Source organism: Drosophila ananassae, chromosome XR (assembly GCF_017639315.1).
Source record: "Drosophila ananassae strain 14024-0371.13 chromosome XR, ASM1763931v2, whole genome shotgun sequence".
Classification (NCBI taxonomy): Eukaryota; Metazoa; Arthropoda; class Insecta; order Diptera; family Drosophilidae; genus Drosophila; species Drosophila ananassae.
Window position 1 is genome coordinate 11,243,641 of NC_057932.1, and position 72,089 is coordinate 11,315,729.

General features: G+C 39.4%; 2 protein-coding genes and 1 long non-coding RNA gene across 4 annotated transcripts; 2 read left to right on the forward strand and 1 right to left on the reverse strand.

Moving 5' to 3' along the window:
* The first annotated feature begins 3,887 nt into the window (after positions 1 to 3,887).
* LOC6502060 (netrin-A) lies at positions 3,888 to 49,524 on the forward strand. Of its 2 annotated transcripts, XM_001967404.3 has the most exons (7): positions 3,888 to 5,351; positions 31,397 to 31,585; positions 41,165 to 41,314; positions 41,662 to 41,802; positions 47,317 to 47,382; positions 47,657 to 48,014; positions 48,913 to 49,524. In XM_001967404.3, exons 1-7 carry the CDS (start codon positions 4,232 to 4,234, stop codon positions 49,052 to 49,054), a joined length of 2,166 nt encoding a protein of 721 aa, XP_001967440.1. In that variant the 5' UTR covers positions 3,888 to 4,231; the 3' UTR covers positions 49,055 to 49,524. The 2 variants fall into 2 exon arrangements, with proteins under 2 accessions (XP_001967440.1, XP_014759162.1); XM_014903676.3 differs by lacking the exon at positions 48,913 to 49,524 and having other exon boundaries at positions 41,662 to 41,806.
* LOC6502056 lies at positions 41,925 to 42,659 on the reverse strand. The gene has a single exon (XM_001967405.4). The coding sequence runs from the start codon at positions 42,513 to 42,515 to the stop codon at positions 42,027 to 42,029; it is 489 nt and encodes a 162-aa protein (XP_001967441.1). The 5' UTR covers positions 42,516 to 42,659; the 3' UTR covers positions 41,925 to 42,026.
* A 14,558-nt stretch (positions 49,525 to 64,082) lies between the features above and the next one.
* On the forward strand, positions 64,083 to 65,073 carry LOC116655307. The gene is made up of 2 exons (XR_004310435.2): positions 64,083 to 64,672; positions 64,811 to 65,073. It is a non-coding gene; the product is annotated as an uncharacterized LOC116655307 (long non-coding RNA).
* Positions 65,074 to 72,089: the final 7,016 nt, after the last annotated feature.

Here is a 72,089-nt window from a genome sequence, read left to right on the forward strand (position 1 = left end):
TCACGTCCAAACCAAATATAAGATTTTCTACAAAAGCAATAGCTTTAAACATAGCTCAAACTTTAAAAGTGGCAACAGTTAAAAAACCATGTATGAAACAAATAAATATTTCACTAATTAACAGTGAAATATTTAGTGTATAGGACAGGAAAAAATAAGAGTCACGGTTCCCCGTGTTCCTCAACTAAAGCACAATACTTCGAGTTAAGGTTGTCTGTTATTGGATGCAAATAAAAGAAAAATTTAATTTTTGTTTCAAAAAAATATCTTGAAATAACATTTTTAAAATGGAAACCATAAATTCTTTGCAGGGGAATATCTCCTCAGTACTTTGCACACTTTTTAGAAAATCAATCAAACCTTTTCAAGGGTAATCAAGGGTAAGCCTTGAAAATTGTTTTCGAAAATTTCCCCTTCGACAATTATAGGAAAATGAAACTAACCTTTTCAAGGGTGAATAATTGTAATCGTTTTCCGCAATTTCCATATGCATGTGACAGCTACATTGAGCTACAAAGCCAATTTCCGGCGCCAAACATACACAATTCGCAATCGCGGTGGGAGCGGAGGGAACACAATTAAAGCCAATTATAATTATATGCGTCTCACAATCAAAGCAAAAAAACGAAAATCGAAGCGCATGGGCGGCAATTATGGGATTGGAAGCCGGAGAAAGGAGGCTGAAAGTGAAACGCTCTTATCAGTTCGGTGCAGGCAGAATGCAGACGGAGGGGATGGGCGTAGGCGCGGGCCGCGGTCCGGCGGGGGCGGTCGGTTCGGGCCATCTCGGCGCTTTAATGAAGCCATCGCCATGCCATGGTCATCGCATCGGCATTGCCATCGACTCGTCGTAATTACGCGCCCCTCCTCGAAATTGATGATTTTCATTAACGACAACTTAATAACTTGCCCAACGCCAGAACCAAAAAAAAGTTCGAAGACTCCTCCGACCGGGCCAAGATGTTCGATTTAAGCCGTCTTCATTATCGATAGCCATCGAGAGGCAAAAACTCGCCGTAAAATGTTAGAGGAAGAAGAGATTCCAAGAGTGCTACGGAAGATTTCGAAGACGTAGCGAAGCGCCAGTTCCAAGCAAAGAGGTCGTTGGAAGATCCCGAATTGAATGGCCTTTGACTTAAAAATACTCTATTTTTTATTGCGATTTCAAGATAAATAATAAATATATAATAAATAATTAATTAATTAATAAGGTTGAGACTTTCGTTGACTAAAAATATAATATAAGCCTAATTATTGCTGGACGCGAACCTTCTATACTCTTCCAAATTTCTACTTTATAGTTTACGGAATATTTCGATATAACCTAGGTTTCTGTATAACTTTCTTTCTAGTTTTAAAACTGAAAATATTGGTAAAAGGAAACAGGATTACAAAAAAAAAAAAGAAATTCATAGAATAAAAAAAGTAGTTTAAAAAAAAATATATAAAATGAAAAACCTTATCATAAAAAGTAACAAGATATAAAAAGTAAAGTATTGATTATTTTTTCTGAAAACCACTTTAAGTTTTATATTCAAAAAGTTTAAAAACTGAAAAATATAACAAAAACAAATATTTAAGAAACTACCCAAAAGCCTGATTTTTATAATTCACTTATAAAATAAAAAAGAAAGAGAAGACTTCGCAGATGGTTTTTTTAAATTTACTAAGAGAACCAAAATTAAGTGCAATATATCTTATATAAAAACGTTGATACAATTCCCGTCAAACTGCTGTATTTTTGGTAATAGTTGTTTTTAGTTATATACTAGGTAATCAAATTTAAAGAAAATTATATGACTTGATAAAAAAGACTTAAGAAGTATATTTTTACGCATTATTTGTGCGTAATGTTATGTTATTTACATCACAAAAATTTTATTAAAATAAAAAGGAACTAAAAAGAAAATTATTACTTTAGGAAGTATGTGATTTAAATAAATATATAAATTGGAAATTAAATTTCCAAGTCCAATCAAAAATTTTATGACGAGTCTTCAAATTTTATATCTCAATCACAATTGTATTTATATTTTATCCTTTCATAATTTAGACACCAGCATCGAGGGTGTTAGCCCTTTCTCCCACATTCCTTAAGATTCCCCAGATTCCTCATCCCAACTTGCACCACTCTCTGGGAGGGGAGGCGAGAGGCTTCCGAGATTCTCGGTTTGTTTTGATTTTCTGTGTGGCCAGAGTCAACAAATAGGGTAAAAACAGCACTTTATGTGCAAAAAGCTGAGTTTTGTTTGCTCAAATACATTGTGTGTATTGTTTAAATTTGAAAAAGGGTTTCAGTCTTCAATATAGGGGGTCTAAAACATGTTACATTTAGATATAAAGTACATATGTATACACTATAATAACACAGGCCAACAGCAAAAAATCTCCACGCATAATTTCACCTGCTCCATAACCTTTAAGCTCCCCTGAACCAAAGTCCAGAACAAACATAGGTTCTATCACCCACAGTTTCCGCGGTACACCTAAGAGAAGAAATTGATCAAATTTTACCATATATTGAATTATGTAGGCCGTGTAATGGCGATGACCACCATTATTTCCAGTACATATCATTTTTGAAATGTATGTGTACCAAGTAAAATTAAAAAATGGTATCTAGCAGTTACCACATCTTTGGAATACTCATCCAAAGTTGAAATCTCAGATTTTCTACATTAATTTGTGGTCGTCCATGATTTTTCCCCAAGCATTTTTCTATGGAAGATTTTTATTTTCTTATTGAAATCAGTAGATTATACCATGTTTTAATTTTGGATTTAAGGAAAAACTCGAAATAATTTTATTGAATTTAATATAGGTGGCTAAACAATATTTTCTTCAATTAAATTGGAGTTTTTAATCTCATATTTTTAAAAAGTCATGGCTATCTACAACTTCTGTAAAGCTTTACTAAACAAGCTAAACCTGCAATAGATACGTTTTGAACAAAAAAAGAAACAGTTTTAGATTCAGATTCAATTCAGATTCCCATGCTGGTTTGTTGTTTTTTTAAATGCGTGGATATCAGAGACTATAAGAGAATAACCGATTTAGCGATCCTGATCCTCCTAGTGTCTGTCAGTTTGCTTTCATGCGAACTAGTCTCTGGGTTCTAAAGCTATCGAATTTTAACTTTGCCCACGGTCTTCTTTCAGCGATCGGCCGATTACACTACTTTTCAAAATTTCAAAAACTTTCTGTCTTTTACATCCCACCATAATTGTTTGATACATGTAGGTCTAGTAAACACGAAAATGACTTTCATAAATTTGTTTATGGTAAAATTTTTTTTTAATTCACTTTTGAAAATTTTTTTTTGGATTTTTGGAGATGTGCAGACTTGTTGAGGTATATCTTGCGTTCTAATGAAACGATTTTATGGAATGAGCACTTATTTTAATCGCCTGTTGTATCTATAATTTTTATTAGAAATATTTATATTTTTTTATTTTAATTCATTTTCCTTTAACATTTATTAAATGATTAAATATTAAAATGTTCTAACATTAAACAAAAATTTGTTTGATTGGAATGTGCCAAATTCTCATTTTAACTTATAAAAAAATACATTTACATAAAATGGAAAGCTGAACCCTTACCAATGTTTAATTTGGTTTATTTATGTTTTTAAGAAAACTAGACCTTGCGACATGCATGTTTACGTACAGTGCGCTACTATGTTGCCAAGCATCCGCAGGGCTCGCAGCAATGTTTCCAACAGAGTGCGCAACAGAAAGTGCGCGGACGAGAGAGCGGCTCTCTCTTTTGTAACAGAGGTGCTGGGTGGATGTTGCCAGCAACAAATAACTGCAGCAACACAGCATCCGCCGCTCTCAGCAGCATGTTGGGCCACATGTTGCGCCGCAGCGATCGAAAGTACATACACACAGCCTCAGATACAGATACAGATACAGTGGCACGCACGTGCGGATACCTTGCGACTTCGGCGCACAACAAAAACGAGAACGCAAGCGACCGAGCGCCTCACAGTCGCCTGTGGACAAGCAGCACGACTTGACGTAACGAAGCCGCGCGAGTCGAACGCGATTAAAACCGCTGGCAAGCCGAACCGAACCGATACAAACCCGAAACCGCACGGAAAACGCCTGCGCGCACGGCTGGTGAAGCCGCCACAGACCCCATCCGTATTTTTTGTTGTGTGAATTAGTGTGAAAGACCCTCTCCTGATATTGCAACTTGAAGTTACGACCAAAAGCTAACGATAAGCATGCGTGATCTGGGTACGTTGATTGGCGGACTCCTACTCCTCTTCGGAGGCGTGTGGAGTATCCCCAACGACATGTATCTGAAGCAGTCCGTCCCGGAGGATCCCTGCTACGACAAGGACCGGCAGCCACGCGCCTGCATCCCGGACTTTGTGAACGTCGCCTTTGACGCTCCGGTGCTAAGCAGCGGCACCTGCGGTGCCTACCACACGCAACGGTACTGCGAGTACGTTCCGGGTACAGGGCGCGACACGGAACGGGAAATGGTGTGCAAGTCCTGCAACTTGCAGGACCCGGCCGGCAGCTTCCCCACCAGATTGCTCACCGACCTGCACAACTCGAACAACGTGACCTGCTGGCGGTCCGAACCGATACCAGCCAACGGCAGCAACAACGTCACCCTCACCCTCTCCCTGGGCAAGAAGTACGAGCTGACGTACATCAATCTACAGCTCTGCCCGCACGCCCCCCGACCCGAGTCGATGGTGATCTACAAAAGCACCGACTACGGGAACACCTGGCAGCCCTTCCAGTACTACAGCTCCCAGTGCCGCCGGATGTTTGGGCGCCCGGCCCGCCTCCAGATGGGAAAGCACAACGAGCACGAGGCGCGCTGCAGCGACCCTATGCATCCCGGCCCCGGAGGACAGCCCTCGCGGATCGCATTCAGCACCCTGGATGGGCGACCCTCCGCCCGGGACCTCGACTCTTCACCCGTGTTGCAGGACTGGGTGACCGCCACCGATATCCGGGTGGTGTTCCTCCGCGTCCAGCGTCCAAACCCGCAGGCCCTCCTCTCCCTGAAGGCGGCCTACGCCGACCTCACCAGCGACAGTTCCTTCCTTAGGACTGGCCCCAGCGACAACAATATTGAAGTGCCGGTGGAAACAGGACTGTCGGACGGAAGCCTGAGCGGACTGCACTACGCCTTCTCGGACTTCACGGTGGGCGGACGGTGCAAGTGCAACGGACACGGATCCAAGTGCTCCCCAGACGTCAACGGGCAGCTGAACTGCGAGTGCCGGCACAACACCGCCGGGCGGGACTGCGAGCGGTGCAAGCCCTTCTACTTCGACCGCCCCTGGGGCAGGGCTACCGCCAAGGATGCCAACGAGTGCAAAGGTGAGTGATCCTGAAGGGATTTATTATTTTATTTATTTTCTACTTGTGGGAGATATAGTTATGTATATACAAATATATTGAGATATATTTCTGAAGATTATGTATAGATCTACAGATATATTATATAGATCTATTAAATAGATTCTTCCTGTTTCAATCAAAAGCAAGAATCAAGAAATGTTGTATTATTATATCAGATAGATGTTATCAGAATCTTCAAGAAGGTTTCTTATAATTATCAGTTATCAGAATTCTTCGAGTCAATGTGCTTAAACTTAAGAAAGTTATAACTTTTAAAAGTAGTCGATTTTCTTTGACTTATTCAGAACAATGAAATTTTATTTGAAAAATAATGTGGATTGAGACAAAAGAACAATTTTTTAATACCTCCTAACTGTATAACATTTGACAGGAATAAATAGAAACCCTGCCGAATAATAGGCCCTGTTTTGTAACAATTAACTCCCAGATATTCGACAGGACATGCCATATGCATATTAGGGATTTCATTTAAGCCTCTCCGAGAAGTCCTTACCTGAGTACTGGCCACCTGGAAATTCTGGGGTTTGGCAGATTTTCCGGGCCAAGGGTACCTAGGCGACAGTCGGCCACCTCGCCGGAAAGGCGCGGCCAATAAAAGGGCGGGCGCAATGTTACCTTCATGGCGAGTAACCCCCAAGGACTCTTCCGGGGCAATCTGTTGAGCAAACATATCGGGCACAGAGTTAAAATAAAGAAATCGAGAGCCGGTGGGGGTGGGAAGTGCCGGGTATACGTATATATTTCGAGCCCAAAACCGGTGACTTGGAGTCGGGGAACTCCATCTGAATTCAATTTTCGAGCGAGTCGCGTGTGTTTAGTTTTCATCTTAACTGGAAACTCGAGGCACTCGGACCTCGCGGGGGTTGCTCTTTTCCCAGGGATTCCACAGGATTCTACTGGATTCCCCAGGAATCCCCGGGAAGGCAATGCTGCAGCCGAAGGCAGAGCTGTTTGTTCTAAGGATTTGGCTCAGCCATAATTGAACAACTTGACGGACACGTGTGGCATGCCACTCAGGCGGGGGCGGCAGCGAGGGCGGAAGCGGAGAAAGAGACGTTTCACAATCGATTGGAAACTTCTGGGCCAACCCTCGCTGTGGGCTGTGAAATCGAGACTCTACCTTTGGCCAGGTTAAACAAGCAAACAAAAACATAACGAACATCCAATCATAGCCCGACCCAGGCCCTGCGACTCCGGGCCAAACATTAACCCTCGCAATTAACCCTCTAAAAACTCGACGACGGACCGAACAATAAGCGCGAATTTAAGCGAAATTAATTTGATAAGCATTTTCTACAAGAGCGCACTCACAATCGCAGCAAAAAATTTCAGATTCAGAATCGAATTTTAAACGAGAGCATGGAAGGTATGCGTTTGGGTTCTTTTTCATTATTTTTTGGTTTTGGGGGTGATACCCTAGCAGCGGGTACTTCGATTTTGGGGTAGAAGAATACCCTGCTAGCTCCTGAACTTTGGTCTTTTATATTTATATTTATATTATATTTATAATTTGTTCGTTTGTGTGTTGTTTTTCAGAAATATATAGATTTTTGATCCTTTATACATTTGAAATCCACCGTTTATAGCTAATCCCCATATTTTTGATCAGCTTAGTCCGTTTATATGTTATTATTTTATGTTTTTTATTGTGTGTTTTTTACGAGAATACATGTACAATACAATATGGTATAGTATACAGTATTCGATCTTAAAAAGTGAACATTATTATTTTTTATCAGACTTTTATCAGCTATTCAGCATTCGATTTTTTTAGAAATAATATTTTTTCACTACAAGGCTTTGTTTATGAGGGATTTTAACTAGGAATTTTTATAAAAAACCAAAAAAAATTAAATAATTACTCTCTGAACGAAAAAACAATTTAATATTCAATCAACATTTTCAAAAGGATTTGTTATTTCAGTTCAGTTTTTAATGGTAGTGAGGATCGATAGAAAAATGTTAATTTAAATCGGTTAATTAATCGGATGTTAATTTTTACCGGTTTACCTAGTCTATGGAGATATGCAATCAACTATCTAAAATATTTAATAAATAGACCGCATTCTTGAATTGATTGATTTTGATGAGAAAAAAACAATGATTATGCTTGATTTTTATTTTTTCGCTCAAAGAATAATGATTATTTTCTGAGCGAAAAAAATAAAAATCAGTACATTATCATTGTTTTGCAAGTTTTAAAATAAAAATTATAGCAAAAACATTATTTACGGTCTCTGATTTTAAGCATTCTTTTATACAAAATATTTGTGCTAGACTAAAGCGGCTTAGAAATCTTGTAAAATTTTGTGTTTAGAAATGATCCTCAAATTACTGTCAACTTTGGCGAAAAAAAGGATAAAGTGTCAATAATTTGAATCTAATTTGAATACGGGAATGAATCTCGCTTTGAGCCGCGGCTCGAAGCTCACTCAATGTTGCAACGGGCGTGTTGCACTTGATGAAAGTGTCCTTCGCGGCCATGACGTGCCGCAACACAGCCGTTTTTTGGCCATCAGGCCAGGGTGACGGTGTAGGGTGGTAGGAGCGGGAGCGGGAGAGGAGATACAGGATGCAGGATGGCAGGACCTTTGGGTTTGTTTAGTGCATAAATCACAGCACACACACACGCACACATGGCACGGGTGTGCCAACACAGAAACACAAAAGCCAAAAGGAAAAGCGGGAATGGGAAAGGGAAGGGGCGGGAAAGGACTCTCTTATCAGCGGCTGGCACGTGTGGCAGGCACTCCGCCCCCTCCCTCCCGGCGCTCAACGCCGGTTTATTAGGGTTGCAAGCTGCAGCCTCCGCCCGCCCTCCAGCCCACCAGCCCACCAGCCCGGCGCATATGTTGCATGTTTATGGGCAAACGAAATTAACGTTGCCAGCGCCGCTTTTGACGTCCGATGTGACCTCTACAACAACAAAGGCACTGGACAACAAAACAAAAAAACAAAAAAACAACAACAGCAACAAGAACAAGAATGACAACAGGCAGCAATTACAACCCAGAAAGACCTAAAACAACAACAACGAAGAAAAGGGAAAGGGAAATCGGGAAAACGGGAAACGTCCAGGCCGCAAAATATTTCCGATGAGCGGCGCGCAAAGAAAAACCGCAGAAAATTCGGAAAAACGAACATATGCGGGCAGATTGCAATGCAATTAACACAAATAAAGCAAAATAGTAAAGTAATGGAAATGGAAATGCGAAATGACAATGAAATGGAAATGGGAAATGGCCGTGGAAGTGATAATGTTAATGGAAATCGAAAGCGAATCGTCGAGGAACGTGAATGGCAGTCGATTATATCTCCATACTAATGTTGAAACCACGGAGTGGGCAGCTCGTAGGCAAGCTGACAGGATCACTGATACAGGATACACTGCGATAGGTAGTATCCATAAAAGAAATGGTGAAAAACACGAGTGAAAAAGTTAATATTTATTGTATTTTTGTATATACATATGTTAGGTTATGCTATCATAGGCTAAGTTGAAACATATTTAAGATATTAGAGATTGACTTTTCCTGATAGATGTAGTCAAAAAACAATACCTACATAGGGAATGCACAAAAAAAGGACATATATATAAGAAAGAATAAGAAAATCCATCGATCTTTTCTGGAAAAAAATATACTTCTAGCTAAAAATTTAAAGAATTAAATACAAAAATAAAATTAAAATTAAATTATTTCATATTGAATTTAACTTATTTAATTTTTTTTTTAAATTGCTTAATATATTGACGCAAACCTGTGTTGGGTTGGACTGAATTTGTTTAATATTACGTAACGGTTTAGGTATTAAATTTTTAAGGGAAAAGTTAACCTAATTACAAAAAAATGTGTATATATAATGAAAATACACAAGGTAAAAGTACGTAACATATAAGGGAATTTTCTCTGAGTATCTTTCTAACTATGTATATGAGAGTATAATACATTGATTAAAAATTATTTAAAATGGAGAATAAACCAATATTCTCCAATCAATATCATTTATAATATATCCTAATATCCAATGCAATATGGAACAGACATCCCAAACTAATTGTATGAATATCCGAAATATATAAAACCCAATTCGTTCATGGCATTAAATTCATTTTTGAAAGAAGGAGTTACAGCTGCCATTACTTCCTCCAGCACCGGAAATCATCCATTAAATGCATTCTGTTGCCATAAATTGCCAAACTCCCAAGACGGACCATAAATATCTTCAGATTTATTGGGGCGGCAAACAAAGGGCTCCCATATATTTCTAATGAGTTGCCGGGGGGGGCCAGCTCTCCGAATGGGCCGCATAGGGCACTTCATCACATTTCATGAGCACCTTTCGGATCGAATCAAGGATTTCAAGTCAGAAATCAAAAATCAAGAACAGTAAATTGCAATATGTGCTTCAGGGAATCGAGATTCGGATTCTAATTGGACAAAAATAAACAAACAATGTCGAGGTATGGGTAAAATTAGCGCAGAGCAGAGTGTTGAGATGGCACGCAATAAATAAATTTAAAATTAACGCATTCGCGTTAAAACGTTTGGCGAATCAAGACATTACTCATACGCCGTGTTGCTGGCGCACCGAAAATAGTTTCCCCCCATCGCTCCGAGTGCGCGGCGGGAGGGACGGACGGAATAGACTGATGGGTCTAAAATTCTCAGTCACCGTGATAAATGTGCCGGGGCTTTGGGCAACGCCACGCAAATTAGCCAAACAATTTGTCCAACCGAACTCGAATGGAAGGCGGCATGGAGCGGAATGGGTCGGCGGATTAGTCAAAGATGATTGTACGTCATCTAAAATGGTCTTAGTTTTATTTCTGGCTCTATGGGGCTCACTAATCTAGCACATGATTTAAGATGGATAAACATCCAAAAGCGCTAAAATGATTTCAACAAATCACCTTATTTTGTCTGCTATTGCTTCCCAATCATCGAGTTTGAATTATTTTGCGTCGGCTACATAGCTACATATATGTATATCATGTATAAAGAGGAATTGATTTATGATATCATAAACAAAGAATATTTGGCTGGGCGCTATAAATCTCTCTAACAAGATTAGGAAAACAAGTGATTTTCAAAAGGGAAGTGGGGCGGTATAAGTACCGGGTATCGCATAATTGCAGAACTATAGTCGTCCTTTCTTTTATTCCAGACACTTCCTGTCAAATAGTTGTTTAAACTTATTCCGAGTTCTTCCCTTTTTTGCCAAGGATTTTCAGAAAACCTAATTTGAGTCGAAGCCTTGATAGACTTCCTCTGAAATGTACTTTCTTTAACATTATTATGTTTAGTAATTTTTGATATTAAGAATAAAATGTATATAGGATCTATAAAGCAGTTTAGGTAGGGGAGAGCTACCAGGAAGCGTATTATCTGGCTTAAGTTAATCTGGTTTAGTCAACTTTAAACCATGTATCTTAAATAAAAGTAGAATTATCGTATGTTCCTTTCATACAACATATTCAAAAGAGATAGTTTAGATCTTATGAAAATTTGGAAGAGGCCTGATATTTGGTAATTTTTTATACTAATCATAATTTATAACTCCAGTATTTGTGTATTTCATGTTCGTGAGAACTCCTCCTCTCCCAAAGTAAGTCTCCCGGCTCTCAAAAATGTGTGTAGGTTTTCGCTGACCAAATCAAGAATCATGCTTTCCGAAAAACGTATCCCCATGGGTCCTGCGGCCTCGGGCACCCCGCCTGGCCACCGGCACTCGCTTTGGCGAGTCCTTTAGTGGACTTTTTTGCTCCGCCAGAGTGCCCCTTCTATTGGCCTGGCCAGGACATTGAGTCGAAATTGCATTGGCATGTCCTCAAGTTATTTGGCCCGACTGGCGTGGGGTTGGGGAGGGAGAGCGGCATTGTTTGGATGTGATTTCGCTGCTTTGTGTGTGAATGTCCTGCGGCTATAATTTCGCACAGCACATCCTGCTGTCCCTGCTGTCTTGTGTCAGTTTTCATCAGTTACATTTCATGGATTCTTTTTCCCTTTTTTCTCGTCGCGTCCTCGCATTTTCCTCCAACTAAGCGAAAAGCGACGAAAAGAAAGCGAAACGTGCAAAAATCCTTTCGGCCACATCCTCCGTTGTCATTTTAATTGTTGTTTACCGGGCTTGTCAAATGCGCACTGCCGAGTGCAAAAAACGCTAAAAAAATCCTGAAAAAAATAGAAACGAATAACGAAAAACCCCCAGGTGGGGATTTAGGAGACTTGGGAACTTTGGGGGCAGTGGGGACTCTCACCCGGGGGTATTCCCGGACCATTCGTTATGATGGCCGGCTGGCTGTGACGAGCCTGTCATCGCCATACGCTCTGATTTACTGGCCAGGACACACATATCCTCAGATATGCTGACACATCCTGGCCCCTGCCTCCCACCATTGACACCTGCTTTAATGTTAGTCCTCCGCTTGAGGATTTTAAGTGCTGTTGCAATAAAAATAACAACACCACGATGTCAGGTACTCCCAGGTTAGAGCCTTGAAATATGATTTTAAAGTTGTAATGTAGTATAGAATAATGTGTATAATATATAATGATATTATACTAATTACATTTAAAACTAATGTTACTGGTTTGAAAATATGCAAAAATGTATATAAAATAAAGAAATGTATAGTAGTTTGGAGAAATAATTAGCTCTTTGCTTAAACTTTTTGTTTATGGAGAATTAAAAAAACATTCGAGATTATCCTCGAACTGTTCGCAAGAGAAGAGTGCTGGGACGAGCCAATATAATTATTTTCAGCGCAGATGAAAGTTTCGTTTGGCAACTTATTTGTTTATAAATATTTTTTATAAGCCCCGAGAACCGTGATAAGGCAAATACGAGGAAATGTGCAAAAGCAATGCCTGATTTCCTGATGAAAATTTGTGTTTAATTTTTTGTGGCATGGAGAGTGCTCGCAACGCTCGCAGCGGGGGATTTGGCTTTGGTTTTCAGTTTGGTTTTGGTTTCGGGCTCTGATTTGGGTTCAGGATCAGGAAGTGGCCCAGGACCAGGACCAGGAGCAGAACCTGGATCAGAACCAGCGCCAGCACCAGAGTCCTGGCTTCCAAGAGATTATGATTATTTTTTATACACATAACACATAACGCCACACACATTGCGTGATGAGCTGACGCAGACCGACTTCTAAAGGACCGGCCAAAGGGAAAAGGCAGAAAGGATGCGGTCTGCAGGATAAGGGATAAAGGACACACACGGAGCTCAGAAGCCAAATGAAACAAAACGCAACAAAATGTAACGAAACGAATCGGAAACATAAAGTCCGTGGCTTTTTCCGGACACTAAACAACTGTAGAGCGTCCCCAAACACTAGATTTCTTTTAAATGTTTCTGGATTGCATAAAATAACATATTATAATAATATTGATTCTTTGACAGAAAAATAAAAATAAAAAAATACGGTATTCCCGAAGATTTCTGAAATAATTAAATAATTAAAAAAGTAAGAGAACTTGGTTTCCAACTTGGACCTATGAGGTATTCTCATTTAAAGGGCCCTGGCAAAGTGAAAGTCCAACTATGTGAGTGCTTCGCTTGCAGCCTTTGGCAACTGACATTGGAGAGTGGCCAAGGGCCGGTGGCGTTGATTTTTACTGTTATTACTTTTTGGCCAGAAAGATGCCAAAAGCAAACAGGTAGAGATACACACGAGGTCCTTAGTGCTTGGTACTTGGTTGCAGGACCACTCCGTCGCTCAGTCTCTGTTTGTCTGGCCATTTGAGTTTTGTGTAAGCAGTTAATTGGATCAGGACCCTGGATCCTGGCCGCCTTGCCTCCTTGCCGGTGTCAGGGTCCTGCGGAATGCAAAGGCTCGTTGCATACTTCATGGCGCTGTCAGATACATTTTTAATAAGCTGTGAATGCCAGCCCAGTTGCTAAATGTCAACACAAGCAACGCCAGAGGCTCATGTCAGGGGGGGTGCACCGACCATGGGGGGAGTTTTGTCTGTTCGTGGAATCTATTTAATAATTTTTGTTTCACTTGCGAATGGACAGGCGAGAATTCCGAGGAAACTCATGTTGGCATTGCCGGCATTCCCTGCCACTGCCACTGCCAATACATCTGCCACTTGGGGCAGCAGTTGCCCATGCGCAACAACAACATCAATATGCAGCGTCTGCAACAATAGACACTGCAACACCAACAACACGGAACAAAGTGGGAACAATATGAGGGGGTAGATTGAGGAGTTCCAGGAAGCGGAAATGGGCTAAAATTGCAAGTGTTTTTTAACCGACTACACTTTGTTATTTTTAATTTTATGAACTTTAGCTTTAAAATCTTTTTAAAAAAAGATCCATCCTACAATCCTTTGAAATAAACTCATACTTTATTAACGAAACATAACAAGAAGAGTGCGAAGACTGGTCTAGAACTTTTGAAGCCACCCTGGCCCAATGATATGCAAGGCGTATCGGACGCCAACAAAAACAAAAGCAAAGAACAAGAGTTGCAACAGCAACAGCAACATCGCCGACATAAATCAAAATATGTGCAGATTTTTTTTCCGCCAAAGAGGAGTTGGTGGTTGGGTGGTGTTGGGTTTTCGGTGCCGAGTGCCGCTAAACGTAATGTAAATAAGCATTTAACAGCAATAGCAACAACAGCAATAGCAGCAACACCAGCAACACGGCAACAGCAGCAGCAGCAGCAGCAGCAACAACAATAAATGGCATTACAAGCAACGCGCAAATAAATCGCATTGAAGCGCAAATGTGCAAAAGATGGAGCTCAGATGAAAAACGTCGACGCCGCCAAAGTTGCTGCCGCGCTTAACATTTACAACATGCAACAGATTTATGCATGCGGCAGCAACATTGCGCCTGCCTTGGAAGCAGACATGTTGACTTATGCGGCGGCAAGGCGAAACAGCTTCCCAAAGTTGCTCGCTTCAAAACACTTGTACATGCGATCCATGCCCAGCAACTAGGACTGCCGCAGCAGCAGCAACACCAACAGCAACTGCGGCAGTTGCAACTTCAACTTGAATGGCTACGGTAGCCTCACCTCGCTTTTTATTATTGCCGCTGCACCTTGCCAGGCCATTCGCAGTCCCAGCAGCAACATCCGAAGTTGTGGGCGCCATAAAACGACTTGAAATTAAACATAACCCAGAGCGGTGGGGCTGAGGGGCTGGCAGGGCTCCTAATGAAGTTGGTCTTGCAATTTACGGCCTCTGGTTAAAATAAAGAACATATTTAGTGTTAAGAAGGGGGCCCTCTGGCAGGGGTATGATGCCATCTCGGGTGTCGAAAAAATCAGAGCCATTCCATTTAAATGAAGGCCTTTATAATAATTCTGGAATAAGATCCGATCTAATGGCACTGGTTATTCCTTCAAGCTGCCAGTTCTCATCAAGTTTAGGAAGGAGTTGGCGAAGAAGGTAATACATTTTGCATTTATTGATGTGTTTTAACGATTTCCATTACATTTAACAATAAAATTGCCATCATAGTTCTCAAGAATTATGCAATAATACATGAGGAATCCTGGGAATACTTTTGTTTTTTTCTGGGCCCTAGAAAGTACTGAAATATTTATGTTGCCAGCTCGTCTGATTGATATTCTGTCGGACTTGTTTTATAAAGAAACAAACACTTGTGTCTTTTTTCGGAAACTAAGCTGCGAACAGGCCATCAAATGTGCTCCAATTTCTCGTAATTATCGCGTAAAATACAGAATATCCGTCCCTCCTTTGACTTTTCACAGTTTTCCGCCTGTCAGCAGGCAAATTTTCCGAAAATCCGACAAAGTGGCCAAGACGAAGGCGATTCTACACAGAGAATAATTTTTTAAAAATACTAAATAGAAAGTTGTGACACGGCTGGTTTTTGAAAGCAACTTGGCTTAAGAATCAAGTCCGAGTAAACCTCTTTTTGTGGGAAATCCAGGTTACTCCAAAGGTAGCCAAATAAACCTTCGGAGCGTTGTTTTTTGTGTAAAAGTGACGCCTTCCATTCGGATTCGAGTGCATCGGAGGTGTGAAGTGCAATCAAAATTCATGGGCGGTGGGGGCACCTGGTCAGGTGCCAAAGCTGTTTAAACTTTAAACACACAACTTTAACACACAATTTGTGTGGGTTGGGCCAGAAAGCCGAAGCAGAAGCAGAAGCAGACCCCTCTTCGGGCAATCTGGCTGAGTTTTTTGGGCTCATTAGGCGACTTGACCAAATAGCCGAATGTTTTTGCTTTTTTCAGTTTCTGTAGAGGGTGGCAGCCGCGCCTCCGGACAGAAAACAAAGTCAAATATTAACTCGAACAAAAAACAAACAAATGGGCTACAAAAAAATAAAATGAGATAAAATAAATGAAAAGCAAATTTCGAGCTGGAAGGCTGGAGGTTGGATGCCCCAGTCCCCTAACTCAACCAGAGGCCTTAAAAGCAATTAAAATTGAAACTGTCGAATGATGCCCATCGTGATGATGATTGTGGTGATGATGACCTAGCTGCCGGGGGGCAGGGGTGGGGGAGTGGGCAGAGAGGCAGGTGGGAAAGGTGAGGGCTGGGCGGCCAAATGGGTCAGACAAATAATTAACTCTAAACCGACCCGAGCTGCGAAACTTTCAAGAAATCAACGTCAGAGGGGGCCCCAAATAAAGTCAAAGGTGAAAAGTATCTCTGCACTGGAATGTGTACTTAATGGTTAAAGGGTTTCTGTTTCAAATCTTACATACATTCTAGACCTCTAGTAAGTCCCTGAAATAAGTTCTTAAACTGGTTCCTCTTGTAGCATTATTTAGTTTAAGTTCCTTGTGACGTAAGCCACAATTAATTAAAATAATATATCAGCTATATGCTATAATATATGTATATATTACTACCTATATGTATACTATACTAACGATTGGCTGTGAATCTAAATATATATTCCTTAAATTCCCCATAAAGTTCAATAAAAACATCAATGCAATTCGTTGTTTCCTTCGTTTTCGATCGCAATTAGCGTCGTTTTGTGGCCATTAGGGGACAAAGTGGCCACAATTTGTATGAAAGTCGACGGAAAGCAATATCGGAGCCATCGCTCCCCGGTCGCTCCCCTGTGCGGCACCCAATCCGGCAATTTAGTTTCCATTTAGTTTGTTATTGCTTTGTGAAGCCAGGCGAAGGAAGGCATCTATCGATGTTATTTTGGGTATTTTTACCTTAATTAAATTTTACACAAATATTTTGCGCAAAAGTATTTCCTAAATTGAAGTCCTGTGCCGGCGAGAAGCCACCCCCTGGCGACGGGGGATGTTCAGGATGTGTTCGGCACGTGAAAGGACGGCAATGGGCTTGGGTTTTGGGTTTCGGGCTTTCTGGCTCTCGGAAAGAGTCCTGAGGAAGAGGGCTTGACAAATGGTCACCTGTTTGAAAGGTAAAGCCCTGCCGCCCGAACCGAAAAGGGTTCGCCCACGAGGCGCTGATTTCGGGGGGGATGGGCCGTCTTTGGAGGACTATCTTGTCAAGGATATCCCGGTCCTGGCAGACGCAAAAAGATGTCGAGATTAAGTCATCGAAGCGGCAAACGGAGAAAAGGGAAAGCCAACAACAATAATCTAGCTTTCATTGTCTGGCTCAGGGGTGTGGTGCATTGGGGAGGGGGGCACTCATCGTTTTCCCTTCTTGTTTTTTTTTTTTTGAAAATATTTTCATTTGACAAATTTTAAGATTTCCTCGTCGTTTTTTCATGTTTGGTGGTTGGTTTGCCGAGGGCGAGTATCCTCCCCTGGCTCGGACTCGCTTTAATTTTGTTTTTGCTTTTTTTTATTGTTGTACTCAAGCACGTAATTATCCTTTGCTTTAATTTATCCCTCCATCCCCCCCTGCCCCCGAATTCTGCTGCTGCTGGCTGGCTGTCTGCTGGCATCTTTTCCGGCCTTTTGCATTCGTTTTATTTATTTATTTATTTAGACACGGGCCTCTTCCTGAACATTCCCGTTTTATGACATCTTGTTATTTTTATTGTTATGGAGTTGGCCTTTTGTCGAGTTGTTATTCTGTCGAACATTTCCCCATTGTTAACGCGATGTTATTAAATTTTGAGGCCTGCAAACGAGCTTATTAGGCGGCCTGTTTCAAGTCCCCCTACGAGCACCGGAGGTCCCTCTCTCCTCGCCGGCTCGCCGAAGAAATGCGACGGATCAAGTGTCTGGGGACCCGTGTCAATAGAAACTACAACTCAGCTCCTAATCTCCGTCGGACAAGATCCAATGGCCCTGATTAGACCCCCAAGCCAAAGCCTTTATCCGGAACCACAATTTTCGCAGCCAGAAGACATCGGACATCGGACGACGGACATCGGACATCAGACATCAGGCCGTAATCAAATGCAAATTATCGACATCTGAGGGGCGTGTTCCCACAACAGAAAAAATCTACATCGACAAGAAAAAGTTTCGATTTGGTTTTTGTTTTTATATTTCCCCCAGCCAGCGACTTCCCAGCTTTGTGTGTCACCATCTTGACCACAAAATTTATGTATATTGACTGTGGGCAGTGGTATCTGTTTGATTTTGTCTCTTTTCTCTTTGATTGAGACACATCCGAGTGCGACTTCTTGGCCATGGTCAATTAAAATGTAGCGGAGACCGAAGACCCGGCGAAGAAGTGACTGGAGTCGGCGGCCATGGGTCCAAGTCGACTGGGAAATACCCTACGGAGGCTTGGTTTTATATTAGTTTAGAGACAATTGATTTGAATCCGAAAAGGATCTAACAGCTTTACATCTCTAGCTGAAACCTCTTGTATCTGTAGGGTGTTCGTCAAAGACTTTCCAGGGGCAACGCCTATCAATTCCGATCGGTCCATCAGATCCACGGGCCCAACACGCCAAGGCGCAATCAAAAAGCGTTTTTAATAATGCGCTAAGTGATTGTTGAGCACGTGGAAGTTGGGGTCTCGAGGCGGCTTTCCCAATCGCATAGACTTCAGAGTCGGTGTTCGAGTGTGAATGTGTCTGCTGGTTCGACGACTTGCGGAGCCCACGCGACCTTCAGTGACACCCGCATCTACACTGCGAGAAAAACAAGCCTCGCACAAGTTAGAGACCCCCAAGTAGTTCCATTCAGAGCCTGGCTCAGCCACTTTTTCTCTAGGTGCTGGGCTCTAATTACAGGGGGAGTGCCGAGTACAGGGCTAGCTGCCCTGGCACTCTGCAGCCTATTAAAACTCAATCACATTCAACTAACCAACCCGCCTGGCAGCCCGACCCCTCGCTGCCATGACGTTGCACAACCGGGAGGTGCCGTTGCACAGGGGAAGGTTGGAGGAGGCGGCCAGATGCGAATTGACATTGACTTCATTAGCGAGGGAGACGCGCTGAGACAAACACCAAATTATCGGCTCAAACAAATTGAAGTTGGCCGTCTGACTGCGTAAACAAATCGGTCGGTCAAGTTCCCTGATTGGAGGCAACACATATGTTGAGTCCGATTCCGGTCTGTGGAATGCCGTGCAGCGACGATTTGGTGAAAGGTGACGATGAGTGGGCACAACTAGACACTTCGATCAGCTTTCCCAGGAAGTATATTGTGAGAGGGAATGGACGACTTCCTGGAGGATCTGTTGAGCGAGCGTAACTAAAGGACGAACTGCATCCGAGCTACTTTACATAGAAAGCAGTCTCCAAATCAATTTCACTTGCCCCAAAATGGGACAGGCAGCAAGAAACTTTTGTCTCCCAACTAAATGCAAGCAATTATCCAAGTTTACCCATCCCCGAGTCCACTAGTCCCCGAGTCAGTTGGCCCATTTCAAAGTTTTCTTATCTCGGGGAACTATTTAGGAAGCTGTTTGAGAAGCAAACACAACACTCCCCCGAAAGAATCAAGAAATGCAAGTGTCCCAAGTCATAAGGAAATAATACAAAAAATATAAACAAAGAACTGGGGGATCTGAGATTAGAAGTGGCAGACAATGGAACGAAATGACACCAAATGACACCTGGCCCGTAATATTGTCAGAGCCATCCAGCCACCCAAGCACCCGCACTTTCCCAGAAAAATTACTTCATTAAAAGTTTGAGAACGTCGAAGGGGGGACCTCGTGTCCAGCTGCCGTCCTGATAAGAAACTCATAATTGGGGCCATTAAAAAAGCCATTTCGGAAGTTGTTCATCTTCCGGCGGACCCGACCGGACCGAACCGGACCGGACAATTATGCCAACTAGCCTCCTCGAACGAGTCGCGCAAAAATACATAAATTTATAATTTATTAAAAGCCCGAACCGAGGCTGAGCACAAAGAAGCAGCCAGCTGGGAGAAGCTGTTTATAAAAATGCCCTGACTTTTGTTTATTGTTATCATTATTTAGCCAACTGATAAGGCATCCGGCCACCAAGGGACTTGGCACTTGGCAGCAAAAACGGCTTGAATCCAACCCTCCTTCAGAGCCCTAAAAAAGCTGCACTTTTTTCCTCACTTCTCCGTCTTCTCCGTTTAATTATAAGGTGCGATAAATGTGACACAAAAAATTGTGAGAGATAGTCGAAAACAAAAAGCAAATACCAGGGGACACTAAAAAACAGGATTAAGTGGAGGAAGAAGGACAAAGCTGGATGCTCTTCAAGATGGTTTTCTTTAGTTATTATTCGAAGGTATTGGGCGGTGTCAGTTACTTTACATCTTTCGGGATATCTTTTCTTGGGATAGGAAAGATAAGACCTTGTTTAGGCAAAGCTATGATATTAGGTAGTATCATCTACTAGGTATATTTTATAGTTGATAGACTAACTCATAGTCGACAGAAGTCCAACTTTCTTTTCTCTAGACTTCTTTAATTGCGAAACTAAAGGATAGCCTTTTGTCCTTAAAACGGAAATCGAATCCCAACTTCTCATTACATCATCATTGTTTACATATAGTTTGTCAATTAGAAACCAAACTACTCATCATGGAATCTGGTGGAAATAATTTCGGGGAATTGGGAAAGAAAACAACCCGGCCGTTTCCTCCAGACTCGGTTGCATCAGGGAGACCCCAAGGAAGGGTATAAACAAAACAGCAGTCGTTCCGAAGTAAGTTCTTTTTTTGTGGTCGTTGTTTATTTGTTTGTTAGGCCCGCCTGCTGCCTGCTGCTTCTGCCTGTTTTTTGTGAAGAGTTGGCATTTAATAAACACTCTAGACGACCCGAGCCCGAAGTGCGCAGGACACCCAGGCAGACGAGGCACACCAGGCCGAGCAGGCAGGGACTTCTACTATCCTATACCGTCCAATCCTGTGGCCCGGCCTTATGAAATTGCAAAATGTCCCATAAAGTAAAATGGCATAAGATAGTAGGCGGCACTGGGAGAAATTCTAGGGGAAGTGACCACAAAACGGGCCCTAAAGGGAGCACAACGGCCAAACATGGCCATCTTGTGTTGCGGCTTTGTCTTGGCCATAAATATTATCAGCACTTGCCGGCCCAGAGTCTCGTTTACGACTTTCTGCGAATACTATTCGGGTGTTAATCTCTCCCTCCAGCAATTAACTTTTGGCTCCTCAAAGGCAGCAAAAGGGATACAGTTTGTTACTGAAACTCCCAAGACTTCCATGCACAATCCGTTCGAGAAAGTCGCAGATACTAGATACTTTTGAGCAGCATCATTGTCTTAATATGCAAATTGCATTGTCTGGCTGGGCAAAAGGCAAGAGCTAACACAAACCGAGCGTCGTTGTCTCAGGTTCAATTGGAGAGCAGATTGCAGGCTCGATTGGGGCCCAGCTTCCGTTTATATCTTTGACCTCGAGCGTTTTGCCAGAAATTTATAAATACAATATATTAATACAGATTCGAATTGGGGACCTGGCTGCCGAATCATGACCAGATCGGGATTATCATTGTATGGGCCATTGTGATTTGCTTCATGTTACTTTCACGACTTGTCCCTCTATCGGCATCTGCATCCGTACCTGTACCTATATCTGTATCTGTATCTGCAGCTACATCTGTCCCGGATCCGCATCCGTATTTGCATCTCTAAGATACTTTATGTGCCGCTCAGGTGAATGGCTCTGCCGAATGGTAGCTATCAGGTAACCGTATTGTCCGACTCGTGTTTCCTCGACTCAACTCGACTCGACTCGACTTGACCCGGCCTGGGTTAGGTTTGGATGGAATGGGGTGGCATGGGATGGGATGGATTTCAATGGGAAATTGTCCCCGAGGCAGCGAAGTGATCAAGCATCGTGTGAGAAGCGCTCTAAGACCTCTAAGAATAGGAACATTTTCCAGACGATTAAGGAGGCGGGTCCCTCCTGTTTCCGATTGAATCACCACTGATTCAGTTTTACGAGCGATTTGTGTGCCTCAGATACCACCTTCGATTTTTATGGAACCGGCCAGAGATGGGTCCGCAGATATCCCTGCCGAAGAGTGACAACAGGTTCATTAGAAACGGGAAGGTAACTTTGTAATTCGAAAACACACGAAAGAGGATGGCATGGGTGTCAAAGAAACAAGATGCCCTGACAAGGGATTACCTTAAAGGGTAGCAGCTATAATCCCCCTGATAAGTCTCTTTAACGAGGAATGGGAAGGGGACCTGGGTCCTGGAACTCATTTTTTGATCTATTTCCCGCTTCAAAATTATAAGAATTTCAAAAATTAAACCATAATATGAAGAATCTTTGCAATAAATGTCAATTTCTTACATGTGACTTTCAAAACATCAGAAATCTGATAAAAAATAGCAATCCCATAAACCTTGCCACTTTCACGACCAAACACCTTCCAATAAAAATGTAGTTGTGTTTTCGCTAATTGATTAGCTCCGCATTAATCCGTATATCCCTTTACTGGAAGTCCGTGTGCCCACTGTCCTCTGTGCATAATGAAATATTTCCCGTTTGCACACCTGCCAGATCCCTTTCAGGCACCGATTTTCTCAACAAAAAAATGCAAACAAAAAAGGCTTGGAAGCCCATCCTCCATCCATCCTCCGTGCAAAACTGGCAAATGAATGAATGTGAATGCGAATCTGAATGCATCGAGACTGCCTGTCTGTCTGTCCGCTGTCCGTCTGTCCGTCCGGATGGCCGTGTGTCCGGAACAAATGTAAATAAATGCAGAGGACGTGGGTCTTGTTCGGGGCATTCATACATAGTTTTGCATGCGTTTTCCTTCTGCCACTGGAAAGGCAACATAGGGTCCCGAGCACTCGGAAAAAAGAGGTATTGGTAAGGAAAAGGTTATCAAGGTTATAAGGTAGTTATTCTATATATGAATTAGGCAAGAGATTTTAAAGAAACCTAACTTTTTTCTCTCATCCATTTACTTCTTTGAACATTAATTTTATGAATTTTTGTCGCTAGAATTCTACGAAATATTTCTCCCAGTGCACTGCCTGGCCAAATGTGTTGAACATGGCCAGAACTGAACGGCAGCTGGTCGGAAAACTCATTGAACAATTGACCAAATCGAAGCCTCAAAATTCGGCACAGACAATAAATGCACAATGCAACATCGCCCCTTTGGTGCTGCGCCCTTCGGGTCCTTCGTGCCCTTTGGTTTTTCTCTTCCTGGTGCCGAAATGTAGCAACTATAATGGAATCGAATCCTTGAAAACGAAACCGAGGCCAGGCGGCTGACACGCCCCTCGTCTAGTGTCTAGTTTATCTCATCATGACCAGTGTTTCCCGGCAAAGTGCGATTCCGAAATTCCCAATTCCCAGGTCCCGGGGTGCATTGTCATATCCAGTGGCATTGTGCGATGGAATCTCTTATTAATTTGTTCAAGTGCCATAAATGGCATCCGAGGCAGGGCTTGTGGCAGGGACTGGGACTGGGACCGGGACACAACAGAAAACAAAGGGATTTGAATTTCTGCCTCCCAGCTGGAGATCTTGCCCGGCTGCTGCCCTCGGATTCCCCACACGACCCTGACCATGACGAATTGCCAAAAAGTGCCGTAAAAAAGGCAAGATGCTACTTAAAAAGTGCATTTCTGGCTTCAGATTCTGGCTAAAACCGAAGGTTGCACAATAAGTTGCAATCGGAGAGCCCCGGGATACGATGGCTGACTTTTGCACTTCGAGTGCAAAGTGCCAACATTAATTTCTGGCCATTGTGTCTCGGGTTTTGGGTTTAAGGCTTGTAGTTTTGGGTTTTAGGTGTTACTTTTCCAGGCTTCCCAGGAAAATGTCAACTCATAATTGAATTACTCGGAAAGTCTATAGAAAATAGTAGCTTTTTAAAGAAACTAATCCCTGATTTTTTTGGCACAAATTTTATGGCAAACTGGTCTTTTTTTAGAAACAATATTTTACTTTTTTAAATCCTTTCATGTGGAAATTTTTTTTTTTTTCAGCAAAAGGTTTAGTTTAGTTTGAAATTTGTTTAAAAATTAGAATAATGTTTGAAACTATTATATTTTCAATTCGTTAGAGCCAGAAACAGAACTGTAATTTGTGAACTATGATTTCTGCAAATAAAATCCACCTTTGACATTGAAAGTGTGCCCTTAATTTTCAGTTTCATCGGAAGGCTGGTTTATACGGCATTATTTGGTGTCAGCAGCCTTTCCCAAGCATCGCATTACAGTGCGGGTTTCCAGAGAACTTCCACTATCTGCGAGATACTCCAATGCCAGGGCAGAGATACGATTTTTAATTGACATTCCCGCAATAAACGGGAGTGATGGGGTGACGGAGTTTTCTGGTTAATTAAATGCAATCTACAACTCTATTGGGAATCAGATGCTGCGCATTTTTGCGCATTTAAAAATCATTTATTTGAATTAGCCCCCGGTCGATGGTAATTAAGGCGTGGCCCCTGGTCCCTGGTCGCTGGTCCCATGGTCCGGGGGCACAGAGTCCACGATTTTAAAATTCAAACGTGGAGCTGCCAGAGATAAACAAACAAAATGCAAATGAAACCAATGCAACACCAACTCGCCAGTTGCAAGGCCTCCGAAACACAAAAAAGCAAAAAAATCTGAAAAAACCGAAATGAGAAAATGTTAAACAAAACATATTGCCGCACTTGGAGGCCATGTGCAGCAGGCAGAGCGGCAAGTGCTGTCTGACATTTCAACACCACAAGCTAGCACCACTAGTACCTCCGAGTTGCAAGTTGCAAGAGCCAGCGGCAGACTCCAACACTCGCACCACTCTAGCCGCCGATGTCTTCTAGCCGCAGGGTTTTCCATAAAATTAAAAACACATTCAACAGTTTTAAAATATGTGCTTTTTTTATTTTTGATATTTAACTCTTACGGCATACAGTGAAAGATGTGTCAGGATACTACATTTTTGATCCAATCCGAATATACGGTTCTGTATGTCCTTCTCTGTAGGTCCGTTGATTTTTCTATTTTTCATAAATTTTCTTCAAATAATTTTAAACTTGCATAATTTTCTTACTATGGAATAGTTAAGAATTTTAAAAGATAAAAATATATAAATAGAATCTTAAGGTTATAACCTAGTTACCCAGAAGTACCTGGCAGTTTCCAGAAATAACAAAAAAGCAATATGTTTTTTAGACCTTTTTAAAATGTAGGATCAACATAATTCTAATTAATTTTCTTTCAAATCAAAAGTTAGTACTCTCCCTGAACAAAAATACAAATATTTAATTTAAATAAATTTTGCTCCACTGTTCGGATAGATATCAAGACACTGGAAGTTCGAATAACCCGAACCTATTCAGACACGAATCCAATTCCAATCGAAATTGAGATCAAAAACCCAGAAACATATAGTGGGGGAAGGGGCAGTGGAAGGGGGACCGGTAAGAGCGGTACAATCAGCGGGCGGGCGGCAGCAGCAGCAGAAGCGACCTTTAACCTGCGAGCGGAGTTGTTGTTGCTGCCGTTGAAATATCTGCCGGTTTGTTTATCTATCAGATACACACACGTACCCACGGATGCACAGATACAAAGATGCTAAGATACACAGGTACTGCAGGCGCTGTTTTCAACACCAGACACTGCCACATGCAACTGCAACTGCCACACAGAAGCCACTGGAGGGACACTCGACTGCGTTGTGTTTGTCCAGAAGGTGAGGCAGGTTGAGACTAATTGCCGCGCTCCCCAAAATGACGCATGCGATTCCCCTTCAAATGGCCAAGATGATCTACAAACAGTTCTCAGCTCTTCAAAACAAAGGGCTTTGTTTACCCAATAAATATATAATTGATTAACCCGTGGACCATGGCATTGATTTATAAGGTGTTGGCTCTTTTCTCTACAAAAATGAATAAATGAACGCCTACTACTGGGGTTTTATGATAAAGAAGTTGTTTGAAATTTCATTTTTTCTACGATTTTATACTCTATATGGGGTATATCATATCGCCAGAAAGCCTCGATACTACAAATCTGAAATCAGAATTATATTATATAAAGCTTAAAACTAAAAGTTAACTGGGGAGGTAGAGAAATAGAATAATAGGGTAGGCTTAACATAGTTGGTTGTTGGATGGTTTTATTTATTATAGCACAATTGACATTAAAAACTCAAAAATTGTAATATTTCTTGAATAAGAAACCTGTGCACTTTTATTCCATTGCCATGAGACAACCTCATGATTATAATATTCCAATCGGAACACTGTATTCCATCTCACAAATATACTACAAGGGAAAAGTGAACACTTTCTGTATTCCTAAAAGCCCGACCATCCCATCCATTTCCTAGTAAAAGGACTGATGAAAAGCCAATAACTTCCCGACTTTGCTCATACTATAGATCACATTCTATAGTGTGTGGCACTTTCGTGGCGCTCTATTCGGAATCTCCAGTCACTTAACTTTACTTTGTTTCGTTTTGTGCCCACTTTTCGGGTGTATTCGACTTAATTAGGAAATTTTGGTGCGTTTTATTTATGTGTCTTAACGAGTCGTTTATTTAACTCAACCCTCACCCTCCCAAAAAAAAATCAGACTGAAGCTGGGCACACAAACATTTTTGAAATTTGTTTATTGTTTTTAGCGGGGTCCTCCGCACTAATTTGGGAAAACGAAGACCGAAAAACCGAAATTGAAATTGGAATTGGAATATTTAAAAGGAAGAGGTAACTATGCGGTGCCTTGATTTAAATAAAATAACAAACAGGAGAAACATTTTCATTTTCCTCATTTCGGACGAGTTCGACGAAAACCGAAACATAAATTCCAAATTCGAAATTCCAAATACCCATCCGCGGAGCCTGTGTGGGCCAGAGTGACGTCGTGAACATGGTTTTTTATTTCCCGTTGGAAGGATATCTGGATAGGTGGATAGCTGGACCCCACCACTACACAATACATATATATATGTATATTTATATGTTAATTTGTTCGGCGTTAATTAGAGAACAGATCTAAAATGAACTGAACAGAAAACAGAATGCGGCTGGGAATCAAGTGGGATTCTTCACCGTTTCTCCTTCTCGACGGCCACGGAGGCAGGCCATTCTCGGCTAAAAATGTATTTTTAAGCATACATTTTTGTCGGCGGTTTTTTATTGTATTTATTTATTTTTTTCCCCCGGCCAGCTAACAATTTGTAATCATTGCGGTTGCCGCCATGGTCGTTGACAAGGAAAATGTTGCAGCTGCGGGCTGAGGATCGAAGAGTTGCAGTCTTGATTGCACTTTTCAGTTCTGTCTTTTAAAGCGAAGCGCCAAATAAATTCTGTATAAAGCCTATATTTTAGCTGAATAAGTTTTTGAAAAAATCATATTCTTGCACCTAGTACCGAAGCGAATAGTTCTCAGGGGTTTGTTTGGATATCTGGGCCATGTGGAAGACAGTGAGCGGTTTCCAGGGAAGAAAGTGCGAAATTTTGGGGAAAGTGGCCGGGCTGTTTACATCAGCTTTGGGTAATTTGTGTTATTTAGGGTGTTGGGAGTGTTTATAAATACCCCCGTACTAGGAATAGTTCAAAGAGCTCATCAGGAACTGGGTTAAGCAGAAAAACACTCAGGGAGGCGGCGAACAATGGAAACGGGTTGACATAATTTCCAATTCGCGTGAATCACGAACAATCGCGGCGCTTTGTTCTCGGCGGGCTGGCTCCTTTCGCAAAAACTCATATTAATTTTTTTCTTGTTTTTATTGTTTGTAAATCAACCACTTTTGATAAATCACAGAGGCACAGCACACACAGCACACAACACACACGAAGGCCGCAACACAACACGGCCACAAACACCAAAACAATTTTGCGATGAAATTGTCAAATTGCAGTGCAAAAACGCAAGAGCAGCAACCGCAACCGCAATCACACCAGAAACAACAACACCCAGCCACTGGCGAACCCCCTGCCAGGGCACAGGACCCCTTTTCAAGCGCCGTCCCTGTCGGTCAGCACGAATTCAATTCAAAATTTTCGGTTACCGAAAATCACTGCAAGGCGAACGCAATCAATCATAAAACGATGAAATGTCGACAACCGGGCGGCGCGGGGTGTCCGTCCGGGGAAAATTGAAAACTCTCTGCCAGGACATGGAAAAGGAGCCAGGACCATCCCAACTACTGCCACGCCCCAGAGTCGAATCAAGGGCTGAAACAGAAGGAACCGGTAGATGACTAGCCACGACTATAGGATACTGGGTACTTGGAATTAAAAGCTATCTAAAACCAAAAGGCACCTAATAATAGAGAAGAGTCCTAACTATCCTTATATGATCGAATATTTAGAATAACTTCTGATAGCATCAAGTACTGGGAATGAATATCACAAAAGTGTGACGAGTTCTATCAAATCCGAGTACCGGGTATGAACACACATCCACAAGTCCAAAGCATTTCGCTGGATTGCCTTTCGGCTGGATGGGTGATGCGTTTGCATTGCCCGGTTGGCTCTGGTTTGGTTTGGTTTTTTCCACTCTGGTCCGGGCCAGGCCCTAGAATGTTTTGGTTTCCTTTGGCATTGACCAAAGCGAGCTCTTTCCGACCATTTATCAACGACTCTGGATCCAAATCCGAATCTGCTAGTGGCCAAGCACAAAATCCCCACAGTCACGGATAGTGGCACAAAAAACGGTCGACTCCGGCTGTGTGGCAGTTAATTAGAGATGCCAGACCACCGATTCCACTCTGTTGCGGTGGATTGGGCCCATGTCGAAGGGTTTTCAGTTTTCATTCATAACTTGTAAGCTCTTTGCCTTGCTAAGAGCCAAATTGTCGGCAATTCAAATTTTTAGGCGACCGTTTGAGCTGTTACCAAAAATTGCCAATTTTCCGGTGCCTTCCAGTGGCTTTCCCTTTCAAAAGTGGTCTTCATCGCCTAGCTCAGTTCGTACGAAGCACATTTATCTCGAGGTGATGCCAGGGGTTCGACTCCGCGTTCCTAAAAATCCGCTCTACAAGGATTCGCTTTCCCTGCCAAAAATCAATCAATCTTCGGTTTCGTTGGCGGTGTGACTAATTTAAGCCGAAAGTTAAGCGGCCTAAAAATATTTTTATTGGAAACTCTCCCAGGCAGTTAATTTCGAGGCAGATGCAGACGACGATTACTGGCGATTTCATTGTCTGCCCGGCCATCCAGCCAACCAGTCATCAATACGTCCATCCATCCATACACACACAGTCGTGTCTTTTTTAGGGGAGTGCGAGAGAGTGTTTGGGGGCCACTTATCAAATTTGAACTTAATTACCGGGCTCACCTTTCTCAGATAACACAGCAGCCCGGGGTCCGGCTAATGAACGGTTTTATGCATCGCTTTAAGTCGCATTTGATTGAGCTGGATGGGTGTTTTGTAATCCAAGTCCAAGTGAAATTTACATGGCCCCAAAAATTTAACAAAAAAAAAGTCCCGGCCCGGCCCATAAATCAAGTTGCATTCGCCGGCAGTCGCAAGTCGCAGGTCGTAAGTGTGTCATTAAAATTAATTATCTAGCATTTTTAACGCCGAACCCCTAACCCTTTCTCCAACGCGGGCACAGAGGCTTTGGAGCTGGGGGATGGATGGTGGCCTGGTAGCTCTGTATCTTGGCTTTGTAACTTGGCAATTAGCCACACGCCGTGCTTGGAGCTCTGCTTTTTCTAAATATTTGCTTAGCTTTTCTTGACGATTCTCCAACGGTATTCCGCCGTTCCCAGCACCTGCACAGAAAAAAATACTAGTAATAAACATTTTTTATTGGGTTTTAAATATCTAAAAATCTTTGAATGGGTTTTTGCAAGCTTTTAATATTTTGGTTTTTTAGTATTTAAACATTTAAGAAGCTGGCATAATTTTGAGAGCTATAATACCATGTTCGTTTGTCCGCCTTTTTTATTGGCTGTTTAAGTAATTAAATGTCTTTAATAGGTATTTTAACATTTTTTTAATAATTTAGATATATTTTTAGATTTTTTTGATATTTATTTGATACTGTACTAGTTATTACTTATTTTGCTGTTTAATCATGTCCATCTGAGAAATATTTACTTATATTTTATGTAAGGTCTTTTAAAAAGGTAATAGTTATAGACTTACATGTTTATGTAATTGTAATCGAATCCTAAGCTTTGAAGTACCTTAAATACAAAACTTGCCGTTGAATTATTATTTTTGGAAAACGAAAGCATGTTTTAGAAAGATTACAAAGACGAAATCGTTCTTAAACATAACTTTAGAAAGAGTACCTAGGGTTCGTCTGTAACCTAATAATTTTTCAGATATTTTAATTTTCATAAAGTTTAAAATTAACAAATTATTTGGTTAAAGCTATTAAATAGAAATAATTTATTATATCTATTTAAGATTTAGCTAATTAACTTCAAAAATAGTTATCCAAAAAATCTTAACCAGAAGAAGAGGCTAATAATTTTTCCAATATTTTTCTTCACGTTTTCCGCAACTCTCCAACAAGTATTTCTCTCAGTGCCGAGCTGCGACAGTCCCCGGCAGTGTTCAAATATTTGCGCTGACATAACTTTGTCTGCGGCTGGCGTGCGCCACCAGGCGGAGGCAAGCGGCTCTTGAGGGGGTCGGTGCATTGGATGGCGGGGAGTCACTTTGTCTGCCCCGAGCGCTGCCCGGCAGCATGTGTGGAAGATAATTATAATGCATGTATACACATAGGTGTGCTCAGTCCAGAACCGAATCGGAACAGAAGTCGCCCGGAATGGACTGACAGACCTGTCGAATTCAGGGGGCTCCGACAGTACACCCTCGTCGGGTGGACAGTGCCGTGAGGGCCACTGTAGCTGGTGTCTGTCTGTCTGGCCGCAAGCTGCAGCAGCAGCTTTCGTGGTCTTTTCAATTGACAGCCGAGCTGTCCACTCCTGACTGTATATTTTTCGACATCTAAACTAAGAGATGAAGTAACACAGAAAAAAATAAACCCTCAATATACAAATTCTTAGGGCTTAGTTTCTAAAAGCTATACAATTTGTCAATCATTCTCTAAAAATAACAACATTAAGTAAACAGAACAAAACCAGGCTTTAAACAATCTTGCAATATAGCACCATTACTAATACTTTTATTTTTTAAATTAGTCCCTCTGTTAATTATTTTTGGCCAGACTGGCCACTTTTATTTCAAAATAATTGTTTATGAATTAAAAGCATCAGTTTAAATCGACAATTGTTTAAGTTTTCTCTGTGCATAGTGACCAGAGGCAAGAATAAACACACATCGACTGTCAATGGCAAAGTTGTTTGCCGAAAGCATAACCAGCAAGAAACCACCGGACTTGGCCATTTCAAATTTATCAAGTAATTTAAGTCTGGGTTGTGTAAAATGCGAAAGAATACAGACATCATATCGATTAAAGTTGCGATACTGAGCCCGAGTGCGTAATTCAAATCAAATAGTAATTCAAATCGTCGCATAAATTACCGGGGTAAGCCCATGTCCCCCTGGACTAGACCCATTTGGAAGACCCTCGGAGACCAGTGACCCATTCCCGGGTACTTTGCGTGCCATTTATTTCCATTTATCGCATCGGGCAATTGGCCAAATCGTCGGAGGCGATAAAGACGTTGAAAACGAGCAGATAGCAGTTGGCAGTTGCCAGCTAGCAGCCAGCCCAGTACCCATCGGATGTATCTTTTTGTGCTCATAAGCGTGTCTCGTGTGTATCTTTTCAGAGTGCAACTGCAACAGGCATGCCCGGCAGTGCCGCTTCAACATGGAGATCTTCCGGCTCTCCCAGGGCGTCTCCGGCGGAGTCTGTCAGAACTGTCGCCACTCGACTACGGGCCGGAACTGTCACCAGTGCAAGGAGGGATTCTACCGAGATGCCACCAAGCCCCTGACCCACCGCAAGGTCTGCAAAGGTGAGTCCATAAAAATGTAACTTTAGTCTCTTTAAAACGTGAAGGCTTTGCACTCCTTTGCTTTTAGTTTTCCTTTAGTATAATTTCTGAAAAGTTTATCTTAATTTAGGGGCACAAACAGTAACATACTCGGCTATAGAGTAAAATGTATTCCAATTGATTTAATTTGACTTTAACATCACAAAATTATACGCAAAATGCTGGTAATTATTTTCATTCAATAGATTCTCCAAAAAAAGGCTTGAGCAATCGGAAATTCCTTCTTCCGAGATTATTGCACAATTTACAATAATTAGCCGCCAAATAAATACAAATACAAACATACGTATATCCAGAATCAAGCATCCAGCCCCTTGAGGGGCCACCTAGTTCTTAAAGGCAACCCTTTGGGTCGTCCCAGGCGACCTTAGAGTGCTTTGTGTGGACCGTAATTTATGGCTGCGATAAATTCACGCTTACCAATCAAAACAATAAAAATAAAATGGAAAAAAAGACAGACCAAGTAAAGAAAAAAGAGCCAGAAGTTTGGGATACCCTGGAAAGGAATTTGATATAAAACATTTTGATATTAAATTAATTTTAAACCAGAAATCAAAGATTTTCACGAACATGTTATAATATTAAATTAAACACATAAATTTCCCAACCATGAGCTACCAATCGACAGTTTCTCATAAGTTATTTCCTTTCAAATACTTTATTCTTTCTAAGAATAAAAAATAACTTCACTTCATTGAAACATTAAGACAAAAAAGCGTAAAAACTAGATTTTATTTCTCTTATTAATCAGCAAGATCGTGTATATCCGGCGTCGGGATTTATTTAGACAAAAGTGGGTTATAAACCAAAAAACACGGTGGTCAAGAAGAGGGAAGCGCTCCCCAAACCCGCCAAAATTTATAGCGTGCAATCATTTTCATTGGCAAACAATCAAATCAGGTGGACCACATGGCTAAATAATGCGAGCCACTCGACTATTTATAGATGCCCGCCCCAAAGCACCCGCACCTGCATATATACTATAGTATGTATGGATTTTATACAACGTCCCGCTGGGAATTCACATTCAAAAAATTTAATACCCAATTGCCAATTCGAATCCGTATCAGAATCGTAAACAAAAACAAAAGACTTCTGGGGAGGCGGTGGGGCGGTGTGTTTGAGAATCGTTTGTCATGGAATGTCAGAAGCTCGGTGGAGCGGCTGCTTTTTGGGCGAGAGCTGACTAAGCATCATAATTCTCGCAACCGCTCAACCAAAGCCGTTAAATCCAAATCAAGTTCTTATCGATTCTTAATTAATTATCCGAAGTGACCAGGCCACCGCACCACCCACTTGCAAATCACAAATCTCAGACAAAAGGCGCCGCCGGTGTGACAATTTTTGAAGCTTCCATAAAAAATGTATTCGCTTTCATTGTGACACGCGTGCAATTTGTAAAGAAAGATTTTAAATTTGTTGCCTCGGTTGTTCTGGGTTGTTGTCAGAATGTTTTACGTCATGTTCGCCATTTGGCAAATGTTGCCTCCAGTGCCAGAACCCCCGTCTCATCCGACTCTGAACTTTCAATTAGTCAACCAGAATTGCTGGGAAATCTACGTCTCCAGCTGATGCGGACTGGCAGATGATTTATTCGTTTCATTTCTCCAGAAATAAATAAAATAATGTAACCAAACAAATGGCATTTCACGGAGACACAAATCCAGTCATAACGCATTCCAATAAAAATTATAAAACCAACTCTTTTTATTCCATCAGTCAGATTCATCTCGTTCCTTACGATTAATAAATCCGAGTTAAAGCCAGTCGGAGAGTGTGCGACTTCAAGTTGATTCAATTTAAATATTCAAATGATTTACTTGGGAGCAGACTGAGAAGCCAAAGCCATAATTCATCGCTCAGACAGAAAGTTTGGGGCTAGGACACGGACACCTACAAGGACTAGGATGTGAGCTTGGGCTTTGGGGATGGCCCTTTACGGGCACTTTCAGTCACAGATGCAGGCCCTAGCCGAGATACAGAACGACAGTGCCGTCAAAGTCATTTCGACAGGCGGCTCAGTCGGTTTCCTTATTTGTGCAAATGTTTCAATGACCGGAAAATTACATATTATTATTTGTCCAGAAGGAGTGTCCTCCGGACTCCTGGCTCCGGACCTCATCGAATCATTATTCATACCGATGTCTGCATGTGCTGCAGATCTTTGGTAATTAAAGTCTGGCAAAAGAATACTCAGCCGGCGTCAACATTATTTAATTTAAATGAAGCATGCGAATTTCCTGCGTCCTGCCAATAAATTTAATATTCAAATTCATTTCCTCGCACTTGATGATTTTCGGGCTCAAGTTTGGGGAGTACGGTCATGGCCGCACTATTCCAAAATTTTAATATCTCCTTAATATCTCGGGATATCGTCACCCCACCAATTAGCCTTCATGTGTCAATGGGGCATTCGAGAATGAAGTCAGGGTGGTAGGTGGTGGGTGGATGGTGGGTGGGCATGCTCCGAATACAATTAACATTATCCGTAACTAAATACGTGAAATTAAAAGCCATAAAATCAGAAAGTCACGTGCGAAATGTTACAGCAATAACATGGAAAATAACGGGGGTCGCCAGCGCCGGCAGGATGTGCAATTAAAATAATGCCACACACACGTAGTCCGGGAAAAAGTTTCTTTATTGCCACAAAGTTGCCGCAAAGAGAAGACGCGACCGCCGACAGGATGGCCAAGATGGCACAGGGAGCTCGAGGACATCAGTCAAACATCATTAGAATGCCATAAAGTAGTTCAATGCAACACTGCGAATCGCTTTAAGGTTAAAAGGGCAACGCGGTGGCCCAGCAGAGGGTGGCTCGGCGACTTAATTGAAAATCGAGAATGCCGGCGTAAAATGCATTTATCATTCTAAGCCGGCTGTGTGTTCTATTCCCAAAAAGTGAGCTGCAAAAATCTATTACAGCGCCCCTTAAAGGACACTCCATGGACGAGGAAGGGTGGCGTTCCAAACCAAAACCAAGAGCCGTGACAAATTTCCTGCTGGCATGGCAATAAAAGTTCATGCCCTGGGCTCCGGCAATTTCCAAAAATATTTTTTTGACATAGCTAAACAAGTAACAAACAAAAAAATGATTTTATAGAGAGTATAATACGTTTCGTGCCAACCATAACGAATTTTAAATGCGCTTCGGTATTTGGGGAAATAATTTAGTTTGCTAGTGAGCCGAAAAATTGTAGTGTTTATTAGTTTTGAACGAAAATAAATTATAGAATCAGATGGTTCCAGTTGAATAAATTATTACGGTCTTTCGAAAATACATCTTTTGAAAATGAAAGAGGTCACACTATTCAAGAATTGGAAAATCGCTCAACTCTAGATATTCATTTCGAGAAGACTTGAACTATACAAGACTTTTAAGATTTCCTCTTATCTCAAAACCCTTCTACTTTTTTGATGATTTTTTTATGGACTGCGGCTAGCTTGGGGGTGTGGCCAGCTGCCGCCCCGTTTGAATTATGACGCTTTGCATGCTGGTTGACACTTAAAGCTGTGCAAATTGTTGGAGCGTCAAATTGGCGCTGTCATTTAGCCAACAGCCCTACCATTGTCCCCGCCCCAAAATAGTGGGGAAAATCATTTTCCGAAACGGTGCACTTCAGCCAGAAGTAGCGAGAGTTCGGTAACAATTTCACATTGCCTACTTTAGTGCGCTTCGTTTGACTTTCAATAGGCCCATTCAGATCTGGTAGGATTTCGCTTCCCATTTCTCGGCTTCACCGACAGGCGCCTCAATCTTTAACGCACAATTTGAACAGCTCGAAAAGTTTTCCCCATCGTCTGCAGGCCTCTCACCTTTCACGTGGGGCCAAAACTTTTTACATGCAACAGAAATTTATTGCAAGTTGAAGCCTTTCTTCTGGGAAGGGCGGATCGAAGGGGACTAATTGACTGAAGTTTACGTCCCCAATTTGCTTCGAATAGTGCACAATATAAAATGAAGTATATAGGTAGTACATGGTATCTAATAGTCAGAGTGCTGAACTGTTTACATTATTATTACAAATTTATAAATATATTAATTTAAACATTTAAGTTTAAATATATTTTCATCTTAGCCAAACAATGAATGATTCTTATGACAAGAACCCAGTTTAAGTTTAAAAAAAACAACTAATTTTTGGACTAGACTAGTTCTAGATTTAAATTATGGAGAAATTTTAGTTTATATGGTAGTTTACAAAAAAATGTCTGCGTTTTATAAGAACTTTAGTACCATTGAAAAGTAAACACGCCTTACGCACTTTGAATCAACAGAATGGGGTAGAATAATTTTGAAAGACTTAATAGCAAACCCCCTTTAATGGTTTTCTTGGATGAGCCCCTGCTCTCCGCCAGTTGAACGGCCATAAACTTTTTCATTGCTCCAATGGAAAACAAGGAGGCATAGATCACGGGCAGGAGTAACTTTTCCGCAGTGTCTCGCCAGCGTGCGAAGCCTTTGATTTATTAATAAGACCTGAGGAAAGTTCTGGGTCGCGCCGGCCCGAGTGTGAAGTGGCAAAGGTGAATCGCCTCTTGAACCGGTTCGTGCCCAGCTCCCACTTTTTTGGGCTGAATCAAACTGCTCATTTAAATTCATGAGCAATTGGTAGATCATTCAAGTGAATCATGGCGTCGGATATGTGAATTTAATTGAATGGAGTGCTGCTCTTCGTCTTTTGAGGGGGAATTAATTTGTACTCAACTTTACTTTGGTTTACCAGAGGAGGGAGGAATAGAAGTGGATGCTAAATATGAATTTTTTATTTCCTGAAAGTTTCTCTGCAATTTTTTTTACTCTAAAAGTTTGCCCATTTAAATATCTTTTTACTTTAGGTGCTACGCCAAGGATAGTACTTACCTTCCACTTAAAAATAAGTTTGTTCTGCATATAAAGGTTGCAGCAAATACAAAAGGGCCCTTGTAACTAGAGACCATATCTTTATATTTAATCAACTCGATAGCCCTTTTAGAGAAGTTAGAACTGGCAACTAGTCGGAAGACTAATTACTTGGACACACACTGCATACATGCGCATATGTATCTGCATAATTCGTAACACTACTCTTAAACTGCCAAGAAGAAGTGCTAGATCCTCAGATCCAAATGGTCTGGACAATGTTCTGGCCCAGTTCCCCACCCCGACTCCTGGTCAGGTGTAATCTCTCACTGAAAATCATCTGATGGGATGGCAGGCTCGGTCTGGAAAATCTTCTTCATAATTCTTCTTCGGCTGCTGTGTTTGAGTTTTCTTTGGAAAACTGCATGAATCTTGGGGTTTTTGTTTTTGCTAATAATAACAAACAGTGGCAACAACAAAGTTCTCCGACTAGTGGCAGCTGTGCTCTTTATGGCAAACAATTTTCGGTTCGTTTCCTTTTCTTTTCAGTTTTCCGTTGTTGGTATTTTTGTGGCCTGGTCTTCATTTTGTTTCGACGCCGTTGGACTAGAAAATTTCGGGTAATATGTTATGGCAATTGATGGCCGAGGAAGAGTCTTTTGCGTTGAATTTATGTAACGCATTTTCCTCGGGTGGTCACTGCCCAGAGTGGCTATTTTCCGGCGACAGAAGCCAACGGGAAAGGGCGGGAAAAGGGGCTTCGCTTGCGCAAACTTGAAATAAACAATAACAAATTGCGCTTGATTTGCTTTATGGTGTTTACACTATGCCCAGTGCCTTGTTGTGTGTAGGCACCTCACTTTGAGTGAGTGCGAGTGGGCGGATGCTTAATTAATTTTTTGCTTCGTAAAATCCCCGACCCGGCCAGGCTAAATAAATAACAGGTGTAAACGCATTTTAAAGCCAACAATGAGAAATGGTAAATGGCGATTGCGGAGCCGAAAACGAAACGAAAATTCTACGCCGGAAAATGTCAGGAACGGCCAAAGCTTCACCCGCGTGGGCGGGAAAAAGCACAGGCAGGTCATTTCATTTCGCGTCATTCCGCATATGATTGATTTAAGTTTTAAAATTACTCTGGCACTCGCATTCGCGCCATGCAGCCGCCATTAAACTTACCTGAAAATGTACCTGAATAAACATGAAGCTACTCATATGTATAATTATTCGAATATTCGGTACATGCGCATATGTGCTTTTATTTCTGTGTACTCAACTGTTTAATGGGATTTTCAATGAGGTAACTCTGAATCAGTGCGCACTGAAAAATTCGTGTTAAATCAATGATCTAATGAGTGGATAATGGTCTCAGCATTTCGGATATCAACATTTCGAGTGGGGAGTGAATGGCGGAGGGAAATGTGAATCAATCATAAACCGATTAACATTTCGGGGTAAAACATAAGAAACCATTTTAACGAGTTGGGAGCCACGATGACGAAATCGAAACACTTCTTTTTCTGTTTCCAGGAAAATCTAATTAAGTCATAAATTCGTCAATTTGTTTATGAAATCATGGTTTTAATAATCAGTAATCTTAATATTAAAGCTGTAATTTAAAGGATTTATTTTCACCAAATTCCTTCTCATCAACTCCGTCCCCAAAATGTGAACGGAATTAGTCACTTCCTTTGTGTTATAGTTTCAGATCTTAAAGTCGGATGAAGCAAATTCACTTTCTCTCCATTCACAAAACAGTCCAGTCAAAGAAAGAGAAACTTTCAAGTATACATTCCCTGGACTCGAGTGATTCATTTGGAGCTCATTTATTTTGGGGAAGCCTGTCTCGAGTCGATTTGAATAAGTCAGAAGAAATGAAAAAATTATTACCCCCTGCGGCTTATTCGTTTGCTTTACAAGACATGATTTGAAGGAGGGCATTTCTCGGGGGAATTTTAATTAAATTCTAATCATTTTCGAACATTCAAAGCTCCTAGAGGACTGAACCGCCATTGAGTCAGATATTAAATAAAGAATCAAGTAAGCCAGCGCCACAATATCCATTCACAACTATCTGAAAACGAAGCCACTCGACTGAATCCGTGCTTTTTACGGCATCTCTGATCTCCCGTTTTAATGAAAACTCATAATCTTTACCTCAACCAATGGAAAAAAGTGAAAAATGCAAATGGGAAATGAGAGGAAAATCCGGGCGGAGCATATGCACTGCAACGGGGGAATATATAAGGGAATACGGATACGGGGAAACCGGAATACTCGGATACTGGGATACTGAAATATGCCAATGCCATTCCCAATGTCGGACACTGATATGGGATGCGTAATGAACTCGTTCACTTCGCATTCCCACTCTCGCGTTGCAGCTTTTTTCTGGCTTGGACTCTTTAACCATATCCCCGAGCTCTCCATGGCCCATCTTGCCCGACCTGCCCATCCTTTGCCCAACATTTCACAGTTCGCAGCCCTCAGCTTTCCAGATAGCGCCCTGCACACAATTCGCATATTGTTGTCATATTGTTGGCCCCGAATTCGCCAAAATGTATGTGTGCCGGACAATGGTACAATTTTACTAAATGCTGGCAAACAAATTTTGAACGTGTTGCTAAAATACTTTGTCAATGAACATTTTGAATGAGGTGTCGAATAGATAACACAACAAGTTTAAATAAAATATGTAGAAACTATAAATTCAAATGTAATTATTTACCTAACATTATATTATATTTTTCCCCCCTATTGAACATAGAAAAAATGAAGAAAAAAATTTTAAATGTGTTTCAATTTTTAAAAAAGTTTTTTGAAGTTTTGAATTTAATTGATTTTATTTAGTGTCTTTTAAAACAATTTTTATGTCAATTATTGCTATGTTTACTTGCAAATTTCCATATTCCATGTTTGAAATTAAATAAAAATGTAGTTTAAAATATATAACCCACAAAATAATTACAAATGTTGAACATTTTTTATTTTTCTTAAGCTCTGTTGCCACCTTTCCAAAACTAAGAAACTAATTCAAAAAATTAATGAATAAAAATGTTTTGTAATTTTATATCTCCTAACATTTATCGAGAAAATTTTCTTGCGAAGCCCATGGTGACCTATGTATGAGTTCTCCCAGTTTCCCGGTCCACGGAACGAGACCTACAGGCAACAATGGACATGCCGCATTGTTGCTTTTGTTGCAAGTTGTTATTGTCCGTTGCGTTGTCATAGCCGGGCTTGTTGTTTTTGTTGGTGTTGTTGTTGTTATCAACCGGATGTGTCACTGTGTGCATATAAATCGCATTTAATTTATTGTAAATCGGATTAAATTACCAAATGTTGCACGCATGCACGAAGCGAGTGGGCGCGAATATTACCAGAAAATGGGGATGCCCCGAGACGAAGTGGAAGGATTCAGTTCCTGGACAATAATAGAGTCACCACACACTTAATTATTTACAAAAGCATTTCAAGCTTCTAATACTTTCATGAAACTTGTATCATAAACTAACTTTAAGTTAAGAATATACTGCTAAATATTTTAAATGGGGACATCATAGGACATATGTATGTAAGTCTGAAAACTTAAGGAACAAGAATATTTAATGTACCCAACACAATCAAGTAAACGTATACCTCTGTCTGTCCTAAACATGATCCACTTTCCGTCCGGCCCCTCAAAATACTAAGTCGCAGAATGTGCAGCAGCTTTTGGCCAAGAACCGACCCGAGTCCCATTAAAAGTGGCCAAAAGCGGCTTATTAACTAAACAACCCACAGAGAGCAAGCTTACTGAACAACAACTGCAGTGCCCTCAATAATAGCCGCAAACGGACAACCACATACACAAATAGGATCCCGAAATAAGGACGAGAGTCGTCGAATAAGGCAGTGCTCTTTGGCCAAAATATACGGGCTTATAAAGTTGATATCAGACTACAGATACCCAGTGATGGCCGACAAATTGGTGATTATAGGTTGACAGTTCTTAGGGTTGTATCTGTTTGTTAACATTTTATGAGATACACATTTAAATAATATTTTATGCCAACTTATATGAGATTTGTTCGCCACTAAGGTACTGACATGTTGCGTGTGGTTTCGTCATCGGAAAGACTTTTTGTTTAATTTTTTAATGTCAGAGGAAATTAAATTTAAGATTATAGATAAGTTAATGTATAAACTATGAAAACTTTCGTCAGTGGATTGAGACAAGTGGGTTGGAGCATTCGCGGCCAAAGGGACAGCCGGCAAACACGGACGGAAGTACGGACAGAAATATGGACGGAATTAAGAAGAAGCATGCCCCGGCCGTAATCATATCTGTTAATGCACATTTCCACGGCTCATAAACGAATCTTTTGCAACAAGGATGACCAGACGATGGTGGGTGGGTGGTTGTCGGGTAGTCCGTATTCCATATTCCGTATTCCGTAAAAGAGGCCGAGGTTTTGCTTGATGAAAATTCTGAATTTTTAAAGACTTTAAGGAAAATCTCAAGTGGACCGGACTGCGATTCCGGTGGCGATTGGTCCGATTGGCAATTGGCGATTCACAGTTGGCCTTTTGGCTTTGAAGTGCCGAGTGCCGTACGCAAAGTCCATTAAGCTCTCAGCATGTTGCATCTGCCCCTTGCGGCAGGTCCCCTCTTGAAGTATCCACCACTAATTGTGCAACGTATTTCTCTCCCACAGCCTGCGAGTGCCATCCGATCGGCTCATCTGGAAAGATCTGCAACAGCACCAGCGGTCAGTGCCCCTGCAAGGACGGCGTCACGGGACTCACTTGCAACCGCTGTGCCCGCGGCTATCAACAGAGTCGCTCCCACATTGCCCCCTGCATAAGTAAGTAGAACCGTAGATATACGAGGGTTATTTCCTTGAACATTACGCTAGACTCTTATTAAATTGAAAGACTTAAATTTGCATAATACGCCTTGAATTTTAATGGTGGTTCCCTCTAAGCCCATCTAGTACAATTCCTTCCAAGTCGCACCCTATATAAGTAAAGTAGTTAATCACAGTGGATATTTTATATGACATGGTTCCCCCAAACCCCAATGAAAACAATGTTCCAAAAAACTTAGAAAGTCTATGTTTTATTATGCACCAAGTTTTTTGGAACATTAAGACTTCTTACATTCGAATAAGAAGCATATACATACATAAAGTTTATGTCCTACCTCCTACAGAGCAACCTCCGAGGATGAGCAATATGTTGGACACCCAGAACACCGCCCCCGAACCGGATGAGCCCGAGGCTTCGAATCCAGGTGGCGCCACCGCAACGGCAGCCGCCCAGTCCCCGTACTATCGCTCCGAGGGCGGCAGGGGTAAGTAAGTGCCTTCTCATATCCATAACCGTTGTGCTTGTGTTTGTGTTTTTGTTTCTGTTGTGTATGCTAACTTGCTACATGCCACGTCCCCTCTCCCCAGAAAATTACTTAATTTTAGCTTTACTTTCACCGTTTTACAGTGGAGATTTGTTAAGCACAACAGATGCAAATGAAGAAAAGATAAATTTTGAATATAATGGGGACAAAACCCTGGAAATAATTCAATCTGATCCGGAAAAATCTGATCCGGATCCGGTCACCGACTCATCATCCGATTCTTTATCCGATCCTTCTGCATCGCTCCTCTGCTTGGCTCTGCCTTCGGGTTTCACAATCGAGTCTTCGTAGATATCGGCCAGAAGCCGCTCGTGGTCCGGAACAGAGAATCTCTGGCAGAAAGGCTGTCTATCTGGGTTGAAGCAAATCTCATAGGCCGAGAAAGTGGCGCGTTCGCCGTAGGGCTCCGGAATGAATCGGCCCAAGATCCACACCTTCATTTGGTTGATGTCGTCGGGTAGGCCCTCCAAAACCCCAAAGGCGTCACGTCCGTCGTTATCATAGATCACGAAACCGGTTATGTTGGATTTATGGCAACGAATCAGGAACTTCCGGCGGAAGTGAGTGCGTCTAATTATGTGATACAACTTGAACTCGGTCCTCTTCACGATGTCATGGTAGAGTGTCCACTTTTCGGAGACCTTCGCACACATTATAGACGTTGGTTTTTAAATTTACTGGCTTGATTTTTATTCAGAGTTCCGTATTTTCCGACCTCTATTCCTTGGGGTTCCAAAACGACAGACTCTGATCACAAAACCTCAGCCTTGTAGGTTTGAGGGCCCAGTCATGGGATACTTAATGTTATGGGTTAATGTTTTGTGTTCAGGCCTAGTACTCAGATCGAAAAACATGTTTGACGAGCAAAAAAGTGTATTCTTTCCCGTGTGGACGAATTTTTCCATGTTAACGTACGACGGTCCAACTATCAATCCGATGTGCTGGTTGATAAATTGATAACATATACAATTTGAATTTTAAAAAAGACAATGTTGGGAACAAATGATTTAAATTCTTTTTCGGTAAACATAGCCGTCCTTTATAGTTGTTACATACTTTTGGAAGTAAAACTATTAATTAAACTTATTTTTTTCAAATGACCTCCCACAATTTTGTCAAATAATTGGCACCAAATAGTTGTCTCACAAATCCCAAATCTCTGGGCAAATGTCTTCTATTTTTAATAGGTGAATAATTTTCAGAGTATGGAACTCACCAACTTTTATTTGGCAAGCTTTTACGCGTTTATTTGAGCATATTACACAAAAGACAACAAATTTCAAGTTCAAATCTATCACTGAGCCTTTGGAATAAATATAAAGATTCCCGGTTGAAAATACCGTTTAAATATGTTTAAATACCAAGACACATTCAACATATACATATATCTACATACATATATTGTAGGGAAGAAAATGTGGGTGATCTTTTAAAGTGTTCGAGATTAGGTAGGTACCATCCAAAATGAATATCCAAACACACAAATTTTATAAACATCCTTTAAGATGGGACTGGATGTTTGGTGGAAGTGCTGTTGAAAATTGGACATTTCATAGGGTCTCCCCAATAGCGAGGTTTAACTTTTCACGCCCCCATGCAAAGTTCCCGGGGATGCTCGCCTCGCGTTTGTAATCCTTTCAAATGGGTGAGAAAACACAAATCCGCTAAAGTGCAGGCGGTTGTCGGTCAGAAAAGGAGAAGCTCTCGGAACAAAGACTGCCGACAGAATGAGAATGGAGTGGGCTGGAGGGAGGAAGGGATACGATGATTAAAAGCGAGGAGCCAACGCAAATGTTTGCACGCAACTTGTAGTTACAGTTGCGGAGCAAGTACAGTGGGCCTTCGGCGAACATAACAGACCATGCAACAAGCAGACAACAAAAGCAAAACCTCGCATCTAGAATACCAAGTGTCGCTCGAGCCACAATGATACAGCCCAAGACAACGGCAACGCAAAATGAAAAAAAGAACGGCCTTTTCAACGACGAAGTGGGCATATCCTTTCGAATTCTTTTGCATTTTGACAATTATTTAAATCTGATCTGAAAAGAACTTTCTACATTTTTCAATGTGACCTAAATTTCCCTTAACTACAAATTATTTGAAAGTTTTGATTTACTTACCACACATAACTTATTTGGAATACAATTTAAGGTATTTTATTGAAAATATATATAGTCATAATTAAAATTGAACCATGTACAACTGAAATGTGTCAATATTCGAGAAAAGAATGTATTTCTTATTGAGCTTTTCAAAGCCAACACAAAAAAAACCAAAAACATGCCACTATAAACTATTTAGTAATATAATATTTGAATATATTAATATTTTTTTAATTTCAAAAATGTGTGAGTTTCCATGATAATAAATAAGAATAAATAATAATTATGAATTGCAGCTGCGGATTTATTGGAAACAGTAGACTAAATACTAGATACCATTTTTTCATACTCTTCAAACACGAACTAATTTTTTGAAAATAATACATATTTCCAAATTCTCTAAGAAAGTGTTTTTGTAATGAAAACCCTAACTAAGTTCACCCTGTCAAACGTATATTACTTTATAAGGGAGAAATAATGGACAGAAACACCTAAAACTAGAAGGATGAAAGAGGAGTGGCCAGTCTGAGCCAAGGAAATGTGTTAAGAAACTTTTTATTTAATTGGCGTTGGTTGAGCAGCAGCAGCGACCAGAGCAGGGCGGCACGGCCGCACACTGCTCGGATCTACAGTGGCAGTCGCACTTCTAAATGCTTGCAAGTATTTGCCCAAGGCATTAGGCAAAAGTCGGCGTGGGCCGGGGCGTGGGCATGGGCCGAGGGGCGATTTGTGCAGCTGGAAGTGGGAACAATGACAAATTAACTAAGCCCCTTAAGCGGCCACTGTGCAATCATAATGGGGATTACTCAATGCCAAGTGGTCAGAGTACGAAAAATTTAAATAAAATTGACTTTGGAAGCTTTTAGCTCAGACACCCTTTTGTTATTTGCGAAGTACTATTTCACGGAACAGACCTGATAAAAAAATGAGAAAAACTTCCAATAAAATCGCATAATCTCGGGAAAATGGCTTTTACTCAACGTCTCGGGACGAGAATTTAAATTGAAATGAGAATATGAGAAAATATGTATAATAGATGCCAGACGGGAGGCGTCCAGCCGAGCAGACTGCAATTGTTGCATATCAAGTTGCCTGCGGCTCAGGATGATCTATTCGCATCCTTATTTCTATCCTTATACTGGGCCATCCATCATGCCGAAAATGCAAATCAAAGTGCAGACGCAGGATGAAGTGGCCGCGGGAAGTGTGTTTAAGGCATTCTCCCAAAGAGAAAGTTGTAAAAGTTGTCAGTGCAAAGTTTTCCTCCACTTCCCTGTAGCCAAGAACTGAGTTGGCCAAAAGGGAAGCACGTACACACATAACTACGGCCGCAGCCGCAGCCACAGCCACAAACACGGCTAAAAAGTTGGGCCCCTTACTATTCATAGAGGGGGCGTGGCGGGCGACGGGCGACGGGCAACGGGCGCCGAGATCTCCCTCTGCTGAATGTTAATTATGAATTTATAATTTGATAATCTTATTAAATTAATTTAAAATTCTGTTCAAGTTTGAGTTAATTTAAAGTTAGTTGCCGCCCGCCACAGTGCTCCTGTGGGCGGAGGTCAATTTTAATGTCATGTTAATTTGATGACTGGAAAATTTATGGGCAGATTCGTGTTTGCGAAAATTTGCACAAATGGAAATCAAAGCTCTCCCGTACTTTGATTGGGCCTGTACTTTGATTGGGCCTTAGCTTACCGTCCATATTCAATGCTGGCAAATGACTTTATAAATTCTTAAATAGTTATTGTAAACAACCAAGTTTGTTCACTTACAGATTTGTCTAATTTAAGCAAATGAACAATAATTGAAAGCTAATGGCTGTTATTATTGGTTATGAGTTGCACATTTTTTCAAAAGAAAGAGCAAATTGTCTTTTAACATATAATATTTTTATACGGTTGACCCAATAAGAAAAAAAAACTTCATTGCACTGGAGGATGGGCAGTATCATCTTTTGGGACGATGGTCACTCGAAACCAATGATGAATTTCGAATTTAATATTTGTTTTTCAGAAGCGGTGTGCCCTTTGGACACTTAATTTTTAGTAATTTTCTTAAGTTTAAAAGCAGACAAAACTATTCTTAAATAAATTCAAATCTGTTTGCTTATTTTTACCGTTGTCCCACCCACAACCCTTCAACTTAACAAATTAATTTATTTCAAAAACTCTGCATAGCCGGTAGCCAATTTAGAAATATTAAAATTAATTGCGCATTTTTATATTTCCTCGGAAAATTCTTTGCTTAAAGAACACAGAAGCTTAACATTTTTTCCTAAACATTAAACTGGGCGCCGATGCTGTCCTACATAAATACCTGGTGTATTTATGTATAGGTTTGTGCCATGGCCATAAGGGGAATTCCTGAGCAGTGACTCAGTGATATCACTACTAACTTATTTCTTATTTTGGATTTTCCTGCGCGCATTCGGGGCGTGGCTAATGATCTTCAAATGACGACGATAAATATCGTTCATTTGCAAAGTAAGTTTGGGGAAAATTCGCTTGTATCGTTTGAGAATTGCCATAAATAGCCCAAGGAGAGGTAATTTTACTTTAAACTGTGGCCTTCACTCATAAAGATTGATTTAAAAAATTTTAAATTTTGAGTTTTTTTCTTGAAACTCATAGTATACTAATTTTATTGAGATTTTCCTTTATTGTGAGACGTTGGGCTGACATTGCCGTCGAAAGAAACAAAATAATCAAACTGCAACTTGCAACGCAGCCCAAGGAAACAAACTTGTGGCTAATTTTAGTCAATACTACGGCGTCCCCAAGTACATTACACGGAGAGAAATCGTAAGGGGGTTGGACAATTTCAAGCTGTCTATTTAAATGAAGTCATTTCGGGAACTTGGCTCACTTTCCAATGATTTATTTTCAAAAATCAAACTATTGAGCAATTTAATGGGCTTAAGGGTGGGACAGGGAAGGCGGGGGATAATTTTAATGTAAAATTGATCGAGCAATTCTGCAGTGGCTGCGCCGCTGTTCTGCTAATTGGCATTGGCCATAAAGACATAAATTTCGCAATTAAATTGTAAACACCAAAGTGGAATGCCCTACTCTAAGGACAGGGGAGTGGCTGCGGCTGTGGTTAAGGGATACGTAGCGTTCTCCCCGTCGGATTCTATCCTCGAATAACCCCAAAGCACTATATCGGCACGACTCGATCCAATTCGCTTCCCCTCGCTCACTTTCATTCCATCCATGAAATGTCGAAACAATTACTTGCACTGGACTGGAGTACATCCCATCCAGGAGATTCCGTTTCAATCCAGTGCAAGTAGTCTCCATTTCATCCGATATTACTAAACGAAGCTCCTTGTTCTTACATCTTTCAGAATGCGGCAAATGCAGAGTAAGCACCAAAAGGTTAAATCTCAACAAGTTCTGCAAAAGAGACTACGGTGAGTGAAATGTTCAGAAAACAGTTTTGTAATATATTTTCCTTAAACATTCGTAAGGTTATATGTACATACTCTTGATCATTCTTTCTTGAATATAGTTTTGAAAATATTTCCTTTCAAAACTACTAAATAGTTTATTTCAATTATTCAATTTTATATATATTAAAATAAATACTACTAGACCGTAGCATGCTGCGATTTATTTTAAAGTTTTGTATTTAATATATTATAAAATAAAGGCACCTGACTTATCGATTCCCCTTCCACTCCACAGCAATAATGGCCAAGGTAATTGGCCGCGATATGAGCAGCGAAATGGGCAGCAGGTATCGGGATCCCGACGAGGCGGACTACGAAATGGATCAGGACCATCCGGGCGCCGTTCCGGCGGACTACGAGTCGCAGGCGATGGGGGCCGTAACGGGGTCGGAGGAGGACTACCCCAACGACAGCGGGGCGACGCGGTACGATCTGCAAATCCAGGCCATATTCAAACGCAGCAGAGCAGGCGGCAGCAGCGTCGCGGGGATCGTGTATGGAATGCCGAGTACAACACTAAAACGCGGTCCTATGACCTTGATCATACCGACTAAACACCTCGAATGCCGATGTCCAAAGATCAAAGTCAACAGGTAGGGAGTAGCAAAGCTTTAAAAACTTAATACTATTTCCTTTTCATACAAATTAAGCTCAATATACTAAAACTACATTTATCGGACATCTAAAATCCAGCAACAAATTTCCTTAAACAAAAACTTATTAGTATAACAGATTATATCTATCTAGGGATAGGGAGGAATACATAGATAACCTTAAAAAAAAACCATACAGGAGTATTATAGTTTAGTTCAAAAGTCAAACGGAGTGAGTAAATGTAAGGTGTAATTGTGGGATTTTTAGATATATGTAAATTGACTTTTGGAATGGCGCTACAGAAAAATGGAATTTTGGGAGCCAAAGAGGGTTTGCTTTATTATTTAAAATATAAAAAATATTTTACAGCTTAAAGATTTGCATGGGTATTCAAGAAGTCTACAAGAAGTACATGACAAGTTCCCGAGGTTCATGGTAGCTAAAACTGGAAGTGCTTCTTTATGTTTTCTTGTACCAGAGGAGTTTTCTTGTACCACGTTTTATGAGGAACTACGGAGATGGTGTTTCAAATCTGCCTTGCGACAACTCCTTAGGAGTGTTGGAAACAAAACTGGCTGTCTTCGAGCAGTCTGGTAACTGAAAAGCAGCCAGTGACCGAAAAAATTAGCTTACATTCCGTATTGTATATGGTCCCAAGCCTGATACTTTGGCTTGCCATTTTTGCTGATACTTTAATGCTGATAAAAGATATACACAGGATATGGGGTAGGCGATACCTTTATACATACTCTTCGATGCTTTAAAAGATACCCACGTAATTAAATAAATCATAAAAAGCAATAGAGATATTTGGGTATATGCGATGATGATTGATTATCAATGAAACTTAGAGTTCGTTTGAATAAAATTTACTTAAAAACAATTTCTTCTTTGCAGATCTTATTTGATCCTGGGTCGGGATTCGGAGGCTCCACCTGGCTACCTAGGCATCGGGCCGCACTCGATAGTTATCGAGTGGAAAGAGGACTGGTATCGACGCATGAAGCGCTTCCAAAGGAGAGCACGCAGCTGCGCGTAATCACTAGATACTAGATATAACTCCCGACCTACATATTTAGCTTAGCTCCCCGTGTGCAGTCTCACATTATATAGACCTAGGAATGAAATGAAACGACGAGGACTGGAGAAAAAATCAAACCAATATATTTGTCGCTTAAATTTTTTTTGTTTTTTTTTTCCTCGTAACCGATTTTGTAGCAGTGTAAGATCAAACTAGCGGTATTTAATTTATTTAAATAATTTTAATTGTTACCCACTAATCGGAGATACACACATAAAAGTATCTATTAATGTAATCTACATATACGACTTGTATTATTCGATAAGTTAAGATCCCTGTCAGCCCAGTCTAAGCATTTGTGAACTATCTTCGTACTAAAGAAGTCTCAGCAGGCGAATGATCGCTAATAAGTAATGAACTATCCGTAGGAATAACTTTGATGCATGCATGACTCGCAAAAAGCTAAATAAATATATATTGTACAGAGCAACAAGCTTTATGGGTAAATTTTACTTCTGGTGTGTAAGGTTTTTAAAGCCTTGCAAAGGGAATAATAATTTTGATCGAATGCACAGCACATCATACGGAAACATGATCAGTTTTTGATCGGGATAGTTCTACCACCAATTTTATTGGTGTGGTCAGCTCTTCTGATGGCATCTTGAGCCTAACTCCTCGAACATGTTGCCAATTTGTGCGAATTCCTTTGGCCGAAAATCCAGTATCGTTGCCGGACGATAACGAAGAGAAATGATACTCCAAGATACAGGTTGAACCGATGCTGATGTTCTAGAATAAGGTAAGTCCGACTGCTGACTGTGAGTGAGTGCTGGATTTGTCCTCCCACTTTGAGCCGGTTGGCCTAGACGATGACTGCTGAAAGCTTCACCAGTGGATATTAGTTAGACATCGAATCCTTGCCGCCTTGATCTCATCAGAGGTCAGAGAAATCGATGTTCGCTTCGTATATGACTGTTTCAAGAGATCACTATTATGCACAACATAACAAAGTTTCTATTTAAGCTTCTGCCAAAATGAAATGCGATTGAGAAGCTTATCCAAAGGATTGTCCGTCGTGACAGTAGGCTATTGGTTGTGACAACGTTGTGTTTACTTTTCTCTGAGACACAGGAAAAGTTGTGAGCATTGTTTATCTTTACGATGAATTCATCTTTGTCAGCCCTAAAGGACCCTTTTACCATAGCTGAAAACAATGAATAGGGATGATCTTAAGCACAGGGATGTACAATCAGCCGGGATAAATTTGAAATCCACTTGGCTTCAAGTAGTATCTCTGAGATGCCGTTCCCAACAAACGTTTTTAGTTGGGCTGGTGAATAGATAGCCAAGACAGGACTATCGCGAAATCACTTTATGTATATACCTGCAGACATACCCAAGAATTGATGGAATGACACTTGCCAAACTTGTTTCCTTCAAGCGTAACCAAGGCACTGTGCTTTTCGTTGTACGGAGCCTGGTTTAATGTTCAATTAATAGTCAATAGTTCTAATGATAGTAGAGTTCTGAACATTCCACCAAAAATTTGAGTTAAAATATGGTTTAACAAGAAAGGAAAGCTAACTTAGGTCGTAACCGAAGTTTATATACCCTTGCAATTGAGTCGCAGTCCGCTAGGTGGCGCCACGCATCTTATATTATTAGATATATAGCGGATCGTATAGTCGGCCTTATGAAATTTGGCATATCGAATTATTTTGCCCAAAGAGGAATCTATTGAAACTCCCATCCTTCTAACTTGAAAAACAACGAAGTTATAGCAGATCAACGAGTTATATGACAGCTATAGGATATAGACGATCTTGCAGATCATATAAGTTGGCCCAAATTAGAATGCACAGAAAGTCCTTCTAACTTGAAAAACAACGAAGTTATGGCATTTCCAATCATTCAGTTATATGGCAGTATAATAAGGCTAAAGGTGTTCTCGGTTTTATTAAAAGATGGGCTTAAGAATTTAACGACCCTTATATTACTAAAAGCTTATTTATATCCTTGGTCCGTCCGATACTGGAGTATGGTTCATGTGTCTGGTGTCCCCAATACGGTGTTCATCAAGACCGCATAGAATCCGTACAAAAGAACTCTTTTTCTTCTTATTATTTGCTCTTAGAGGACTTAACTGGGACGCAAATTTTCACCTACCTTCATATAATAGTAGACTCCTACTAATAAACTTACCCTCCTTAACAAATCGTAGAACAATGCTGGGTGTCGTTTTCCTACACAACCTTATTAATGGTGATGTAGATAGCCGGCACCTACTAACACGCTTACAGTTTAACGTTCCGAATAGAAGGACCAGAAACTTTAGTCCTTTAGCATGAAAAATTTTCGATCCTCTATATATCTAATAATATAAGATGCGTGGCGCCACCTAGCGGACTGCGACTGAACTGCATATTAACTTCGGCTCCGCCCGAAGTTAGCTTTCCTTTCTTGTTTTTTTGAATTTTTTTTTACCTGTCCAAAAAATGACCTGTCCACTAAAAACTTAAATATTTAAAAAACGAAAAGTTTTTTCAAAATTCTAAAAGATGACCATTTGTGGTCAATTGCGTTTATTTCGATATTGAAAAAAAAATTCAAAAAGTCGATTTTGAAATTTTTGAACAATTTTTAACTATGTTTAATTTTATATAATTTCAAAACGGTAGGTGGTCATTTGAAAATATTTATGGTCATTGTTTATCACACTATTGGAAAACGATTTCAGTAGTTTTTTTTTTTTAAATTTTGTTTTACCTGTGAAAAAAATGAGCTAAACTGAACACATAAATATTTCAAAAACTAAAAGTTTTTTTCAAAATTCTAAAAGATTACCATTGGTGGTCATTTTGGTTTATTTCGATTTAAAAAAAAAAATTCAAAAAGTCAAATTTTAAAATTTTGCGAAAATTTTTGCAAAGTTTTCATTTTTGATTATTTTCCAAACGGGAGGTGGTCATTTCAAAATATTGATAGTCATTTGTGGCCATTGGATGGGCAATCGATTGCACCCTTTTTTTTCCAAAAAATATCATTTCAAATCTGTATTTTTTAATGAAATACAAATCTATTGTTTTATACGAATCTGTTTTTTTTAATGAAAGTATACATGTGATGTGCCTAAAAGTATGCTATAAAAGAAACACAAATTTATTAGTAGAATTATTTTCTATAGCATAATTTACGGCTCTTCATGAATTAACCGATTTATTTTACACCTGGAGCAAGTGTAGGAAAGAAACGTTGTTAATTGTGTAAAATAGGAAAGGACAAGTCCACAATAGTGGCGAATAGTGCCAATTCTTCTGAAGGGAATGAAATTCATCAATTTTTAACAAAGTGTTGACTTTTCATAAAGTGAGGCAAAGGCCGGTGGCCCTGTTAAGTTCTGTTAAGAGTTTTCAGGAAATCTTGTGTGGCAACCTTAGTACAGAGCACAAGGGTCTTCTGGAGTGTCATACTTTACTGCAGGGCACTAATAGTATTGACCATCTTAACAGCACCAAGATCGAAGCTGCTTAGAGCTTAGAGAAAGGACTATGGATAAATATGTAGAAACTACGTCTTAGAAAGTCAAAGTACGAAGAAATGAAGAAGAATGCCAATCTAATGCCTGGAGAACTGCGCGCCGCAATAACCAATGAGGTCAAGGTACCAGTTAGCAATTGGCTTGATGCTAACTCTGTAAGCACATGTTTAGTGACCACATCAACTGCTGGATGTAGCACTAATACAGTCACTAGTACGACTATTGGAGAATTATGCTCCATTTTAAGCGTAACGAGCCTTACCAACACCACCACATCCGAAAATATCTCAATTCATGTGAAGGAACAAACGCCTCAAACCTCGCCAAAATGGCAGAAAACGATTTTGAAACGAAAGATGCCAACCCAGTTCCAAAAAGTTTCTCCATACCGATTAAAAGATCGCCGATCCCAATTCAAAAAGTTCAAACATCAACCAAACGATTTTCATTGCTAGCAAATGATGAAAAGGATCTAACAGATGTTGAACTTTCCCTAGCTGAGGAACTAGCTGATGAAACAGACCAAGAGATGACCGATGTAAGAAAAAAGAGCCGCACTTTAGTTATCAGCTTACTGATATTCTTTATAGGGTCGGAGATGTCTCCCTCACTGCATTGCACACTTTTGACCAAAATTATAATACCCCCTGCAAGGGTATAAAAATGGACAGCATCTTATGCCATATACAAGATTTTGGACATACCAAAAATTACTGCCTGCGCCCGTATACATGCGGCAAGGGTGCTCAGGATCATCCCACCACACTTTGTGGTGTCATGTCAGCAGACAATCACCTTCACTGCATTAATTGCGGAAAGGATCATGCAGCTTGGTGCCAAGTTTATAAAGCCAATTCGGAAAAACGGAAGCCGAAAATCAATATTCTAGCTAACTTTCGACGCATGAGTGATTACAGAGATAATACATTTTTTTTCTACGGCTGTTGTACGTTGAAATATTATATTTCCAATACAGATACACTTCGCAGTTTTGAAAATAGTAAACTCCTCAAGGACATCGACTGCCTCAGACTCTCATGTACCAAATCCATCAAATAGCAGGCTTGAAGCAGGCATAGAAGCCCTTACTGCGAAGGTAGATACTCTCCAAGCCATGTTTAAAGAACTGCAATATACAGTATTGCCAATTTCGTTTTTTTCCCGTCAAATCTGGCTTTTTATAAAGGCGAGTTGCTAGAAAAATTTAAAAACGACGGTTTTTTTCGTATGATCGTTACATTTTGTATATTTTTAAGATTACCTTTCAAAATACCTAAATATACAAAACATCTGACTCTGGTCACTTTAAATAGATCTTGCGAGCAACAGAAACGTTAAAAAAAATTTAAGAATGCCAAAAGAGTATAAACAGAAAGTTCCGGGATGCGTGCCTCAAAAGCGAAGAGTTCAAGGCTTGGGCTCGTAGAGACAAAACCGATAAAGGAGGTTTTGTGCAGTAACCTAACTGCAAATGCACAATTACCGCTAAACTTTTTGATTTGCGCGCCCATGCCGTGACAAAAACACAAAAGTGCTTCAGACGGATTCCAACAATCCAATAAATTGAATTTTGTCACTTTGCCCATCAAAACGATGGAACAGGAAGTGGCACTTTGCTTGTTTATTGCCGAGCATACATCGATTGCTCAAGTTGATCACTTGGGCAACCTGTGCACAAAATTCTTTGAAGGTATAGTGCGAGTCGCATACGACTAAACAGGACCAACATTATTAAAAATGTTTTGGGACTTCACTTTACCGAGGAGTTGAGCAGTTATGTTGGGGAGTCAAAGTTTAGTCTCCAAATAGATGAATCAACTGATATAAGTTTCACTAAAATTCTAGTTATTTATGTGTCATTTAAAATTGTTTATTAATAATTATATTGCTTTATATATGAAATTTATATACGAGTTTAAATGTTGTTTATGTAATTCTAAATGTTCTTAGGTGTTGCCCTCAATTACTTTTCGCGGCAACATGTAAAATTTGTATCCACATTTTTAAACCTCATTTCCCTAAAGCAAGGGAACGCGTCTTGCATTGTTGCGGCCTTAAAAAAAGATTTGAAGGATCGGGATCTTGATATTAAAAATTTAATTGGCATTGGCACCGACAACGCAAATATGATGATAGGCACAAATAAAAGTGTATATACTGAGTTAAAAAAGGAAGCACCTTATTTGATTTTAAAAAGTGCGTTTGTCATTCAATTGTCTGATATACACGCTTGCAAAGATTTTTTGCCAGCAGATTTGGAGTTTTAGTCCACGGATAAGTAGTAAGAACATACTGCAATGCATACATACAGCAATGCAAAACAGCTGATTTGACCTTGAAGGCAAAAAAGAGACGATGTTGGTATATTGTTGATTACTCACACAACTGCAAATGTCGGCATCTAGATTTAACTTTTTTACCAAATACACTGCATAAAAAATGAAACGGGAATCTTGGCGGATCACAGTTAAAATTTTAAGCAAACATAATAAAACGAATACAACATATACAAAAAATATAATAAAGTTAAGTATTAATTTCAAAATAACGACAAGTTAGCTTTTATTAATATTGAAACTTAACTATGAAACAAACAATTGTGTCATAGCGCCCGCGGGCGTTCTGACACTTTTAAAAGTGTCATATCGCCCGCACCGAAAATGTCACAGCGCCCGTGGGCCTTATGACATTTTCAACCTGTGTCATAACGCCCTTCTTAAAACTTGCAAAGTTTATCAAGAATCAATGAAAGTACCGTTTTTAATACAGTTTAATGTGTTATCTCGTTTGCAATCGCGCTTTACATGTTTTTGGCACAATAATATTCTATTCAGTTTGCGATTGATCTCAAAACTAAGTGCACGTGAACTGGAATCCGGCTATGAATTTAAAATTGTACCTGGACTTAAAAACAAGAAGTTGCTGCTTCTTACAAGCCAGAAACAATTGTTTAAAATTAAAAGTATTTTGAAGGAAAGTTCGCGTTATATTTGTTACATAAAAGACTGTAGTGTTTCAGTGGCCTTGTCCAATAGTGGTGTGTGTACTCAAATGAGTCTCGAGAGCAGCCACAACCATGCTTCTCCACCAGACCTAATAAAAAGACTAGAGCTAATAACCAATGTCAAAAGTCAATGTGAGCAAAAATATTTAAAAAGAAAAGGCGTGCGCGACATCTTCTACGAAGAATGCCTCAAAAGCGGAGAAGCGGCTTCTTCAGTTGCTTTTCCTAAAATAAGACGGCAATTGTTTAGGATCCGGAGTAAAATCGCGATGCAAAACCCCAAGTCGCCAAGTGAAGTCAAATTGCTATTTGAAGATGACGCTTTCCAGGAAGAATATGGCAATTCTAAGCAAAATCAGCTCCCTTTTAATAAGTCCACTATTGTGGAAGAAAACTTTGCTTATTGCATTTTCCTATCGCCAAGCATTGTGCAGAATATTGAAAGTAGGCCAGGAGAACGCCACTTTTTCATAGATGGAACATTCGATACGGTGCCTTCTTGCAGCTTTAAACAATTGCTAATTGTTCAGTAAAAATCAATTCAGGAACCATGTAAGTGTATACAGTTTGAGTGATATTTAACTAAATGATTTTAAGTCCATTTTTATTCTAATTGCAGACTTTTCCATTTATTTACATTTTGATGACGAGAAAGACAAGAGAGGTCTACGAGCACCTGTTCGCATTTTTGAATGGTTTTTTTTTTTATTGCTGCTGGTTTCATTACTGTCAAGATTTGAGGCGCAACAGCTTAAAAATTCCTAATTTTGGAGCAACGTTAAAAAATACGGACTGCTACAAATGGTACAGGACGTTTCACAGCTTGCCATTAATTCAGCCTCCGAAAATTCAGGAAATGTTTATAATTTTGAAGGACCAATTGTTGGAGCTGCCAAAAAACAGGCACGACATTTTGAAACGTTTTTTAAATTACTTTGAAAAGGAATGGATGGTTAAAGTAAGATTATTTTTCTTTTTTAATAGTTTTTGTTATTCATGTACATTTTTTTTTTAGACCACACCTGATGTATTCTATGTGCGGGCTCAGGTTGTGCGAACAACAAGCTTATTGGAGTCCTTCAACGCTGCATTAGCTCGGAAATTGCAAAAGCATGGCCGCTTCGACCAATTCCTCGAAGTTATTCGAGATGAGGACTATGCTAAAAGCGTAATTTTAGCTAATGCTCTGGATGGCGACTTAACCGCGCTAAGCGCAAAGCGAAAAAATCAGAGAGTCAAAGACAACAAAAAGAAAAGGCGTGCGCGACATCTTCTACGAAGAATGCCTCAAAAGCGGAGAAGCGGCTTCTTCAGTTGCTTTTCCTAAAATAAGACGGCAATTGTTTAGGATCCGGAGTAAAATCGCGATGCAAAACCCCAAGTCGCCAAGTGAAGTCAAATTGCTATATAGAAGAGCTTCTCAGGGACTTGGAGAGCGCAACAATATCATTAAACGAGTTTTTTGGCAGCCTAATTAATCAAAAAAATTATTTGATTAGGTGGGACACCACATTTAAAGAGCAGTCGTGCTCAGATAATACTGAAGATGAAGATGAGGACAATACTTTACACTTCAGTCAAATGGTTGAAGTTCTTAAATGTATAATTTGCCTTGACACTCCGGGTGATGTGGTACTATTACCTTGCAGCCACTTCAAAATATATTTTGAGTGCTACAAAGTGATGGAAATGAAAGCGGCGAAGTCTCTATTGCCCTGCCCATATTGCAGGCAAATAGTAGACAGCCAAATCAAAGTTTATCAATATTTGATTAATTAAATAAAATAAAAGACATGTTAACACAATTTTATATTTAAATTTACTTTATTAAAAGCGCAAGAGAAAATTGTTTTACATAAAAATCACGCGATTATGCTGGGCTGCCTCCTGAGTCGATTGACTCTGTACCCGGCTCTTGAATCTCCTCTGATCCGCACTTACATGCACCCATTTATTCCAGGTATTTCATTATTATTAGGTTCGGGCGTTAATGCACTTCTCATAGTGTCATAAGGCCCACAAGAAAAATGACACAGCGCCCGCGGGCGATATGACGTTTTCAAAAAGTGACGGAATGCCCTCGGACGCTATGACACTGGGCGTTATGCCATGCACCCTGTATCCTATAGCTCTCATAGCACCGTAGTAAGTATGGCAGTAGTATTATACGGCAACGGTGCTCAAAAATACTTGCTTACTTACCAGTGGAATGACAGTGCTAAAATTTCATTATTAAGCATCCAATTTATTTGTATTTAAATTTTTTAGAGTATAAAAATGTAACTCCTCTCCCCCTTCCCACAAGCTTTTCAAAATATAATGAAATGGGGTTCTAAAGTTACTTTTATGATATGTATATAAGAATAAATTTATTTAAATCATTAAAAATAAAATTTAATTTAATGCTAATTAAAGTGAAATAAATATTTACAAATATCTTCTAATAAATCAAATGTGCTGGGAAAAAAATTAGATTAGTCTATTTTGGTAGTTTCCTTTGACTTGTTATAAAAAGGGTCTGAACGCAAAAGAAGTGTATTAATTAAGTCTGTATTTGTCAATATGCGAGACATCTTCCGAGTATGTTGCAGCCGGCATTTCTTTATTTCTTTGTTGTTGGACTCCGCAGCTTCTTCTGATAGCTCTCCAATTGACAGCAACGCATGCTCTGTCACTTTCGCCCCGTGAATTAAAATTTTATGCACTGTTGCTGGAAGATAGTACCATTGATATATTTTTATCAACTGCTTAGCAGTATCCAACGTCCAATAAATTTCCTGGCTGTATTTCCATCCTTGGAAGTTCCTCTGCCTCCGTCTCTAGGCTTATCAAAAATTATTCGGATTTTCTCGCGAAACTGCGTTTGTACTTGTTCCTTTCTTTGTTGTAAATAAAGCTTTTGTTCTGCTAATCTCGCTTGCCACATTTTTGTTTCCAATTTGTACGAAATGTGCAAAAAGTACTCAAAAAAGCGTATGTAGGAATACAGTGGTGATAAGCCAAATTCATAATACTTTTTGTCAGCTTTTTTGGTAAGACTTATATTCACTGTGCCCTGTACTGCCATCAAAGCCCCATTTTCCAATTAATGTTAGTGTGTTCTCCGTGCCATCAATACAATTTTCAGTTGCAGTTTTTTGAAGCTCTAAAATGCTTAAAGCTGTGTTGTCTAGTAGACTCTGCAGCTCAACTTCTGCATATGTTTCTGCTACTGTTATATTTTCTGGATATCTGAAGGTCTTAAATTTTTGAATTTTCTCATAGCTTGGCAATATATTGCATGAATCTTCACTATTTATAAATTCACGAATAAGCAAGTATTGATGTTTCGTGATTCCAGTGTCCATTAAAAGCGGTAAGACTTTTTCCATATTTGGTTCGGATGACTTTGCGATCGGTTGAAAATAGAATGAGCGTAAAACAGAACCTGCAAACTCATCATATTTTTCTAGCAGAGCTATCCGACGACGTTTTGTTCTTTTTGAGGACTCAGCAAAATCAATTTTGGGTCGTCCAAGTTCAGCACTTGCAATCCTTTGTTGAGGTGGCTCAATTATAATTGTTTCAATAGTGTTCAACCAATTAGATTGATGTTTAACAATTGAATTCTTAAAACGATTGTATTTGGCCCAAAAAGCACAAATTTTTTGTAAATGTAACTTATGCCATTTTTTTCTGCATTAACGCCCTCTTTTTTGCACCAAATACACTAGTTTACAAATTTAAATGTAATCGAGTGAACCTTAAAATTGATGATTGTTTTATAGTAATTTGGGGTCGGAGAACACGAAAATGACATCCGTTTATTTTTCTTAAGAACCGTTTTTGAGATATTTTTGAAAATCGTGTTTTTGAGGTCCTTTTTCAGTTTTTTGGTAATATCTCATGAAAAAAACTGTTTACAAACAAAAAAAGGATATTGATTGACAGGTATTGAAGTAACGTTTACGTGGATATATAATATGTGCAGATTGAATCAAATCTCTGTAATGCACAAGCGAATAAAGTACAAAAATAGTGTCATTTTCGACCAATTTTGAAAATTTCAATTTTTCAGATCGATTTTTGCCAAAAAAAAACAATTTTTTTTCTAAGGTTTCAATATTTGAGGGAAAAGATTTATTATTTACCAACAATTTAAGCCTAAGATTATCCAAATTGAGTAAGAAGTTTAAAAGTTATAGTAATATTAACATTTTGACACTTCATAAATTAGGTCGAAAAAAACATTTATCACTCAAATTTTTTCGTTTGTGATCAATTTTCTCTTCACGCACTTGCATCTTGCAAACATTTTATCTGAAATCCAAGACGACTGTTCTTCTTGTTCTGTTTACAGTTTACTTTTGATGGGTCTATGTTTTGAGGGGGGATATGATGGGAGAAGCACTAAATGTGGGGACATATTTTACTGATTGGACCACCTTGTTGTTATTTAATCATGAATTTTTCAAAGTAAGACAGAACTTTTGAGTAAATAGAAATACAACAGTAAATACAAAGAAATACAAAATAAAGTTGTGAATATACTGATGAACATACCGATTCGTTCGTATTAGCGAGTGTTTAGTTGATAGACTGAGCTAGTGTATACTTAGTTCAAAAACTTAATTCAATATGTGCAAACATTCATTATATAAGTTTTGTTTTGTCTGCGGTTCCTTCATATTAAAAAAAACTTCCATGAAAAAGTTAACCAAAAACATTATTTTGGCTTATAAACATTACTTTGGATTTGATGCTAAATTTATAGACAAGCCATGGACTCCTAAGTCAGTCTGTGCCGCGTGTTTTTGTAAGTTAATTCAATTTGGTAATGGCAAGAAGGTGTATTTGCCCTTTGGAAAACCTGTAGAGTGGAGGAATCCGATTGACCATGTGACTGATTGTTACTTCTGTTTAACGAAAGTCCAGGGAGGAAAACATTTTAAAGTTATTTATCCCGACGTACAATCAGTTACAAAAGCCGCACCACACTCTTCTCTGTACCCTAAACGAGAGCCTCCAGCACCTAAAACAACAGCAAGTGATCCTCTGGAAGAATTGTGTTCAGATCGCAGTAGCGAGAGCGATCTTGAAAACAAAGATTACGAACCAAAGTTAATGAATCAGAGTGAACTTAATGATTTATGCCGTGATCTTAACCTGTCCAAGAATAAATCTGAACTGCTTGCATCCCGCTTACAAGGGAAGAAATATTTACACCCAAAAACAGGAGTCACGTATTATCGTAATGGCGGAAAACCTTTTGAACAATTTTTTTCGAAAACTGAAGAATTTTGCTTTTGCAATAATGTAAATGCGTTATTTTCTGCATTCGGGGAGAAACACAATTCTAACGAGTGGCGTTTGTTTATCGATGGCAGCAAATATAGTGTTAAGGCTGTATTACTCCATCAAGGTAACAAAAAACCGTCCATTCCGGTCGGCCATTCAACTATTGCGAAAGAAACCTACGGTACTATGAAAAAACTTCTTGAACTAATAGATTATAACTCTTACAAGTGGAATATTTGTTGTGACCTGAAGGTTGTCGCGATACTCACTGGTTTGCAAGGCGGTTATACTAAATACTGCTGTTTTTTATGTCTCTGGGATAGCAGGGCAAACACAAAACATTACTCCTCACACGATTGGCCACGACGTGAACAATTTGTGGTAGGAAATAACAATGTTGGTGCAAAACCACTTGTTGATATAAAAAATGTGATTATACCACCATTGCATGTGAAACTTGGACTCATGAAAAATTTTGTCAGAGCTTTGGCTAAAGATCCAGAAAGCAAGGGCTTGAAGTATTTGAGGACCAAGTTTCCGAAATTATCATCCGAAAAAATTAAAGCGGGAATATTTGTTGGTCCACAAATACGGACTTTATTTAAAGATGAAAATTTCATGCAATCTTTAAACCACATCGAGGCAGGAGCATGGGCAGCATTTCGCGACGTTGTTGAAGGTTTCTTGGGAAACAAAAAGAGTCACAACGCTCGTGAATTAATACATAAAATGATGGAAAAATTTCAAGAAATCGGTGAGGACAATATATAAATATATAATTATAAAATGTTTATGCTGAAACAACTGCTCTTTTTAATTTCAGGTGCACGCATGTCCCTGAAAATGCATTTTTTGCATAATCATTTTGATGCATTCCCTGAAAATTTAGGAGCTGAAAGCGACGAACAAGGCGAAAGATTTCATCAGGATCTTTCAGCTATTGAAAAACGTTATGAGGGTTTTTGGGACAAGGGTATGATGGGTGATTACTGCTGGATGCAAGTGCGTGAAGAGAAAATTGATCACAAACGAAAAAATTTGAGTGATAAATGTTTTTTTCGACCTAATTTATGAAGTGTCAAAATGTTAATATTACTATAACTTTTAAACTTCTTACTCAATTTGGATAATCTTAGGCTTAAATTGTTGGTAAATAATAAATCTTTTCCCTCAAATATTGAAACGTTAGAAAAAAAATTGTTTTTTTTGGCAAAAATCGATCTGAAAAATTGAAATTTTCAAAATTGGTCGAAAATGACACTATTTTTGTACTTTGTTCGCTTGTGCATTACAGAGATTTGATTCAATCTGCACATATTATATATCCACGTAAACGTTACTTCAATACCTGTCAATCAATATCCTTTTTTTGTTTGTAAACAGTTTTTTTCATGAGATATTACCAAAAAACTGAAAAAGGACCTCAAAAACACGATTTTCAAAAATATCTCAAAAACGGTTCTTAAGAAAAATAAACGGATGTCATTTTCGTGTTCTCCGACCCCAAATTACTATAAAAAACACTTTTTTATGGAGGTTCATTTTTGGTGTAAACTAGTGATATCAAAGACGTGCATGCGTGAAAATTCGCACTACCAAGAAGCACCTATTAAATATGAAAACATAAAAATAAGCGAAAAAACAAGAAAGGAAAGCTAACTTCGGGCGGAGCCGAAGATGATATACCCTTGCAGTTCAGTCGCAGTCCGCTAGGTGGCGCCACGCATCTAATATTATTAGATATATAGCGAATCGTATATAGTCGCCCGACCCTTATGAAAATTGGCAGATCAGATTGTTTTTCCCAAAATAGAATCTGTACCAAATCCCCTTTCTAGCTTAAAAAACACCAAAGTTACACCAATTTCGATCGTTGTATGACAGCTATAGGATATAGTCGGCCGATCCTTATGAAATTTTGTACATAAGATATTTTGGTCAAACTTAACATGTGTGGAAAGTCCCAACCCTCTAACTTAAAAAACACCAAAGTTATGGCATTTCCGATCAATCAGTTATATGGCAGCTATAGGATATAGTCAACCGATCCCGGCCGTTCCGACTTATATACTGCTTGCAAAGGAAAGAAGGATGTGTGCAAAGTTTGAACTCGATAGCTTTAAAACTGAGAGACTAGTTTGCGTAGAAACCGACAGACAGACGGACAGACGGACATGCTCATATCGACTCAGGAGGTGATCCTGATCAAGAATATATATACTTTATAGGGTCGGAGATGTCTCCTTCACTGCGTTGCACACTTTTGACCAAAATTATAATACCCTCTGCAAGGGAATAATAATAAAATTCGGACCTCTCTAACGAACTTTGAAATCCAATGATGTTTTGACGAAGAGTTAAATTAACGCCGTTGCGCTGCAAAACTGAACACGTGTTCATGGGTGGAAAAATTCGAAACTTATACGTTGGATACTGCTAAGCAGTTGATAAAAATATATCAATGGTACTATCTTCCAGCAACAGTGCATAAAATTTTAATTCACGGGGCGAAAGTGACAGAGCATGCGTTGCTGTCAATTGGAGAGCTATCAGACGAAGCTGCGGAGTCCAACAACAAAGAAATAAAGAAATGCCGGCTGCAACATACTCGGAAGATGTCTCGCATATTGACAAATACAGACTTAATTAATACACTTCTTTTGCGTTCAGACCCTTTTTATAAAAAGTCAATGGAAACTACCAAAATAGACTAATCTAATTTTTTTCCCAGCACATTTGATTTATTAGAAGATATTTGTAAATATTTATTTCACTTTAATTAGCATTAAATTGTAATTTTAATTAAAAATTATAATTAATTTTTAATTAAAATTAAATTGTATTTTTAATAGTTTAAATAAATTTATTCTTATATAATATTCTTATATATCATAAAAGTAACTTTAGAACCCCATTTCATTATATTTTGAAAAGCTTGTGGGAAGGGAAAGAGGAGTTACATTTTTGCACTCTAAAAAATGTTTGCACTGTAATTCCACTGGTAAGTAATCAAGTATTTTTGATCACCGTTGCCGTATAATACTACTGCCATACTTACTACGGTGCTATGAGAGCTATAGGATACAGTCGTCCGTCGTATTCAATTTTTTTTACTATATATTAAAAATATTTTTTTAGATTTTTGGAAAAAATTTCACATTGATATCTCAACGGAAAGTACACAAAACCGACTGCCGAAATTTTTTAATCTCCCACTGACGATCGTTACCTTGCTAATACTCAATAGGAGGCTACGGATACAATTTTTTCGAACTAGGGACCCCGTTGTCAACAAAATATATCGGAGGATTTCCAATCGGTTGACAAAATTACTAAATCAGCAGAAGCAAAAGCAGACCGATCTCCTACTGGATAGAATCTCATCAGGTTATTCAAAAAACCATTCTCTATTGAAGATAGCGAGTAAATTCAATAAACAGGTGTCCCCAAAGTTTCTTATCAGGAAAGATGGCCAGATCGCCAAGTGAGCTCGCGAAAGTGTTTGCTGACAGCCTGCAAAATCGATTTCAGGAGTTTGAGTTTTCTCCAGCTTTCACTAAATGAGATTCAGGATGAAATACATAGATCGCCCCGGACAAAAGTGTCGCCCAATACGAGCAATAACGGTTGAGGAAGTTTCGACCCACATTAAGTCGCTAAAGCCCCAAGTGGTGATGGACTAGACAACTATACATTGACGGTGCTACCCTTCAAAGCTTTCCTCGTCTGGGTGCTCATTTTAAATGCCGTGTTGAGGCTAGAATACTTTCCGAAGCAATGGAAAAAAGCGAGAATATGATCCATATCCATAAATCTGGTAAAAGTCCAAACAACTTAGACTCATATAGACCTATCAGCCTATTACTTTCAATAGCTAAATTATTCGAACGGTGCCTTGCTGCTCGGATACTGAACATCAGGGAATCCATTACAGCATATCTTCTTTTCATTTTAGATTCCGCAAGTTACACTGAACAACTGAACAGAGTGGTAAACTTCATTCTGGAAGGATTCGAAGCCAAGGAATATGTAGTGGCTGCACACCTTGATATTAAGCAAGCCTTTGACAGAGTATGGCAAGTGTGTCCAGTGTACTATGGAGCATTTGACCACATTTGTGGCATTAATTAATAACTTAAAAAGAAACCAACATTTTTAAATTTTGTTTTTGGAATTAAGTTTATGATAATAAAAAGATTGGAACCGATTGGAAAAAAAGAGGAGTGGTTTCCTCTTTTTTTAATAAATTAAAAATTTTTTATTTTTTAAAATAAAATATATTTTTTTTATTATAAATTTTATTGAAAAATAATATAATTTTAAAGAAATGGGTGTGGTCCCACCATTTTTGTTCGCTGGATAACTTCTAAAAGAATATTTTCCAGCTATTGTTCTTGGTCTTCGTTTTCCAGCGCCATATTCCACGAATGTCCGATTAAGTCATTATAATTGTCTTTATCCTCTACATCAGCCGTGCTGTCAAATTCACAAGATAATAATTGAATTACCTCTGTTGGGAGATTGCCTTTTTGTCATGCGCTTCTTTAGGTTGATAGGTTGTGAGGTTAGGACCTAAAAAGTTAAATTTCAGAGAAAGTGCGCAAAAGTGCACTTTTATTTTAACTGAGTATAAAAAGAATACAATGCTCTACGACATGTAACAAATTCTAGAGGTTCAAAGTGCTGCAATCACTTTGTTGCTCTATTTAAAAATTACATTTCACTACCGTATTTTAGTTTTTTTAGGTTACAACATTTACAAGATTATTTGGACATCACAATCAATTTACACAGTTAACGCCCACAAACACATATTACAAACCACGATTATTGGACTCCATTCCAAAAACAGCACTTAAATTGTTAATTTTCAAACTTTTTCCATTTTAAACCTGAAAGACAATTTTTCGCTTTTGCAACTCGCTTTTTTATTAGGAGAAACAGCTGACTTCAACAGCTGATTGTCAATTAGTGGCACCATCTATTACATTTATATTTATGAAACATTAAAGATTGGTTATTCTTTATACATTCCAATTAAATAAAAGAAATATTTTTAACTTTTAAAAAATGGGTTTTGGCCAGAAAAAGTGGTGAAATTCCCAATAGCTTTACAAAAAAATAAAAACGCTTCTTCCACCTCAACTGTGGCTTCTAATACGAAGCGTTTTGGAATAAAGATCGTTCACTTTAGTTCTGGATGGCGCTGAGTCCAACGCCAAAGAAATCCCTGCAGGAGTCCCACAGGGTAGCGCCTTGCTAAAATAAATATGTATTTTTTTTAAACAAAGAGAGTGCCTAGAGTCTTGTTCCTATTATTTTCTAAAGGGAGCTGCCACATATTGTACGGCTTGTGAAGCTATCTAAGGGAAATGAGTAGTTTTTGGTTAAAATGCAATGTTTTTTCTTTCAAAATTGAAACAATTATTGAAGTTTCCAACCAAGATTCTTCATAAAACAAACTATAACTCCAAAAAGAGTAACAAATAATCGTCAATCAGAAAACTAAACAAGAGACACCTTCCGCTGGAGGCAATGTGCTCAATAAATATGTTATAAAAGTGACAATTTGCTGGTTTATTTATGACTTTATTACATATATGCAAATTGAGACAAATGTCCATTCTACAGCGTGCACTCGATATCCACAATCGCACTCGATACTCGATGCTGGCTGGCACTCAAGTGAGTTCGTGAGTTCTTTATACACTGTTCACATATGACATGCCTGCAAGTCGAAACTGCCAGAATTTAATAACAGCAACTTTCACTGACGACACTTATCTTAGGCCATCTTAGTGACGAATAGATTTTCGCGGCCACGAATGCGCTGCAAGAATACCTTGAAAGATTCGAACAATGGGCCAAAAATGGGTACATTGGAATAAATCCCAACAAATATCTCTTAACAAAAAAGGAAAGCTAACTTCGGGCGGAGCCGAAGTTTATACACCCTTGCAGTTGAGTCACAGTCCGCTAGGTCGACACGCATCACTGTGGACGGAAGTCCACGAGGTGACGACCTGCATGCCTAGGCGTGCGCGAGGAAACTCTATATATAGCCGAAGAATTAAAAATTTTCTGTAGGCAACCGATCTAAATGAATGATATACCAATCGAAAGGTATTGTTTCAATTAGATAATTTTTGTTGAAACATATTCCAAAAGTTATTTGGTTTGGGAGAAATTACGGTGAAAGTAAAAAAAATTTTTTTCATTAAAGTGGGGCTGGTGGACACATTTTAGTCCTCAGATAGAATATTTTTATATAATCGCATTCTAGAGCTAAATACGCGTCGATTGGTACCTCAATCGACCCGATCCGACATTTCATTCAGAAGTTATTCGAAAAATTCGATTTTTTCTTCTTCTTCAAAATGAAGCCAGTTTGCGTCGGTTTGTCGGTTTGTCTGTTTGCACTATTTTTTCCTTAAAAATCCTTAAAAAAATTGGAAAATGTTTGTTACTATCATATGAGCAACTATTGTTCTACAACTTTTTGAAATACCTTAAGCTTACGTCAAAAAATTAAAAAAACCTTGTTAATGAAAAAATTCATAACTTTATAATTAAGAAAGATATTAAAAAGAGCTTTACACCGTTGAAATGGTTTTTTAAATATCAATTTCACTTTCTTTGAGACCAAACGTCTATATAGTACACAAAAAAAATACACTGAAAATATACTTTTTTTTTAAGAAAAAAAATTATTTTTCAAAATTTGGTCGGCTGATCCTTTTTATATTGCACGTGGAGTTAGCTTTTGAGATGACGCAACTTTTGATATATTGCTCATATCTGGCAAAATCCGTTAACTCAAGATATAGTCCTGTAAGTGCAGCTACCCATTTTGTACAGCCTCCTGTGAAGCTTGCATTTACTTATACATGTGTGTGTATTTGTATGGCAACTTTGCTTTTTGGAGTCTGCATATATTTGGTCAATACCCTAAAAAAAATGGAGTATATCTTTTCAGATTTTAGTTTATATATTTAAAAATAAAATCCAAATAAAAAAGAGCTTAAAAAGTAAAACGTAAACATCGGCTCAAGTTGGACTCGAACCCAGGCCGCCCTCCGTGTTAGGAACCACGACGCTCTCCACTCGGCTAACCTCGAACTTTGTTGCTTGATGGCAACTTTTGATGTAATTCTGCTTTGTGTTTCAGTGTCTCATGTCTTAATGAGAAGACTCAGAAGATTGGTACTTTAACCGACCCGGTCCGACATTTCTTTCAGAAGTTATTCAAGAAATTCGATTTTTACAGTATTTCAAAATGAAGCCAGTGAATAAAATTTGGCCAGTAAGATTATTTTGCCCAAAATGGAATCTGTACCAAGTCCCATCTTTCTAACTTAAAAAACACCAAAGTTATGCCAATTCCGATTGTTCTATGACAGCTATAGGATATAGTCGGTTCATCCTTATGAAAGTTTGTACATAAGATATTTTTAAATATTTCAAAAATAAAATCCAAATAAAAAAGGGCTTAAAAAGTAAAACATTGACTCAACTAGGATTAGAACTCAGGCCCTCCCGTGTTAGAAACCACAACGCTCTCCACTCGGCTAATCTCGGACTTTGTTGCCTGATGGCAAATTTTGATGATATTCTGCTTTATGTTTCAGTGTGTCATGTCTTAATGAGAAGAATGCAAAATTTTATGAGTAGAACGCTTTATATGCACTGAGCATATAATGCATATAAATAAATGCAGCCAACTCCGTTTTGAGCCAAATCATGGATTAAAAGCTAAAAAAAAAACCAGGCAAACCAACTCCGGCAATACTTTTCTAATATTTATTATTTTATATCGCACACCCAAAATAAATTGTTACATTCAACAATTGGTTTAACTAGAAAAACTGGAAAAACGAAATTTCCATTTTTTTTAAATTTTTTATCTTTGCGCATTTATTTTAGATATAATACATGTTTATTATATGATTGATCGGATATGCCATAACTTTGTTTTTTTTTATAAGTTAGAAGGATGGGACTTAGTACAGATTGCATTTTGGGAAATCTTATCCGATTTGCAAAATTTTATTAGGATAATTGGCTTAACTTTGTTGTTTTTGAAGCTAGAATGATGGGACTGTCTACTGTTTCGTTTTGGGCAATCTAATCTTATGTTCATAAGAACCGGCCAACTATATCCTATACCTGCCATATAACTGAACGATCGGAAATGGCACAACCTTTCTATTTTTAAAGATGCTTGGGGCTGTTTTCAATATTTTTATTAGAAATTTTGTTGATGGTGAAATTCTCATAAGGATCGGACAACTATATAGGATCCGATATATATAATAATAACATAAGCTTATGCTTAACTGCAAGGGTATATCAACTTCGGCTCCGCCCGAAGTTAGCTTTCCTTTCTTTGTTATACCCTTGCAGAGGGTATTATAATTTTGGTCAAAAGTGTGCAACGCAGTGAAGGAGACATCTCCGACCCCATAAAGTATATATATTCTTGATCAGGATCACCTCCTGAGTCGATATGAGCATGTCCGTCTGTCCGTCTGTCCGTCTGTCCGTCTGTCTGTCTGTCGGTTTCTACGCAAACTAGTCTCTCAGTTTTGGAGCTATCGAGTTGAAACTTTGCACACATCCTTCTTTTCCTTGCAGGTAGTATATAAGTCGGAACGGCCGGGATCGGTCGACTATATCCTATAGCTGCCATATAACTGATTGATCGGAAATGCCATAACTTCGTTGATTTTTAAGATAGAGGGTTGGGACTTTCCACACATGTTAAATTTGACCAACATATCTTATGTACAAAATTTCATAAGGATCGGCCGACTATATCCTATAGCTGTCATACAACGATCGGAATTGGCATAACTTTGGTGTTTTTTAAGTTAGAAAGATGGGACTTGGTACAGATTCTATTTTAGACAAAATAATCTGATTTGCCAAATTTCATAAGGATCGGCCGACTATATACGATCCGCTGTATATCTAATAATATAAGATGCGTGGCGCGACCTAGCGGACTGCGACTGAACTGCAAGGGTATATAAACTTCGGCTCCGCTCGAAGTTAGCTTTCCTCTCTTGTTTTTAATAATTTATTATACATATAGTGGAACTCTCATAAGGATAGGCCTCTCATCTGTTAATTTGTTAAAATAATTTGGTTTCCCACAACTACGAAACAATTTTGGATTTTAAATACATTTTTGGGCAAATTTTTAATTAAAATTTTTAAACTAACCAAATTCCAAAACCTTTGTAAATTAAAAATACGTATAACTTCAGAGCCACTGAAGCTATTGAAAAATTCTTTACGTCTTTGGAAAGGTTTTAAATTATTCCACCTTCTTGAATGTCAAAATCTATAGAGTTAAAAAAAAAATAGTTTTGATGTTTATCCTTACAATTAAAGTATTGCTAACTGTGTAAATCGCCTGTCCAGAGGTTACTTCCATATATGTATATATATTCTATATGTTATGCGTTCTATTTTAAATAATTGAAGATCAATATATACAAAAAAACAACTGATATCATATAAAAAAACCTCTTGACGAGGTAAAGTTCCGGTGACGAACCTGCATGCGAAACCCAAAATATCTGATATCAATTTTAGTGACGAAAATATGCTATATAGGTGTACAAAATTGCATATAAAAAATATTCTTGTTCGGCACGTGCAAGAAAAACAAAAAAAAATCAGTCACGTGCCGAACAAGAATATTTTTTATATGCAATTTTGTACACCTATATAGCATATTTTCGTCACTAAAATTGATATCAGATATTTTGGGTTTCGCATGCAGGTTCGTCACCGGTACTTTACCTCGTCAAGAGGTTTTTTTATATGATCTTATATTATTAGATATATAGCGAATCGCATATAGTCGGCCGATCCTTATGAAATTTGACATATCAAATTATTTTGCCCAAAGAGGAATCCATTGAAACTCCCATCCTTCTAACTTGAAAAACAACGAAGTTATGGCATTTCCGATCAATCAGTTATATGGCAGCTATAGGATATAGTTGCCGATCCCTGCCGTTCTGACTCATATATAGTGCCTGCAAAGGTAAGAAGGGTGTGTGCAAAGTTTCAACTCGATAGCTTTAAAACTGAGAGACTAGTTTTACTTAGTAAGAGAACGGCACGGGTGGCACTTTTCGGCACCCTATGCATACTCATAAAAATTCGTATATGGATGGCACTCTCCACTCATCAGAAAAATTACATGATGCGACACACACAAATTCCAATAAGTGTAATGAGTGTATTGCCTTTCTAGCACTTGTTCACTTTGTGTATGTGTGACTTTAAACACTCAGACACTCAGGTATTTTACGCTCGTAAGTATTAATCATACTTGCCACACAAAAAAGTGTTGAAATGAGAGATTAGTAAAAATCATGATTTTGTCAAAAAAACATGAGTAGTAAAAACACACATGAAAGTCTTGAGTGTTTTCAGAAACACCTAGGTGTTTGGGGACTTTGGGGACGAAATTGGTTGTCAAAAATATTATCCGCATATTTTGTAACACTTTTTTACTTCAATCATTCATTATTGGATATCCGAGTAAGCTACTATAATCCAACAACAAGATTTACTTGAGATAAAATCTTTTTGCGTTTACCAAATGGAACCGTGATGCCTATTAGAAATCCCACAGGCGGCTGGGCGCGCAGCGATGCAGACAGAGCCAGCACGTTTGCCAATCACCTTAAAAATATCTTCCAACCAAATCCGGCCACTAGTGCCTTTACTTTGCCGAACTTACCATATGAGCCTCAGCTTCAACATGAACCAATCGAGTTTCGCCCAAACGAAATCGCTAATATCATCAAAAACCAACTAAATCCGAAAAAATCACCAGGCTGCGACCTCATAACTCCCAAAATGATCATTGAGCTTCCATATTGCGCCGTCTGCACTATCACCCAGCTCTTCAATGCCATCGCAAAACTTGGCCACTTTCCAGCGAGATGGAAAAAGTCAATTATAATAATGATAGCAAAGCCGGGAAAAGACCACACAATTCCCACGTCGTATAGACCTATAAGCCTACTTTCATGCTTATCTAAACTCTTTGAGAAATGCATTCTGACTCGAATAAACACATACCTAAGGATCCAGGAAGGAATCCCGTCACATCAGTTTGGGTTTCGTGAAAAGCACGGAACAATTGAGCAGGTCAACCGGATAACAGCAGAAATTCGGAATACATTCGAAAAACGCGAATACTGTACCGC

Bases quoted from the DNA above. Each gene is read 5' to 3' on its own strand.
- LOC6502060 (XM_001967404.3), top strand. From the start codon at position 4,232: ATGCGTGATCTGGGTACGTTGATTGGCGGACTCCTACTCCTCTTCGGA. The intron at 41,315-41,661 runs GTAAGTAGAACC...TACCTCCTACAG, and splicing joins CCACATTGCCCCCTGCATAA to AGCAACCTCCGAGGATGAGC. The intron at 41,803-47,316 runs GTAAGTAAGTGC...TACATCTTTCAG, and splicing joins TCGCTCCGAGGGCGGCAGGG to AATGCGGCAAATGCAGAGTA.
- LOC6502056 (XM_001967405.4), bottom strand. From the start codon at position 42,515: ATGTGTGCGAAGGTCTCCGAAAAGTGGACACTCTACCATGACATCGTG.